The sequence below is a fragment of the Chenopodium quinoa genome, unplaced genomic scaffold (assembly GCF_001683475.1).
Source record: "Chenopodium quinoa cultivar QQ74 unplaced genomic scaffold, ASM168347v1, whole genome shotgun sequence".
Lineage (NCBI taxonomy): Eukaryota > Viridiplantae > Streptophyta > Magnoliopsida > Caryophyllales > Amaranthaceae > Chenopodium > Chenopodium quinoa.
Window position 1 is genome coordinate 1,828,076 of NW_018744718.1, and position 72,089 is coordinate 1,900,164.

At 34.3% G+C, this 72,089-nt stretch overlaps 4 protein-coding genes and 1 long non-coding RNA gene across 5 annotated transcripts; 2 read left to right on the forward strand and 3 right to left on the reverse strand.

The window, feature by feature from the left end:
- Positions 1–6,870: 6,870 nt before the first annotated feature.
- Positions 6,871–14,298, reverse strand: LOC110703312 (aromatic aminotransferase ISS1-like). Its single transcript, XM_021881098.1, has 9 exons — positions 13,891–14,298; positions 13,621–13,668; positions 11,827–11,955; positions 10,889–10,948; positions 9,903–10,059; positions 8,971–9,074; positions 8,769–8,827; positions 7,747–7,855; positions 6,871–7,576 (listed from the first exon to the last, which is right to left on the reverse strand). Exons 1-9 carry the CDS (start codon positions 13,951–13,953, stop codon positions 7,121–7,123), a joined length of 1,185 nt encoding a protein of 394 aa, XP_021736790.1. The 5' UTR covers positions 13,954–14,298; the 3' UTR covers positions 6,871–7,120.
- A 6,553-nt stretch (positions 14,299–20,851) lies between these two features.
- On the forward strand, positions 20,852–26,876 carry LOC110703313 (D-glycerate 3-kinase, chloroplastic-like). The gene is made up of 12 exons (XM_021881099.1): positions 20,852–21,179; positions 22,897–23,300; positions 23,430–23,509; positions 23,609–23,660; positions 23,759–23,800; positions 23,891–23,969; positions 24,222–24,253; positions 24,328–24,396; positions 25,907–25,981; positions 26,076–26,192; positions 26,273–26,323; positions 26,538–26,876. The coding sequence occupies exons 1-12, from the start codon at positions 21,035–21,037 to the stop codon at positions 26,679–26,681; spliced, it is 1,290 nt and encodes a 429-aa protein (XP_021736791.1). The 5' UTR covers positions 20,852–21,034; the 3' UTR covers positions 26,682–26,876.
- A 262-nt stretch (positions 26,877–27,138) lies between these two features.
- On the reverse strand, positions 27,139–27,980 carry LOC110703314. Its single transcript, XR_002507667.1, has 2 exons — positions 27,732–27,980; positions 27,139–27,468 (listed from the first exon to the last, which is right to left on the reverse strand). It is a non-coding gene; the product is annotated as an uncharacterized LOC110703314 (long non-coding RNA).
- Positions 27,981–38,793: 10,813 nt separating this feature from the next.
- On the forward strand, positions 38,794–40,314 carry LOC110703316 (protein CDI-like). Its single transcript, XM_021881100.1, has 2 exons — positions 38,794–39,093; positions 39,215–40,314. Exon 2 carries the CDS (start codon positions 39,240–39,242, stop codon positions 40,041–40,043), a length of 804 nt encoding a protein of 267 aa, XP_021736792.1. The 5' UTR covers positions 38,794–39,093; positions 39,215–39,239; the 3' UTR covers positions 40,044–40,314.
- A 3,733-nt stretch (positions 40,315–44,047) lies between these two features.
- LOC110703317 (auxin-responsive protein IAA1-like) lies at positions 44,048–46,140 on the reverse strand. The gene is made up of 4 exons (XM_021881101.1): positions 45,779–46,140; positions 45,263–45,444; positions 45,040–45,151; positions 44,048–44,727 (listed from the first exon to the last, which is right to left on the reverse strand). The coding sequence occupies exons 1-4, from the start codon at positions 46,006–46,008 to the stop codon at positions 44,637–44,639; spliced, it is 615 nt and encodes a 204-aa protein (XP_021736793.1). The 5' UTR covers positions 46,009–46,140; the 3' UTR covers positions 44,048–44,636.
- Positions 46,141–72,089: the final 25,949 nt, after the last annotated feature.

Here is a 72,089-nt window from a genome sequence, read left to right on the forward strand (position 1 = left end):
TTGGTCGTTTAAAGGTAAATAAGATGGTTCCACCCACCCAATTGGATATACCTTAGGGTATTAAGGACCATGGAAAATATTTCGGCAAATTTTTTTTTCAGGCGAAAAAAAGTCAAAAATTTCCAAAATTGACACGCTTTTTGATAAATTTTGGAGGTTTCCGAGCCCGGTGTCGAAGAGTCTTGAAATTCTAGGGAATGTATATGCGGGTCAAATAATGTCGTTTGGAACCATATATGATCATTATATGTTGTCATAGATGTTCATGGTAGGCTTAAGTTAATAAAATGGTGCAAGTTGTAAACCGGTAAATTGATCGTTTAAAGGCAAATTGGATGATTACACCCACCCAATTGGACTCCCGGAGGATATTAGGGACCATGTAAACGTTCGGTAATTTTCATGTTCCGGCGAAAAAAGTAAAAAAAAATTCAAAATTGAAGGCTAAGAACCACGTTTTTGAGAAATTTTGCACGTTTTGAGGCCCGGTATCGTAAAGCCTTTAAATTTTAGGGGGTACATCTCAGGATCATATAAATGCCATTTGGAACCATTTATGATCATTATATGTTGTCATAAATGGTCGTGGTAGGTTTGATTTAATAAACTCAGTGCAAGTTGTAAAACCGGTAAATTGGCCGTTTAAAGGCAAATTGGATGGTTCCACCCACCCAATAGGACTCCCGCAGTGTAATAGTGACCATGGTAAACATTTCAGCAATTTTTATTTCAGGGCAATAAAAAGTCGAAAAAATCCAAAATTGAAGGCTAATATCCCCGCTTTTAGAGAAATTTTGGAGATTTTGAGGCCAGGTGTTGAAAAGCCTCGAAAATTAAAGGGATACATCTCGGGGTCATATAATTCCGTTTGGAATCAAATAAAATCATTAGATGTTGTCATAAATGTTCTTGATAGGCTTCAGTAAATGAAATCGGTGCAAGTTGTATACCGGTAATTAATTGGCCGTTTAAAGGCAAATTAGATGGTTCCATCTACCCAATTGGCCTCCTTGAGGGTATTAGGAACCATGGTAAACAATTCGGCAATTTTTATTTCCGGGTGAAAAAAAGTCTAAAAATTCCAAAATTGACTTTTTGAGAAATTTTGGAGGTTTCGGGGCCCGGTGTCGAAAATTCTTGAAATTCTATAGGATATATCTCGGGGTCATATATTGTCGTTTGAAACCTTATATATATAATCATTATTTGTTGTCATAAATGTTCGTGGTAGGATTGAGTTAATGAAATCAATGCAAGTTGTAATTCGGTAAATTGGTCGTTTAAAGGTAAATTGGATTGTTCCACTCATCCAATTGGACTCTCGGAGGATATTAGGGACCATGGTAAACATTTCTTCAATTTTATTTCCGGGCGAAAAAAAGTCAAAAAATTCCAAAATTGAAGTCTAATATCCACGTTTTTTGAGAAATTTTGGAGGTTTCGGAGCCCGTTGACGAAAAGATTCGTGATTTTAGGGGATACATCTCGGGGTCATATAATGACGTTTCGAACCATATAAAATCGGTGTAAGTTGTAAATCGGTAAATGGTCGTTTAAAGGTAAATTGGTTGGTTCCACCTACCCAATTGGACTCCCGGAGGATATTAGGGACCATGGTAAACATTTCGGCAATTTTTATTTCCGGGCGAAAAAAAGTCAAAAAATTAAAGACTAATATCCACACTTTTTGAGAAATTTTTGAGTTTTCGGGGCCCGGTGTCTAAAAGTCTTGAAATTCTAAGGAATACATCTTGTGGTCATATAATGTTGTTTCAACCCATATATGATCATTATTTGTTGCCATAAATGTTCGTGGTAGGCTTGAGTTGATAAAATCAGTGCAAGTTGTAAACCGGTAAATTTGTCATTTAAAGGAAAATTGGATGGTTCCACCCATCCAATTGTACTCACGGGGGGTATTAGGGACCATGGTATACATTTCGGCAATTTTTATTTCCATGCGAAAAAAAGTCAAAAAATTCCAAAGTTGAAGGCTAATATCCATGCTTTTTTAAAAATTTTGAAGGTTTTGAGTCCCGGTGCGTAAAGAAAAAAGATTTTTTTAGATACATCTCGGTGTCATATAATGCCGTTTGGAACCATAAATGATAATTATATGTTGTCATAAATGTTTGTGGTAGCTAGGCTTGAGTGAATGAAATTGGTGCAAGTTGTAAACTGGTAAATTGGCCGTTTAAAGGCAAATTGGATGATTCCACCCACCCAATTGGACTCCCGGAGGGTATTAGGGACCATGGAAAACATTTCGGCAATTTTTATTTCCGGGTGAAAAAAAGTGCAAAAAATTAATGACTAATATCCACAGTTTTTGAGAAATTTTTGAGTCTTCGGGGCCCGGTGTCTAAAAGTCTTGAAATTCTGAGAAATACATCTCGTGGTCATATAATTTTGTTTGGACCCATATATGATCATTATTTGTTGTCATAAATGTTCGTGGTAGGCTTGATTTAATGAAATCGGTGCAAGTTGTAAATCAGTAAATTGGACGTTTAAAGGTAAATTGGATAATTCAACCCACCCAATTAGACCCCCGGAGGGTATTAGGGACCATGGTAAAAATTTCGGCAATTTTTATTTTCGGGCAAAAAAAAGTAAAAAAAAATTCCAAAATTGAAGGCTTATATCCACACTTTTTGAGATATTTTGGAGGTTTCGGGGCCCGGTGTTGAAAAGTCTTTAGATTATAGGGGATACATCTCGGGGTCATAAATTGCTGTTTGGAATTATATATGATCATTATATGTTGTCATAAATGTTTGTGGTAGACTTGAGTTAATGAAATCGGCGCAAGTTGTAAACCGGTAAATTATCCGTTTAAAGGCAAATTGGATGGTTCCACCCACCCAATTGGACTTTCGGAGGGTATTAGAGACCATGGTTAACATTTCGGCAATTTTTATTTCCAGGAGTAAAAAATTCAAAAAAATCATCAATTGAAGTTATATCCACGCTTTTTGAGAATTTTTGGAGTGTTCGGGGCCAAGTGTCGAAAAATCTTGAAATTATAGGGAATACATCTTGGGTCATATAATGTCTTTTATTTGGAACCATATATGATCATTATTTGTTGTCATAAATGTTCGTGGTAGGCTTGAATTAATGAAATCGGTGCAAGTTGTAAAATGGTAAATTGGCCGTTTAAAGGCAAATAGGATGGTTCCACCCACCCAATTGGACTCCCGGAGGGTATTAGGGATCATGGTAAACATTTTGGCAATTTTTATTTTCAGGCGAAAAATAGTAAAAAAATTCCAAAATTGAAGGCTTTTTGAGAAATTTTGGAGGTTTCGGGGTCCGGTGTCGAAAAGTCTTTAGATTATAGGGGATACATCTCGGGGTCATATAATGCCGTTTGGAACCATATATGATCATTATATTTTGTCATAAATGTTTGTGGTAAACTTGAGTTGATAAAATCGGCGCAAGTTGTAATCTGGTAAGTTGGCCGTTTAAAGACAAATTGGATGGTTCCACCCACCCAATTGGATTCTCGGAGGGTATTAGAGACCATGGTAAACATTTCGCCAATTTTTATTTCCGGGCCAAAAACATGTCAAAAAATTCATAAATTGAAGGCTATATCCACACTTTTTGAGAATTTTTGGAGTCTTCGAGCCTCGATGTCGAAAAGTCTTGAAATTCTTGGGAATACATCTCGGGGTCGTATAATGTCGTTTGGAACCATATATGATCATTTTGTTTTCATAAATGTTCGTTGTAGGTTTCAATTAATAAAATCGGTGCGATTTGTAAACCAGTAAATTGGTCGTTTAAAGGCAAATTGGATGGTTCCACCCATCCAATTGGACTCCCGGAAGGCAATAGGGACCATTGTATACATTTCGGAAATTTTATATCCAGGCGAAAAAAAGTAAAAAAAAATCCAAAATTGAAGGCTATTATCCACACTTTTTGAGAAATTTCGATTGTTTCGAGGCCCGGTGTGGAAAAGCATTGAGATTTTAAAGGATACATCTCGAGGTCATATAATGCCGTTTGGAACCATATTTGGTCATTATATGTTGTCATAAATGTTCATGGTAGGCTTGAGTTAATGAAATCGGTGCAAGTTGTAAACCGGTAACTTGGTCGTTTAAAGGCAAATTGGATGGTTCCACCCAGCACTCCCGGAGGGTATTAGGGACCATGGTAAACATTTCGTCAATTTTTATTTTCGGGTAGAGCTGTCAATTCGGGTAAACGGGTCGGGTTTGGGTTGGTAAGAGTGGTCGGGTCAACTCGGGTCGGGTCAATTCAGATTAATTCCATAACTTATGCGGGTTGGGTTTGGGTTGGGTCATGCTTTATTCGGGTCATAATTCTTATCGGGTTTGGGTCGGGTTAATAATAGGTCGGGTTACATTCGGGTCGGGTGAACAATAGGTCGAGTTTAATTCGGGTTAAAACGGGTTAGGGTAATTCTCGAGTTCGAGTCGGGTTCGGTTCAAGTCAATAATTTGCGGGTTATAATCAGATCGGGTCATTCTCGGCTTTGAGTCGGGTTCGGTTCAAGTCAATAATTTGCGGGTTATAATCAGGTCGGACCATTTTCAAGGGGGTCATTCTCGGGTTCGGTTCAAGTCAATAATTTGCGGGTAATAATCAGGTTGGTAATTTTCAAGTCGGGTTATTTTCGGATTTAAGACGGGTTTTGTTCAAGTCAATAATTTGCAGGTTACAATCAGGTCGGGTCAATTCCAAGTCAAGTCATATCCGGGTTCAACTAAATATAGATAGATAATTATCATTTTTATCAAGCTAATTATTTCCTTTGAGTATAATATATATGGCAATATACTAGGGAACTATAGTCTATAATTTAGGAAGATAATTATCTCCTTTGACCATAAAACAAATATGTATTATATTTATCTCTTAAATTTGAGTATGATGCCCCTTTCTTTTGCTGGCCTGGACCGACTTGGTCTCCCTAAACAAAATGATTTGATCGACAATAATAAGGTGGTCTAAATTGTATTTAAGGTGATTTGAAATCGGGTTAGGTACAATTTGGGTTGAATTTAGGTCGGGTCAATAACAAGTCGTGTTGATTTCGAGTCGGGTTAATAACAAATCAGGTTGAATTTTTAGGTCGGGTTAGTAATAGGTCTGGTAAAATTCAGGTCGGGTCAATAATAAGTCGGGTTGAATTTAGGTCAGGTCAATAACAAGTCGAGTTGATTTCGGATCGGGTTTATAACAGGTTGGGTTAAATTCGGGTCAGGTTAGGAACGAGTCGGGTTGAATTCAAGTCAGGTTAGTAACAAGTCGGGTTAAATTCGGGTTTTGACGGGTTAAAACGGGTTTGGGTCAATTTCGGTTCAAGTTGGGTTCGGTTCAAGTCAATAATTTACGGGTTACAGTCATCTCCAGTTCAGTTCATGTTCGGGTTCGGGTCTCACATACTCGGGTCAACTCGGGTCTAGGGTCGGTTTGAGGTCGGGTCAGGTCGGGTTTGGGTCACCATTTTTTCGGGTTCAGATGGGTCGGTTAATAATCGGGTTTGAGTCAGTATTTCGAGTCGGGTCAACTTATGACAGCTCTATGTGTTGCACCTGTTTCAGGGTTTTTTTTATCCCTCGAGATACAGGTCATGATTACAGCCAGACAGTCTTGAATAGGGGTGGCAATTCGGGTCAGTGGGTCGGGTTCGGGTCAGATTTCGGGTTATGCTTAGAAACAATAAAAAATAGTGTAAAATTTAATATTATTACGATTTTAGAAATATGAAATTTTGGTCAAATTGGGTCGAATTCGGGTTATTCGGGTTCAGATCGGGTCGGGTTCGGGTTTCTCTCATTAATTTCTAGTCGGGTTCGTTCGGGTTATCGGGTCGGGTCAGGGATTGCCAGCCCTAGTCTTGGACACCTGCAAAATAACGAATATTTCGGTTAACTGAATATTCGCCTCCGACGATCAAGATAGAGACCAAAATAAGAAGTAATGTAGAGAGAGAAAGTAGACAGAAGTTGGAGCAATTTAATACTTTAGAATGATATGTGTTAATCCCGAGAAAGGCGCAAAAAAACGGCGCCCCCAGGACACTTGTCCTTAAATGATTGCGCCGCATCAAACCCTAGATGACACACACTTTCACCCCTATAAATACCTCAATCATATATAATGGGAGGAGTGAATTTCCCCTTTCCTTTTGATCTTGATTTCCCCCTTTCCATGGCTATTTTCAACCCCCAACCCTTCCTAACCCGTCTCTCTCTCTCTTCTTTCTCTCTAGATAGAGAGAGAGAATGGACCACGTTATTTATTGTGGCCATGAGAGTGCCACGTTAACAGGCCCACAAAGTTGTTATGGTGATAATTTTTAACTTGATCAATATAGAAAGATCCATTTGTAGAGTTATATGATAACTAGTTCTTGCTTCATAATGTTTTTTAGGTATATTGGCAATTTGTTAGCTTTGCCTTACTATAGCAGTGTATTTATCTATTGTAGTACTTCAATTCAAAGGTTTAAAACTTTTCTTTATGCTTTTTTTTAGGGGATATTTTCTTATGCTAATTTCAGTATATTTCGAACATTTATTATTTTATGGCTTATGCTTTACTTAAAATATATTATCAATCTAATAAGAGAGCATGCACATACATAATGTTCTCATATTAGTAAATTTTATTTTATTTTATTTTTTTATTTTATATATATATATATATATATATATATATATATATATATATATATATATATATATATATAGAAGCTTGCATTAGCACATTTGGTCAAAATTAATAAGAAAGAAAAATCTTTTGAAATATTTGAATTTACATATACTTTGAATAATTTTCTAGTGAAACATAAGACATGCAAGAAATTCAATATAAGGTATCATGTACAACTCCCAACTAAAATTCTTTTACTCATTTGTCATTAAAAATATTGTTGTGAGAAAATGGTAGATCACCTTATATCGTTATTTTTTAAGTTTTCTAATCTTATGGTAGTTTGCAAATAATTTTCCCAATTTCTTTGTTCTCTGTGGAGGGAACTTTTGGTCATTCTATACAAGTCATTACATTTATAGCAACAACTTGCCTTTTTTTTCAATCAATGTTTTAAATGACAAATAAAAAGAAGCTTCAATCATTCCTCCACCATTCCATCTTTCAACAGCTCCTCCAAGCCTTTTCTGAGCCTCTCTGCAGCAATAGCAGTTTCAGCTTCAGGCATACCACCAAAGGATATCCTAAAGTGTCCAGGACATCCACACGCGCTTCCTGGGATCAACACCACCTTATGCCTGCGAGCAAGCCAACGAACCGTTGCAAAGTCATCTTGGAACTGGTCAGGAAGCTTCACCCATAGATAGATAGCGCCTTCTCCACCTTTAACAGCACCCTCACCCAAGAGAGAAAGTGCCTCCTTTATAAGGTCTCTATTCTTGACTAGGTCCTTGACTTGGTCCTTTACCCAATCTGTTCCTACCTCCATCGAGTAAAGTGCCAGGTGTTGAGAAATTATGGATGCACAGATTGGGACGTTATCTTGCACCTTCAGCAACTGATCTAGGAACCCGTCTACTCCAGCTGGGTATGCTATCTGCACGTAAAGATATCTCCTTTCATCTATTGTTTGTTTCTTCGAGAATTAAACAGATAAAAAAACACTTTTTTTAACTAAAAAAACATAGTACTAGATATGGACATCCAGGAGTAAATTCACAGGAATTTGACAATATCACAAGCTTCAAAAGGCAAATTGTTGCTTACATATCCAACACGCCATCCCATCATTCCAAAGGCTTTTGAGAAAGAAAAAAGGTTGACTATATGATCTCCTTCTACACATGAGTGCTTTCGGCCATCATACATAAAATACCTGCAAGTAGAGTTCATTCTAAGATTAAGATACTGTATGGTTGTGGAAGCTGAAACATGTATTTTGCAAATAAATCACAGATATCAAAAAAGGTACTAATTGGACATTGGAGGCAGCTGTATTAATTAGGCGTCATCCCAGTATACAGAAGTCAGAAATAGCATTCTCAAAAAACAGCTACAAGTATATGAATAAGTTCAAGAAAAAAAGCAAACTAGGAATTTGGAGCTGGTAGGTGAGGAGAGGTCGAAAGGAAGTGGAATAAGTGAAGGGAAAAAACTAGCGGGACAAAAATTCTCCATATGTGTAGGGAAGAAGCTAGCTGGACAAATACTCTCCCTCCTAAAATCTCCAATAGCAGTCTAAAATTAAAAAACAAAAGTAACATGTGAAACAAACCTGTTCTCTCGCCCCATTGAACAAAGTGAAACAAAAAAAATCTCTTTAGCTTTATGCCTTGCTTTTGGCAGTTAAAGTAATTTTTCATTTTTTAATTACAGAATCCCAACTCGTTAATTCCATCAACTTTTTTCTCAGATATGAAATTAGGGTGAGAATCCCCTAATAAAAAGTTTGTCTTGATCACACAAGTATGCTGACACACTTACACTTATCATGTCAAAGATCCTGTTCAATGAGCACAAAAGGGGATTCGGCATTGTAGTACGAAGGACTTGCATCATATCTCTCATGTAAATTTCTTAGATATGGAAATAGAAAGATCTAATCAGAGTGAATCTTGAATATGAATAAAGATTAAAGAAGCAACGAGCAAATAGACTCAAAAGACAGGTAGTTGCTTTTTTATGATGGCTACTACTGATCAACCATTGAACATTTATTTACACAATTGTTTAGCACAAAGAAAGTAGTATAATAACTATGATTAGAAATGGAATCAGAGGCAACTTACTCATAGGTATTATCTACAATGAGCCAAGAACCAGCTTCTCTACAAAGATCGGAAATTCTCTACTCGAGGAAAAAGGAGTGGAAACATAATCAGAAGGTTTCAAATAATTGCACAAACAAATCAAAATATTCTGGTCGAACCTTTAAAGTATAGCATAGCTGAAGGGGAAGCATTTAAGGGATATAAAGAAAAAGAAGAGGACCTTGAGGAGAGGTTCCGGTACATAGGTCCCTGATGGGTTTCCAGGATTCACAACTGTGACCACCTTTGGTGGAGGGTTTGTCTTGAGAGTCTGCTCTAACCAGTCTGACAAGAAACATATACATTCGTAAAGGGTCTCCAACAAAACATTGTAGAAATAATGCAACTGTCAAGGACAAAACCAGGTTATTATATGATTTTAATTTGCTTCAGTTATGATATTATTAGTATCATGTGAACCAATCATCGTAAAATGAAAGATGACAATAAATGTGAAGAAAACAGACTTCAACAGGTGGCTGGCCAATCAATAAACAATTAAGATAGTGTTTTCTATGAGAACTTTAAAAAAAGACCATTTAACTCGTTGACCCTAAACATAACATTCTTCCTACTTTCGATCAGTTGTCCACACACACAAACAAGTTATTACTAATGTCATACTTGGAATGAGGGGAATGAAATCAATGAATTAAAGGGTAATATTATCACAGGGGGTAAGAGTGGAATTATTTATGGGCTAAAAAAGGGAGTGGTGGGTAAGTGGTGATGAAGGTGATTGTTAGGGCTTTGGATTGAGAAAGATCGAGGCGAGGGAAGAAGGAAGGATACAAGAGTAGAGGACCCAGGAAAATCTTGTAAATTGTACATGTATATTGATATAGTCAAAAATCTTTGACAATGTTATACCACAAAGAAAGACCCCTGCATCTAATTGAACAGCTTAGGTAGAAATTACATGATATGATCTTTATCTTGCAAACTGACAACCAGAAATATGGACATGTTATGATGATACCAGACCAGAATAACTCCACTTTTCATCAACAGAGCTTAGCAGATCAGTGCAACTTCAAAAAGCTCATTTTACAAAAAAAGGATACTGCAAGTACCAACAATATAGGATAAGCTTGACAAAATAAAGCTTCTCACCTGCATCTGGATATAGAGTTTTTGGATCACCAGGACCAACTAGTATGTTGCTAACGCCAGTCATTTGAAAGGACATGTATGCATTGAAGTAATATGGTGCAAACATGACCACAGAATCCCCAGCATCACATAGTGCAAGGACAAGATTCACAAATGCCTGAAATTACAGGAATTGAAGGAATTTGTCAAGCTGCAACTTATGTTTAGCTTTAGACCTTTCACTTACTTTGATCAGGAAAGGATCTCAATTTGGTGATCTTACTTTCCTAACTTTCACAATTTCTCAATGAAAAAATATAAATGACAGTACTTAAGTACTTATACATATAAAAGCTGGAAGTGAAGCTGAAACCAATCAATAACAGATTAACAGTAGTGATTGAGCTATAAACTAGATCTGCTCAACTCAGATAGTTACCAAGATAGATCAAGTTGAGCTCTTGTTGAATTTTAATCAAGTTGCTCTCAAGTAGATCCCGGTATTTATAACTTAATTCGTCTTGTATTTGCGACCAAATACCGAAAAGACAACAAACTTCAGAATCAATCAAAAATAATCTGTTGATTAAAATAACAAAGTGTTCTTGAACATTATCACAGTGATTATTAACATACTTTTGGGCATTATTATACTTTGAGTGCTAAATATTTTGTACATACTACATAGCTCTACTTCCTGGCATTTGTGCATAAATTAAGCTTTTGGAATTGCCTAGAAGAGCTCAAATTGACGCATTAACAGCTCAAGAAGACTTTGGGCCAAGCAGAGCTCAAAAGTCAAACTAAGCTATCATAACTCAAAGAAATAGAACATAACAACATACAATCTGCAAAAAATTTCAAGAGATTGCCTTAATGTGTATATGGAGAATTGAAGATAATAGATGTTAATCAGGTGGCACATGACACTCATAAAATTTCGAAATATCAGCCTGCATTATAAATCACGATGTCACCACAAGAGAAAGGCAACCGGTTCTACTAACCTGGTTTGCACCAGCAGTAACCATAATCTTTGATTTGTTCAGCTGATTCTCTGTCTGCAACTGCAAAAGTGAAAATCCCAGAACAATGTTAAATTCTAAGGAAGAAATGTGCATTTTACAGGTGCTCCTAGGTCAAGACCTAAATTATCTAAGCACCTTCTAAGTAACAGTGACATGTATGGAGGATTTTAATTTACATAACGCTATGATAATCTCCATACAGGATGAGCCCCAGGCCCCCAGGAAAATAAAGGATGACATATACTGATACACAATTTATAATGGGCAGAGAAGGAGATAAAAGAAACCTCTGTCCACAACTAGATCACATAAAATCAAATACAATGATACTGAGCTACAGCCAACATGCTTAGATATTAAAGCATGATGAGTTGAAGATAGACAACTACTAGCAGCATAGGCCTTATATTTCTTATTCTATGCCTAACTATTTGTTTTTTATCTTTTGGGGGTAAGGAGGGCATATGTAGACAAAAATAGACGAGCAAACTACAAAGCCAAGGGAGAGGGAGACAAACACCAGCATTCCCAACCCCTCAACAACTGAGAGATGTCACGCATATTGCTATCAAAGTTTAAGGCTGTGATGGTTGAAAGCATACATATCAGCAATGTAAACAAGTTGGCAAGTATCATTTAACAATCACAATTCTAAATTCATACTTTTCAGCAACAAAACACTTATTCAAAATCTTCATCGGCTTAAGCGAATTTTATATCACAAGGCATGAGAATAGTGAAACGACACAAGCAGTTCAGTAGAGTGTTAAGAGGAAAACTAGTCAGCAAGCATCAATTCTTTGAATGTAAGATGAATAAATCAGCAAACACTAAGGCAAGCACCGTATAATTCATAACAACTGTGCGTTAATGCAGGGGTTGAAACTAATCTTGTTCTTAAGATTATAAATTTTCACCTTTTTCATCAGGGCGTCTCTAAGCTCAGGGATGCCTTCATCAGCACCATACCGACTAATGCTAGGCTCACATACAAGCTCCTTAACCTTGTTCAATGCTTGTTTCGGTGGCTGCCAATATACGACACCCTACACAAAAAAATTAGAAAGTGAGGGCTGTCAAAATAAAGGACCAATTGTAACTCTCAAAAGATACATAAGGAATTCCAATCTGCTAAACAAAATATCAACGTTAAACAAACAAGCAACATTGAACTTAATCCAGAAAGATGCCTGATAGTCTGATAGATATGGAGTCTCCCTCCACTAGACCACTACCCACTCCCACCAAATTAAGAGGGGAAAAAAAGAGAGAGAGAGAAAAAAAAAAAAAAAAAAAAAGAAAAAAAAAAGAAAAAAAAGAGAGACATATCTTGACAAACTGAATCTCCCAAATACTTCATAGCTGACTGCATACTGTTGGGCAAAACATACAAGCAAATCTTAAATTTATATTCAAGAGTCCAAACCTTTATTTGCAGCTGACAAAGATCAGATATCATACTCATACAATAAATAAAAATGTCGAGCACTTAAATTTAGTTTTTTTTTTTTTTTTTTTTTTTTAAATGACACATAATGTACGAAGTACATGATTCAAGAGCATATAAACTAAGCTTATTTAGCAACAATTTCTTGATATCAGAAAGTCCAGGTACTTGCTCATGACTAGATGCTCAATACTATTTTTTCAAACTCTAGTTGATTTTTAGATAAACAATTATCACTACTAAAGGGTTAATGGAGGTTTTTTCTTTTACTAGTTATCTTTCCCATCCACATTCTTTTAGTCAGCTTATAATTTTGACAGCGGCCCTTTCAACTTCGCAAAGATTCTAAAGATTACTTTGTTCCAACTGTTGTTGTTTAACCCTAATTAAAGGTCCGTCCTCTTACTCAGAGACCTAAAAGCATCCACTAGTTTGGAACTTTATTTAACAGCTATTCTACACAATGCTTAATTTCCATTATACTAAATATAGAGCTGCTTATTTATTTGGCAGCTTGCAAAGTTTTTATGGAAATTCTATCAAAATTCAAAGCACATACTATGACTAATCCTTCTTCCCAAAACAACATAAACCGACGAATTCTTAACCACTCAGGCTTTGTTTTCACCTTACAAAACCAAGTTTTGGAGATCAAAGGTTCAAGTCTTCTAGATTAGAAAATAAAGTTCCCATATACGAGCTTATAAAGAAACGCAAAATAATAAGTTCCATTAAGGGCCAATAAAGCTATGGAAAGCCTTCAAGGGGACAGACGGCCAGCAACATGTCTTAATAAAATTTTCCGCGAACAATCCTGGAAAACAGAAAAGTCCTTCCAAGTTTTATACCACCTACCATCCATCAAAATCAGCCCTTTACTTCACTTAGTGGCTCAAAAACACATCACCATCATAGCTATTCAAAGACTAAAAGATAGTCCACAGCCTTTCACAATACAATTCCTAAGACTTGAAGCAAGCATCACCAAGTCCAAGTCAAAGTCAGCGTAAACATTTGGGCAAAATTCACATAAGAAATAGCTTAATCTATAGAATTTTCAATCCCCATGACAACAACCTTGGCCTAATCAGCCATCAGACCGTCTTTAATACAAGAATTCGCGATAATTCTATAGCCCCAAACACCCAAAATCATCAAAAAATTAGCAATCAACATGAATGATCATACTGGAAAAAGTTAATCAGTTTGAATCAATAACACTCCAAACACATAATTTCAGGAAATGAAAGAAAAAATCACAAACCTGAGCCAAGGACACTGCATCTTTGGTAGCCCTGTATAATTCTTGTATCTGCACAAACATTCAGACCCAGTAAAGCTAAATTAAATTTTAAAAAGAAAAAAAAAAACCTCAAATTACAGAAAATCAAACATTATAGTGTACTTTTGAGATTAACAAGACAACCCCATTTCGAATTTCGCATTTACTTGGAATGCTAAAAACAAAATTATTAGTAAAAACAAACAAAATCAAAATTTATAAAAAAAAAAAATGAAAATTTATAACTGTTACCTGAACCATAACTGGTGATTCAGTCTCCAAAGCCCTTCTTGCCAGTTTTCCATAAGAACCCATTTTCTCTCTCACCAAAACTTTGTCTTTCTCTCTCTAATAAAACTCCCTTTCTCTCTCTCTAAAACTGTAAAACTCTATGTCAAATGTCAACTAGTCTCCCCAATATCAAGTTTTCTAATCTTCGTAAATCCCTAAACTTTGGAAAAAAAAACTCCTACCAAACCCAGAAAAAAGTTTCCATTTTTCAATGAATCAAACAGCCAATATAGACCAATAATGCCAAATATCTAGTAAACCAATCTGTCTTCTTACCTCAATTCTGTTTATATTTATTTTTTATCTTACTTTTTTTGCTTTTTGTATTTTTCTGCTAACAAAAGGAATGTGAATAAGCTACAGAGTCATCAACAACTCATTATATCGTAATTTTTAAGTAAATTACAGAATAATCCTAGTATTTTAAGATAAATACAAAAAGCTTATTCACTTTATCTAGAAAAAGATTAGTTCTTTTTTTTCGAACAAGATACAAATCAGAAATCTCTAAATCAGCTTTTTAGAAAGAAATAAAATGACACCTTTCATAAAATAAAATAATCTGAAAAAAAAAAAAACAATTAAATACAGATATTACTGTAATACTGTACAACTAATTAATTATGGAATACTTATTAATTTGGATTACTAAAAAGGATAGAGAGGGGAAAAAAAATTGGAAAAAGGTGTAAATCCAAATGAAGGGCTTAGAAAAAAAAATTGGAAAAAGGGGTAAGTGTGAGCAGAGAAAGACAATTAAGATTATCCTTGATCTTACAATTAACTCAGAGCCTTGAGAAAAACAAGGCATTTTGTCTAGTGAAAAAAAAATAAAAAAAAATAAAAAAAATTACTATAGTACTCTTTTGTCCAATTGCACACACAAAGTATGTGCATTGAGTGTATATTAATTTATTTTGGGACGATATTTAATCAATTTTAGAGTGTATTTTAATTTGTACGAAGTACTTTGTAATAATTGTATCGGTTTAGAAGTGTATTTTAAGGGTCTGCTCTAATTTACTGAAAGCAACTAAAATGAATTGTTATGAAAGAAGGAAATTACGAATTGAATTAATTGGAGCTAAACTGAATTGAACATAACTGAACAGGCCCTTAAAAATTAAATATAAAATAAAAAAATAAAAAAACAATAGAAGTAACTTTAACTACAAATTTTACACATATGACTTTATATTTAGGATAAGTTTATACAAAAAGATATACGCAGCCCTAAAGAAGCTAACCGTGGAAAGAATAGATAATAAATAAACATTTATTACATCGATTTACTTGTGAATTATCAATAAATTCCCAACTTAATACTTATAGAATGATGCATATTGGCCTAGGGGCTACATATAGCAGTACCCTAAATTTATATTCCCCTTATCTAAAAGTTATTGCTCACAATTTATGAACTTTATACCATGGAATGGAATTTATGTAGTACACTAGTATATCTAGGGGTGTACAGAAATGGAATTGGACCGGACCGGACCGGGGAATTTCGGGTCGGTCTTCGATCCGCAAAAATTGGCAATTCCGGGTTTCCGGTCGAAAGTGTATATTTGTAATTTTTTGGGTGAAAATTTTAGAATTTAAGGTTCAATTTCTAAAAAATTTAGGTACAAAACTTGTAATTTATAAACTCTAGGTGCAAAATAGGAAAGCACAAAAAAAAAAAAAAAAAAAAAAAAAAAGAGAGAGAGAGAAAAGAATACAACCGGTCCATTCTAGTCCAAAACCGGACCGGAATAAACAGGTCTGGACCGTAACCCGGACCGGTTGATTACGGTTCGGCGCCGGCGCGAATCCACCCCCTCCCTTTCCCCCACCCTACGCATCCCCCCTACCCTTTCCCCGACGTTCATGCTGCCCCGACCCCCACCCCGAACCAAAACCACCCCCTTTCCCCTTCCCCCCACCGGAATCCGCCCCCCAATCCTGTTCCATCCCTCCATCCGAAATCGACCCCCTCCCCTTCCCCTACCCTTTTTGGTCTTCCTTAACCCAAAACGAATTTAGGGTTTCGCTTATAGTGGTTTGGGGTGGTGGTTTAGGGTTAGGGATGGCCGAAAAGGGTAGGGGAAGGGGAGGGGGGTCTATTTCGGTGGGGAGGAACGAAGCTGGGGGCAAATTCCGGTGGGGGGAAAGGGAAGGGGGGTTGCGTAGGGTGGGGGAAAGGGAAGGGAGTGGGTTCGCGTTGGCACTGGCCGAAGCTCTAGGCGTCGTCGCCGACAGGGGTGAGGGGGAAGGGGTGGCAGGGTGGCTAGGTTACTTTTTTTTTGAATGAATTTAACGAAACCTTAACGATTCCTCTAAGTGGTAGTAAAATTTTAATTATTTGATTTTAGGTGGTAGAAAAATAAAATAAAAAATTAAACGGGTAGCAAATGTAACACAAGGTACTTTCGCTGGTAATCAAGTGTCAACCCTTTTTTTAATCAAATTGTTAACAAAAAATACTCCCTCCGTTACATATTACTCACAAAAAACTTGGGGATTGCGGACTCTTAAGCAAAAGATTGAAAGCATTATTAATGAAAAGAAAAATTTGAAAAGAATAATCCCACCTTTGTCAATTTTGCTTAAAACAATCCCACCTTTACGTAATCTGGAAATAATCCCACCTTTAATACCCACCACGAAACACCAACCAACACCACAACCAAGCACCATGAAACCACCACAACCCACAACCCCATTACCCACCACCCATGAACCCATAAACCACAACCGATGAATCTAAGGGCCTGTTCACATTTACTGAACTAAGCTGAATTGAACTGAACTGATTGGAGCTGAACTGAACTGAACTAAATTAAGCTAAAATGAATATTTTATGGAGAGGGAAATTAGGACCTGAAATGAATATTTTATGGAGAGGGAAATTAGGACCTGAAATGAACTAAACTGATTAGAGCTGAATTGAACTGAACTGAACTAAGCTAAAAATGAATATTTTATGGAGAGGAAAATTAGGAGCTGGAATGAACTGAACTGATTGGAGCTGAATTGAACTGAACTAAGCTAAAATGAATATTTTATGGAGAGGAAAATTAGGAGCTGAAATGAACTGAACTGATTGGAGCTGAACTGAACTGAACTAAGCTAAAATGAATACTTTATGGAGAGGAAAATTAGGAGCTGAAATGAAATGAACCGATTGGAGCTGAACTGAACTGAACTAAGCTAAAATGAATATTTTATGGAGAGGGAAATTAAGAGCTGAAATAAACTGAACTGATTGGAGCTGAACTGAACTGGTTGGAACTGAACTAAACTGAACTGAAATTAAGTAAATGTGAACAAGCCCTAAAACCCACAAACTTTTGAACCCAGAATCCCACAACCCACAATCCAATACGAATTGACGAACCCAAAAATCCACCCATGAGAAAAACGCAACCATACAAGGCTACAAATATGAACGAAAAAGGATGTTAATGACAAGCTAATTCATCAACTAAAGCTTTAATAGGTCAAATTTAACCATCAAAACTCTAGAACTAGAGGTTTTATGGTAAAATTTGACCATATATAAAACCTTCAAATTTGAGCTTCATCAATGGCAATGATGAAACAACTAGAAAAAGAATGAAGACAGAGAAAATGGAGGCGGCCACAGGAGAGGACATGCAGCAGCAGTGGCTTCTGGTGACGGTGGCGGTTTCTATAGATTGTTGCACTTGAATTAAGGGGATATGAACAAAGAGAGAAATTTCTGGGTTGATGAAAAGATATCGGAGATCAGTGGTAGTGGTGGTGGTGGTGGTTGCCAATGAAGGTTATGATGAATTTAGATGGAAGGGGAATTATTTTGGTGAAAATGGTTAAGTTAATTATTGTTAAGGTTTAAGTTGATTAGATAAAATCGATAATTTAATTATGGTGTTTAAAAAAAAGTAAGGTTAATTTTGTAAAATCACACAAAAAAATTACTGCAAAAGGAAAGAAAAAAAAATCGTTGCGAGTTGTGTCAACCGGCCATTTATAGTAATTGTTGCGAGTAGTATGTAACAGAGGGAGTATATGTATGTAGTAATTTTATTGCTAATTTAATCAATGTGTTTTATGATGTTTCTTTCACATTCTCTATAATTTAATAATGTTAATGTACACATATCTTATTCAAATTTTCTCTCCTAACTCTTCACTTTTACTCATACGAAAATTGTATAATCATTGAAAAAAATATAAATTAATTTAACCGAGTTTACTTTATACTAAACCGGGCATTGCAAGGTCCAATAAAAAGGCTAGTTAATCAGTGCCGAGTATAAGTTAAGATGATGAAGTAATAATTTTCTTTCTTGCATTATTGATTCATAATTTATTAAAATATATCCTCTTTCACCTTTGTTTAAAAAACAAAATATCAAGAAAATTTTGACATTTGCTACCACTAAAAACATCAAGTTTCACATTTGCTACCTATTTAATACGTAGTATTTTTTTTACTTTACCACCACCTAAATCAAAATTTGTTAAAAATAACTACCACTAAACGGAATCTGTTAGGGTTTCGTTAAGTTTATTCAAAAAAAAAAAACAAAGGAAAAAAACCCAGCCACCCTCACTAGCTAGCCCCCTCCCGTTAGCCACCACTCCCCTCCCCTCTGCCGGCGGCCGACGCCCAAAGCTTCGGCTGACGCTGACAACCCTACCATCCTCCCTATTCCCCAACCTATGGGGCCCCACCTCTCCCTTTTCCCCTTTTTGCTGCCTCAATCCCTTCTTGCTAACATTCCAATCAAAAGATTAATCAAAGCTTTTTTCGCCCTGCGAATTTGACCTTCACCTAAACTCTAATAATTATCAAGAGCACAAATCACAATTTCCAACAACTTCTTCCATTGTCTAACCTGTTCAATTCCATCTCTAATTACATAACAAACATCAAGAGCTTTAACACTTCTTTCATAAAATTGCTCTGCTACTTGTTTTTGACACGTTTCGAGCTCGAATTCTTGATTTGTTGGGTCATGTGAACCCTCCATTGTTGAATGAACTTGACCTTGATCACGTCTTATACTCAAAATCGAACGGCCGAAATTCGTCAACAGACTTCCTGAACCTTGGTAATCTGTTGTGGGCATTTCTCAGAGAAAATACCCACTATTTTTTTTTTTTTTGATTTGGGTATCAATTAAATTCAATCAATAACAATTTTTTTTTTCAAATTTGGGTGTTAGAAAATTTCATCAAAATCTAATCTTTTGTTGACATTTCACAAATTTTTTGATTTGGGTGTTGGAAAAATTGCAAAAAGATGTCTAAAAATGGTGAAATTTGTGAAAATTGGAGAAATTAAGAAATACCCAGAAAAGAAAAAATGAAGAAAAATGAAAAGAGAGGTTCAAAAATGAAGAAAAGATTGAAGATTTCAGAAAATTTAGGAGAGAGAAAATGGGGCTGGGGTGGAAGGACGGAAGGTGACTGAATGGTGAAGTGGACCCCCCTAACGGAAACAATAACAGAATGTGTGGTATTTATTTTTAACAAACTCGATTAAGGTGGTAGTAAAGTAAAAAAATAAAATTAAAATTAAACATGTAATAAATATTAAACATAGTGTTTTTAGTGTAACAAATATCAAAATTTCCAAATATCAATCCTAGCTTGAATATATCCCGACTTGATTTAAACCCATTCTGTAAACCAAAACTAACTCATGAGTTTAACTATGTTTAACTTGCTTAGGTTGTAACTAATTTTAACTTGATCAAACCAAAGTCTAATATATTTGAAATTGATTTGTTTCCCAGGCCACAATAAGGTAACTATCAATAGACTTGAATTTGTCATACACTCATACTTAAAAAGTCTCTTTACACAAATATAAATCGAGTGACCCGTTTGCCATCTCTAAACTTCATTTATATATACGTAACAAAGTTGGGAGCTCGTTGAACCTCTCTCCTCTCTCTCCACCTTTCTCTCTCAAAAACCCTAGCCTCCATTGTTGAATTTTGAAGGGGCTTCCATCGATTTTAATCGGTGGAAAGCCCCAATCCTGGTTTCTTTATTTTTTTTAGGTTTATAATAATATTTCCTCCTTTTGGGAGGAATTTTTTTCCCTCGAAAGAAAGGGTTTCCGATCTCCTTCGAAAGACAAGGGTTTTTCGACCTCCTTCGAAAGACAAGGGTTTTTCGACCTCCTTCGAAAGACAAGGTTTATCTCCTCGATCTTTTCGAGGGAGAAATTTCTTAGTTTTGAATCCATGATAGCAAATCTAATGGATTGTCGTGAAATTATTTCGTTGGTGAAAAAGTTATCAAGTTTTCGAATACGAACAGATGAATCAGAAGGAAAACATCCTCACGGCTACAAAGGATCGTTAGATTGTCTCTCCAACAAGGCTGTAATTTTCAGCGATATAAGCAGGAGATGCTCCGCAGTGCAAGATCTACTCGACGGTCGTAGTTTTTATGAAGGAATATTCTATTTGATTCAATATCTTATGTATTTGTTAACGTCGAATTTTTATTATAAATGCCGTATGACTTTTAATTAATGAAATATTTTTGCTTTTCAAAAAAAAAAATATATACGTAACAATGGTTTTTATGTTATTTATTTATCTATCTAAAAAATTAAACTTAAATCGATTACATAACACAAAAAATGAACTTAAAGTTAATCTAACTCATGCTTTAGACAATTAACTTATGTATAAGACAATAATAAATCCAAAACAAGATTTATAATTGTGAATTTCTCAAATTAACACCTGGACTATGGCCTCTAGGCATGTTGTATGTAGCCCAAATATTAATGCACATCTTAGTATTAATTTCATCTTTCTGAAAAATCCACATAATTTTGACTCATGACAGCAAAAAATTAGTTGAATAATAAATAAATAAATAAATAATTTTTTTTTTTCTTTATAAAAAACAGAAAAATACAGTCCATATATATCCAAAAAAAATTAATCAAATCCATATCTAAACTAACAACGTACCATTGGAAACTTCCCTCCTCAGAGTCCTCACCATTTTGTACAAGCTCAGCCTCAAAACACTCACATACAAACTCACTAAAAAAACCAGAGTAGAGAGAGAAAGAGGAGAGAGAAAGCAACAATATTCATTAAAAATGGCGAATTTTTTGAACATTTCATCTCAAGCTGTGACGCCATGGTCAAATGCCACTTCAGTGTTCTCATCCAATACCAAATTTTCTCTCTCCAATAAATATTCTCACAATTTTTCTTTTCCTCATATTTCTACTTCTGCTTCTGGTAATTATTTTCTTCCATTTTAATTTTTTTTCAATGAATTATATGTATTGGTTATGATAATTTGTTTTTGATTTCGGTTATTTGCGTTTTCCGATGGGATTATATTTTTGTTATTGATCAATTGTGTATGATTTCTGTGTAATTTTGGTGTTACTGTTTTTTTTTTTAATATTCGAGTAGGTTTTTTATACAACGGGTGTACTGAATACCGTAGATAGTGTAGGCCCGAATCGCATAAAAAGTTCCCTTTTTGCGAAATTGACTTTATTTTATGTGATTTTAGGTGATAAAGCACTTTACATATGATACTCCCATGTCCATTATATTACATTTTTTGCCTTTTCCTGATACATTCAATACATTGAATTTTGTAATTTTTAATTTTTTTTTTTAATCACCTGTGAGAAATCAGTATTAGAATTACATAGTTGAATGAAATCATTTTGATAAAAAACGTATAATACTAAAACCTTGGAATTTGGAAGCATATATATATATATATATATATATATATATATATTTTTTTTTTTTTTTTCAAAAAAAAAAAAAAACGTGAATTTGACTTCTGTTTATGCTTACAAAACCAATTTATGCCAGAACACCAATTGTGAAATCGTGTTTTTGGGGGATGAGATAGCGTATACTCGTGTTGTAACAATGAGGGGAAGATTGAGTCTTATTTTGATAGTTGGAATAGGTGAAATGATGGTTGAAATATGTCAATGTGGTTGATATTGAGGTGTTTGTGGTATGATGGAAGCATTTTTGTGGAATATGTTATGTTGGATGCAATTGGAAGGTTGTAGAATGCTGATGCAGCAACGACAAAGAGTAGGAGGTCACGATTTTGATAATCGTGCTTCAGCCATTCAAGGGTCTTATAGTCAGGAGATCTGAATTTCATTATGAATGGCATAAAATGGTTGAGGGTTTTATTACAATTTGTTATATAGTCGAATATAAGGTGTTTCTTAGGTGTATAAATTAGATGTGTTGCAACAGAAATCCAAAGTATTGAACTCCAAAAAAGGAACTGACTCTACCTCTGCATCGGTTAATCCTAGAGACTGTAAATATTTAGAGTTAGGTTTAAGTGATTCCTGTTAAACCAAACAAATGAAAATGTTAAGAGTTAAATGATTCCTTCCCCGGTCTTATTTGTTTCCTTTCCATTCCGTTTCCAATATTCATACCTAACACCCCTTAGCTTCTTTGCCCCTGCCCTCTCCTCTGGGATACTTAACACTGAGAGAAAGCTGAGACGGGTTGGGGCATTGTTGCTGCAAGTGTGACTGTGTGAGGGAAAACAAAGGGCAGCCTGGTTGAGTTTTTCAAATTGTCAACTTCATGAGCATTCCTTCTATTGGAATGATAAGAAAAGACTGGATTGGGGGTGAGGATGCTTGCTTCTAAGTAGGGACAGCTATTCATGGTGCTGAACTAGTAGCATAATGGTTTCCTTGGAACTGAAAACAGGTGCATGATGATAGGGCCAACTAGTTTTAGTTGTGTGGTGCTAAATAGAACAATCTCAATGTTACAATTCGAATAGCTTATGTGCTTATACAAATAAAATAGGAGCTGCTTTTCTTTTTCTTCTTTTTTTTTTTTTTTTAATTCTATTTGGCTTGTAACCTTTACTTCATTGATAAATATGTATCTGTAACTTTAACAGATTCTAAGCTCTGGATTCATTAATAAAATTCAACTTATTTAGATGTTGTTTCGGCAGGGTGTAGATTTTCATGGATGGAAGAGAACCTTACCAGCCATAGAAACATGTATAACAATGGAAGAAGACCAAGCCAGGTTCAATTAGCCCTTCCAAGAACATCAACTGTGTCAGTTTCCTCTGTAGAAGACCTCTTTGCCTTTATATGTTCCGGTCCCCTTATAAATAAAACAGGTCTTACTGAGCAAAAGATTGCTGAGTCAATCGATAAATGGTTATTGTGTGCATCTCAACTTTGTAGAGTATTCCAACTCAATGAACTTAAACTAGATGATGCTCAGAAAATCAGGCTTTACCATTACTATATACCAGTCTTCTTATGGTGTGAAGATCAAATCTCCCAACATGCATCCAAGTTCAAAGATGGAGAAGAAGTCCCTCCTCTAGTGGTACAAATTTTTGAGCTGTATATATTCATTATGTGATACTTTTTACATATAAATTCTGGAAGTATATTACGAATACCTTTGAAAGGCTTCCTGTTTCGATTGTTTGAAATAAGCCTTCTTTTTTTGCAGATAGGATTTAGTGCACCACAAGGTTGTGGAAAGACAACACTCGTATTCGCACTATACTATCTTTTCCAAATTACTGGCAGGTACATATTGGAAATTTAAGGAACATGACATGTACTTGTGAGAAATTGATGAGAAAAGTATGACATTTTTGTTGGACTGATAACATGAAATTCTGCTAGGAAAACTGCTACAATATCCATTGATGATTTCTATTTGACAGCTGAAGAGCAGGTATTAATTCCAGTGGTTTCAGAGAGAGCTTCTGATAAAAGAATTTGAGGTCTGTATCATTATTGTCTTTTTCTGACAGAATTTCATGGTAACTGTAGGGTGAACTAAGAGAAGCGAACTCAGGAAATAGTCTTCTAGAGGTTAGACCAGCCTGCTTAGCTCAATTATTTTAATTCAATAGAAAATATCAATTTTTTTGTGCACTGATGATGTCAAATGACTATTTTCAGTACCGGGGAAATGCTGGAAGCCATGATCTACCGCTTTCTGTCGAAACACTTACAGCCTTGAGCAAATTAACTGAAGAAGGTATTGCTTTACGTTTAATATCATTGTCCGATTGCTAGAACATGTGCAACCTCTTGGTAGTACATTGCACACGTCTATCCTTTCACTTCCACAGTTGTCCATAATCTTAATTAAAGCCTTTTCATCTTTATATTATCTTCTCATATAATATTTGCTAATCCACTTGCTGAACTTTCTTCTTTCCGGATTTTTCTTCTTTTCCATTTGAATATTTCAGAATCATTCCATTTATAGAAACTATATATATTTCAGGTATGAAGATGAAAGTTCCAAGATACAATAAAGTAAGCATAAAAAGCTTTCAATTGTCCACCTGAGATCATGTTTGAACTCTGAAGTTTGTTCAATCTGCATGCAGTCTGCTTATAATGGGAGGGGAGACAGAGCAGATCCTGAAACATGGCCAGAGGTTGAAGGGCCACTAACGGTGAGAAGTTCTTTATATGGTTCTTTTGATCCCCAAACATATTGCTTTAAATTCCAATATCTTGTTCTTTTATTCAATTAGATTCATTATGTATCATCTAGTTTATCACCTCAATTTAAGGCACACTGGTAAACCTATTTTTTGGTCATTGAGTGAAGCACATCTTTTTGTGCTTCAATTATGTTGAATTGTATTTAGTTTGTTATTTCCTTTATTTACAGGGTAAGGCAATATTTCTCAGTAACAATCAAAATGGGTGCCTTTTACTATTAGTACTGTGGAGAAGTCATTGTTTTCTGCTTACTTGGATTTTTTTTAGCAGAAAGTGTTACAGATACAATTCTAACTCATAACCAAATTAAAGGCTACTTATTATTACCTTTATTCACATGAACAGTGATCATTCTCTTCCATAAAGCCAGACTTCTTATGAATGATATTTTATCTGCAATTCTGCATAGTTAGTTCAGTGCTTCAGTTCCTTTGAGGTTTTATTATTCTATTGACTGGCTGTACAATTTCAAACCCCAAATTCTTGTCTACATTCTGCGAAATGCCATCTGCATTAATTTTCGCTATTTTGAGATTGATATCAGATCACATCATGAACCTAAAATTCAATACATTTCCCTTACCTTCAAAACCTGTATCTTCTGGCATGATCTTCTCCATGAGAGCACTTTGGGAAGCTACAGATTTCTGGATTACAATGGCAGTTCTTTCATTGTTTATAGTGTTATTATGGGTCTTACTAGATAACAGCCCCTGCCAAGTTCCAATATCTTTTGTTATTCTGTCTTATGGGGTTTCTTACCTTCTTCCGCCTTTACTTGCTTTGGCTGTTTAGAAGCTTCTAGCCAATTGCTATGTGCGTTGACAGAGGGTGGTGTTTAATAAAAATTAGATTGCGGCAGAAATTGTAAGATTCAACTAGTCCAATATGCTAAAAGGAGAAGTGTGTCAAAGGTTAAATTTGCTTTTGAAATTCTAACCACTTGATTGTCCTTTAAACTACTAATTACGAAGTATTATCTTATGCAATTATTCTATGTGTAATAATATGGAATTATTCAAATCCTTAAATGTCATGTTATACATTCAAATATGAAATCACTTTTTTGAGAACTACTGATTCACTGAACACTTTTACAGAATCTGCTCTCTTATTTGCTTGTGAAACCTGCTAATTTAATCTGGTATCTGCTAAGTTGGAGTCCTATCTCCTACAGAGTAATTGGGTAACAGGTCAATCAGTTTCAGAAAATATGTTGGCAATCTGTGATTCCGAAATTTATCTGCTGTATTGAAATGGATGATAGATTACACTGTTGATTCTTAATTGCTAGTTTCAGAATATTTGTCTTGCTCAAACAGATATAACTTCTTTGCTTTAAACTTGAAAGTACATTTTTAGATCTGACTGATGACTTGATGAGAGACTCCTATATAATCCTCCTTGTCGTGGTCTGTGTTTTTGCTTTACTTATATGTGTTACTGTGCCATTTGTAGGCTATTCTCTTTGAAGGCTGGATGTTGGGTTTCAAACCCCTTCCAGATGAAGTGGTGAAAGATATTGATCCACAGGTACACACTCTTGCAACTTAACAGCATGACAACCCCCCGGTCTGCATATGCGCTCATTTTAATTTATATTTTGTGTTAATTCCTGTCTATACAGCTTGAAATAGTAAATAAAAATCTGCGAGCTTATTATGATGCATGGGACAAGTATATAAAGGCATGGGTAGTAATCAAGATCAAAGACCCAAGCTGTGTCTATCAGTGGAGACTTCAGGTTTTTTTCTCATCATTTTTTACGCGTTGTCACATTCTTCTTTATAAGTACAATTCGAAATTAAGGTTGTTTCTTTACAGGCAGAGCATGCCATGAGGGCAGATGGAAAATCAGGGATGTCAGACGAGGAGGTGAACATTTTATATCTCAGTGATATTTTTAGGGTGATGATATTTCTACCTAGGAAATTTTAGTTGAGGCAATATTGTCCTATTGACTAAATTTTCTGTGGCAGCTGCAAATAATCACTGATTTTTTTCCCTGCTTCTTGGGGGGGGGGGGGGGGGGCTCCTGCAAACTGTCCGTTCTTAAGTTGATATTCCTTCATGTGGGTGCATTCTGCAGGTTTTGGACTTTGTTTCTCGTTACTTGCCTGCCTACAAAGCTTATCTACCAACTCTTTACGCGGAAGGACCAAATGGATCAGATCCAAATCATACCCTTGTTGTTGAGATAGATGAAGGGAGGAACCCTATTCTCATCGGCTGATCTTAGTGTTTACTGTTAGAGGTTGGTTTTGTTCATATTTCATGTAGTTCTATTACTTGCTACTATCTTGTAACATTATTGTACATTAGATCTTCTATTGACATGCACATTCTTTCATTACTCTTGAAAAACCCCTTGGGAGATAACGATTGATCAAGTTTATAAATATATATGATGGAGCTTCGAGTTCTGGTACGAGACATGAAGGTCTAAGGCCGTGTTTGGTTTGGCCCTGTATAACTTGCATTGAAATTGATCTTTTACAGAAGATAAATTTCCTTTATTTGGTTTTTGAAAATTAGAGATGATATGAATATGGAAAATGAAAGCGAGGTGATGGAAGAGGAGGGCAGTAAACCACATACTCCGTAGGTGATTATGAAAATGCAGTATTCCTTAATTACCGTGTTTTTATAAACTATAGTCGACCTAAAAAACAGCATAAAGGAACTTGATCATCACCTTAAAGCCAAAGTTTATTATTTATGATATGTATACTTGAACTAGAAGACATCAGAGCTAGTAACTCTGTCATACAGCACTTTTTTTTTTACACCCTGCACACAGTAAGAACATGGAATGAAATAAAGGGTAACAAATAAGCAGAGATATACTCAGTATTTTAGGATTTTTTTTACACATATCATACTTTCATTAAAAAGAAATTAGGAGTAATTAATCCCTTTTATCCTCATTTTTATCATCAGAGTCGCAGCAGCAGCAGAAAACCTTCAGACAGCACTCACATGCCTCGTAACAGCAGAAGCAGCAGCACAGAGTAAATAAGCTGCAGTCCCAACATAAATTTCAGGCATTAGTAAATAATAACGAACCTTCCATAGTTCCATATAAGAAAAATTATAAACTACGCGACTTAATTAGTAACATAGAGGACAGTACTCATGTAATTGAATATTGTTAAGACCAAAATCTGATCAAAATACATAAAAAAAAAAAAAAAAAAAAAAAAAAATAACACCATATTGTATTACACAGTCATACATTCATTATACTTCATGAAAGGAGATTAGAAGGAAAGAAGTGACAAACCAAGCGTAGATCCATCCTTTATCATGGTGGCGCTGCTTGATGTGTTCAGAATAAGTCTGTGCCGGTCTGTTGTCCATTGCTGTTTCTTGGTAGATATCGACCTAGTGAATCTACACCCACAACAATGGCTAAGCAAATTTGATGAAAAACTGATTAATATTTGTTTGGCCTCAAATTTCGACGATTAGGCAAAGAGAACTTACGTTATCTATGTCCTTATATACTGATTTCATGTCAATATTTAATCAATATAGTCTTTTGGTATATCCCATGTTAATTCTTATACTTTTGTTGATTTCTTCTGTCAATTAAAGATGGTGATTAATTATAGAGCCATCCTTTTCTCATTATCTGTCACAGATTCCTCTTAGCTGGGAGATTCCTTGGACTAAGTCTAACAACATTTGAATACTTAGTACTTAACTGTATGTTAGCTACATTGTAATTGACTGATTGCACACTTGATGATGCACAATTACTTAGCTTTGCAAGATACGTTCTTACGCGTTACATGCAAGGTCTAGGTATACCTGATACAAGATGGAGGTTCCGTTACATACATAATACTCATAGGGAATTTCAATTGCGCATATATACATCATCGTTGGAATAGGGTTCAACCGTTCAAGCTTTTGCAACCCTTTCTCATACTGATATAGCTTTCCATCTTTTGAGAAGTTGAAAATAACTAACTGTATACCTAGTATCATGCAAACAATAATGGTTGTTGAGGTCAAGATTTTTAAGAGATTAAAGTCCATTATTTCTGACGTTAACAAACATTAGTAACAAATAAAAATAATAGAGAAGTTGATTACATTACACTCTTGACCAATGGCAGCAATAATTGTTTCTAACATGATCAACACTAGGGAAAAAATCCAATTAGTACTTAGGTGTATTTAGTAGAGATTTACCTTAATATGGCGTTTTTTAAGTCATGAATTCAATAAGTTATTAGATGTATTCATTATTTAAGTAGATGTAACCCCTCAAGTAACCCTCCTAGTAACACCACTTAAGTAACTCCCCAAGTAACTAATCCCTGGTTTAGACACACAGGTGTACAGTGCTCATCGTACACCTTGATAAATAAAAAAAAGGCGGAAAGAACATCTTGTATTTCATAAAAAACATACATGTATTTGACAAAGAACATGTTTGTATTTGACAAAAACATGTATTACCAAAGAACGAGATAAAAACTTAATAAAAAAAAAATAATAAAAAGAACGAGATAAAAACTTAATAAAAAATTTCTGAAAAATTATACATTAACGGAAAAAATTTAGAGGTGATAAAAAAACCGAGTAGGGCCGGGCCATACCATAATTTCTCGTGTCCAAACCCGTGAAAAAGTAGCGGGTTTTCGGGCTTTTCGGGCCCGGTTTGGATTTTAACTAAAAATGCATTTTAGGCTTGCCTAAACCCACCCTATTTCGGGTCGGGCTGCGAGTCATGCCAATGTTGATCACCTCTTTAAAAATCTTTACCAAAGATTTTATTTCCCCAAAAAATAGTTTTTTATCTCTCCAAAAAAGTCAACTTCCCATAATAATTTAGTTTTTTTACTCTAATATTATTTTCAATTAAAAATAATTTAAGATTTCAATATCAAATTTCAAAATAACATATGTTAAAAGAACATAATTTATATGGAAAGTACATATAGTTAATACCTAATTAACACACTGATCAAACTCAAAAAACATACGATAATAAAAGTTATCTAAGGGCTTGTTCTCATTGACTGAACTCAGCTGAACTGAACTGAACTGAATATTTTATAAGAAAAGGAATTGAGTTGAACTGAACTGAACTGAACTGAACTGAATTTCAACGTATGAGAACAGGCCCTAAATATGGCATATGATAATAAAAATAGAATTTGAGCGTCACTACGACCTTAAAGAACGTACACGCCAAATTTAAACAACATACTTTGTAGTATTAAACCCAAAAAAACATATATGTTTATCAACATATGTTAAATAACATAAGTTTTAATGTAAAGAACATATAACTATACTCAAAGAACATACTGATCACACTCAAAGAACATATTAAAGGTATGTTCTTTGTCAAACATAGATATGTTCTTCATCAAACATTGTATGTTCTTTCCGGCTTTTTTTTGTTTACGCGGGTGCACCATGTGCATGGTACACCCGGGTGTATTATCTAATTTTCACCAAGTAACCTCTCAGTAATCCCACTTAAGTAACCCCTCAAGTAACTCATATAGTAACCCCCACCCTAGTAACCCTTGACCGAATTTAGTAACCCATGACCCACCACCAACGAAAAACTACCACCCACCTAGAACCACCACCAACAAACCACTACTATCCTAAACCACCAACGAAACCAGGCCTAGAACCCAGAATCACCAAACCACCACTAACCACCCACGAAATTTCCACTACCCGCCCACAAAACCACCATAAAACCACTTCTACCCAGAAACGAAACCACCACCAAACCCACCCACGAACCTAGAACTAGAACCTAAAACCACCAAACCACCACTACTCACCCACGAAACCACCAAAAACCACCACCAACGAACCACTTATGGTTAGAGAGAAGACAACGATGAAAATGAGGAGATCTGGGTTGGAGCTTCGAGGAAATCTGGACGAATATGACGGCGGGGGAAGTCGGTGCTCGGCCATTGAAGGTTAGAAAGAGAAAGATAGCGAGAGAAAATAGAGGAGAGGAAAGATAGAAAACTAAAATAAAATAAAATTGTATTTGGCCGTACGGTGCGGCTAGCCACACATAAAACTCTGTAGAATATCCCTACCTTATAAAAAGTGGGAAGTTGTTCTTATGAATAGTGCACGGACCTTTTTGCCCTTCAAAATGTTTATTTACCTTCTTACCCCTTTATAATCCCTACCCATTAATGAGTTTTGCACTTTAATTTCTATCTCCTCAATCTTTATTCACCATCCCTGAGTAGAAGAAAACCCAGAGAAGATGAAGCACAATAGCTCAATGGAGGCTATATTTTTAATTTATTGCACAACATTTTACGTTATCAATCTGTCATAGGAAGATTAAAATAGTACTCCGTACTTAAAAATAATTTGCAATAATTATTCCCATAAACAATAATTGTAACTCAAGAATTGCTAGAGTTTATAACTTTTTTTTTTTAGGAAACTGATAGTTCTTTTATAATTCCAACAATTTATATACTTGGCTTTCCTATTTCTCCTTCATCTTAATGTCTCCTTCACCTTTAAAAAAAAGGTTAGTATTGTTCAATGCATTATTTCACAGGGCGACTAGCAAAAATTTGAAGTAATAGCTACCACCTTGGCAACCAAGCTAATGTACGTTTAGATTGCATTAACAACATCCCTAAGACCCTAACTAGACTTCGGGTTCTAAAGTGGGCTATCAAAGTCATTTCCTTTTCCTAGACTCTACTAGAACAACTTAGCTACAACATGAATAAGTACATAGTGTTTCTTCATACAAGAACACTGCCACATACAACATATTATGCTCAATGTTTGGTTGTAATTGTTGCTTTTGAACCTTTTGTTTGTAACATTTTCAAGGTTATGGTTTAAGAATATTATGCGTTAGGTTAGATGCTTTAATTGTTCCAATAAACCTTAAAACTATGACCTAAATTCGTAAGGATTTATTAAAAAAAAATCACTTATTTTATACACATAATGTAAAATAGTAATCGTCCACAACTAAAGTAATCGTTGTTCCACCCAAACACTGCCAAGTTTTAGCTACACTTGTGATAATTACGTACACATGTGATAAATGGATATTGCCATTCCCAAACACAAGCTGAGAAAAAGCTAACTCGAAATGGCTTGCCATTCCGCGCGCAGCGCGCGCGTTGGCTGTCCTAGTAATTTTAAAAATTAGATATATTAAAATAAATGAAAATTAGGTGAACATAACATAATTTAATAGGCTTACTCCATTATTTTTGGTGAAGAAGCCCGGACAAGTGTCGGCTGTTTATGCTATCACATTTTTAATGTCAAATCCATGACCAATAATTAATTAAGAAAGATCAATAGGTGCTACATCAGACGCCTTCACTTTCACCTTTGTCATCACCTCCCCACCATACGAGATACGACATCCATAGTATTGTACTAATTCAAACGTGAAACATTGTTGCCATTAATTTCTTCATGAATGGCCAAATGATCGAAGACAATAATTCATACTGTTACTATTTGAGTTATTGTTCTCCGTCAAAATTCTCACATACAAGTAAAATAACTAGAAGGCAAGTAGGCAACTCCGATTAATCTATACTACAAGAGGTCAAGAGTAAAATAACAAGTAGAAGGTAACTCCGATTAATCTATACTACGGATAACTAATACTCTCTCCGTTTTTAAATACTTGCTCCATTTTTCCATGCGCGGAGTTTTAGGAGAAATTGGAGAATATAATAAAATATGGAGGTAGTGGGGTAGTTGAGAAAATAAAAAATTGTAAAAAGCAAAAGTAGTGGAAAAATAGGAGGAGAGAGAGTATTATATTGGGTTCACTAAGTGTGAGAAATGAATTAAATATTGTAAAAGCTTTCCATAAAAGGAAGGAAAAATTCATGGGAATAATCCCACCTTTAGGCCATTCGTTTTTAATAATCCCACCTTTGGATTATTTTTTAATAATCCGACCTTTACCTCCCATTCTTTTCTATTGGTCCCAACCGGTCATGTAACCTGTTATAACAGGTTACATGACACGTGACAGCCTGTCATTGGTCCAAAAAAAGTTTAAAAAAAAAAAAATTAAGAAACAAAAAAAAAAAAAAAAAAACTGCTCCACTTTCAGCCACCCAGATCGAGCCAATTACCACCAATTAGATGCAACAACCGCAGGCTGCAGCCCCTTAATCTCCTCACCACCGATCGGTAGCCACAAACCAACCACCATCATCACTACTCCCCTGCCGCACCTACCAGCCCAAACTGCCCAGCAACCACCTGACCACCACCTTTAAACACCCCTCGCAACCACCTGCATAATCAATCAAAAGCAAAGCAGCCACCTGCCACACATCGAACCACCTACTTCCCCTCCTTGTCCTTCGTAACCACCATCCCCAACCACCCCGAAATCAACCCCCTCCCTCCCCCTCCTCTTCCTTATCCCTGAAACCCCCTTCTCTAGCCTCGAAACCCAATCCCGTCCCCTCCCCTTCTCTAGCTTCAACACCAACACCACCTCTTTTGGGGTTTTCGGGGCTTGGGAAATGGAGAGGGTAGGGTTTCGGTGCTTGGGAAGATGAGAGGGGCGGTTTTCAGGCCATTCCGGTGGTGGGTTAGGTGGGTAGGGCTAGTTCGTGGGTAGGGCAGCCGAATTGCAGCAGGGGATTGGTGTTCGGAAAAGGGAGGAGTAAGTGAACGGAGTGCAGGGAAGGGTGGTCGGAATGAGGAAAGGGTGCGGTGAAGGGGGTTGAGCGGCGCCAGCGTTGGCTGGTGGGGTGGTTTTGGGGTTTGGGTCTGGTGGTTCTAGAGTTTGGGTTTGGGTGGTGGTAGGGATGGTGGTGGCTGAATTGGGTTTGGGTTTGGTTTTTTTTTTTTTATTACCAATTAAGTAACGACACGTGTAAATTAATAAAAAAAAAAAATTACCTCCTCAACCGGTTTCAGGTAAAATAGGACCAATAAAAAAGAATAGGGGGTAAAGGTCGGGTTATTGAAAAATAATTCAAAAGTGGGATTATTAAAAACGAATGACCCAAAGGTGGGATTATTCCCATGAATTTTTCCTAAAAGGAAATGGAGTAAGTATTTAAAAACGGCCGGAAAAGGAAAGTGGAGCAAAGTATTTAAAAACGGAGGGAGTAGCAATATATATACTGTACTTGTTTTTTGTTTATCACACGTAGAATACAATTCGTGACGTTTTATATTCCCTCCGTCACATAATACGGAGTATAGTTCTTGTTTGTGTTTTTTCACGGTATTTAAGAAATAAGGGGAGAAAGTGGATGAAGTAAATTAATAAAAGTAAAAAGTACAATCATAGACAAAAGTGAGAAAGAGAAAGTGGAAAAGGTACAAAACATGTGCAAAATTCAAGGATAAATTAGAAAGTACAATGAATAAAATTTAAAAAAAAAGTGAGGGTATAATGAACTTTACATACTATTCAAAAATAGAATCAGGAAGAACATTTTGGATCTCTAAAATAGGAGAACATAGACTATGTTATGGGACAAGAAATCTTATAATTGTTAGGAGAGGACATGGGAAAACATGAGTGCAACTAGGCGCATAACTTCTATGTGTTTACAAAACATATACGAGGGCAAAATTATAAATTTGACAAGCTTTTGGAAAGTTCACTCTACAGTGGTACATTATAATGTATCATTATGCATGTATAATGTACTATTAAATATAAGTTGTCTAAATAGTACTTTTCGTGTGTTATTATGCTTGTAGTGGTACTTTTTACCATCATATATGTTAAATATTTTCCCCCAAAATATTTACCACCTATTACCTATTATACATATAATGGTACATTTTTCATCCTACATGTTTGCTAAACCTATAGGAGCTATGCGCTAAGGGTTAATCGGGAATATATAATACAACATACCAGAAAGAAATTATGATCGAGTAGTTGAATAAGGAATAGGAAAAATTGCTCTAAATAATCCGACCTTTGCCTCATCCGCTCAAAATAATCCCACCTATTGATTATTTTTTAATAATCCGACCTTTATACCTCTTCCGCTTTAAATGATCCCAACCGGCACCTAACTTGTTATTACAAGTTATTAGACACGTGTCAATATAGGATTGGTCAAAAAATAAAAAAAATTTAAAAATAATAATAAAAAAAAAATTAATGAGAAAAAAAAAATCAAAAAAATCCCAAAACCAGAATCCGGCAGCCCCAGCAACCGGCTTTCTGTCCACCATCTCCTTCCCTTCCCCGAATCTAACCACCAAATCCTTTCCCCTTCCCGATTCCGGCCACTCCTTCCAACTTTTCGGCCGGCCACAACCCGACTCCAGCAACAACCAAATAGCGGCGCTACTGCTACTCCTTCGCAAACGCGCTGCCAGGCCACAAACCCACAACATCACAACTACTCTCCCCGCATCAAACACCAAACGAACCCACCACCTTCGCCGACCTCCCCCATCCCCCGATTCTACCCATCCAACCTCCCCCGTCCCTCGATTCCCCGACGTTGAATTCCCCTACTTGATTCATCTCGTTTTCTGAGATTTATTGATCTAGTTTGGTGGGTTTTCAAATGGTTGAGTTTATTGGTTAATGGGATTGGGTTGGCTGGGTGGGTGAGTGGGATTCCGGTCAGCGTGATCTCCGTGCCGGTGGTTTCAGGTTAAGGGGGATGGTGGTTGTAGGGTTTGGGTGGTGGTGGGGATGGTGGTGGCTTAGGTGGTGGTGTTTTTTTTTTTACTACATTTTTGTTTTTGTTTTTTTTTTAAAAAAAAATTTTGACCAATCAAGTAGCTACACTTGTCAATTAAACTTAAAAAAATAAAAATTACCTACTCAACCGGTCCCTGGTAAAATGGGACCATTAAAAAAGATGAGGGGGTAAAGGTGGGATTATTAAAAAATAATCCAAATGTGGGATTATTTTTAGCGGATGGGTCAAAAGTGAGATTATTTTGGACAATATTTTCTAAGGAATAAACCCTGTTATTACGATTAATCTAGCAATTGTAATCATAATTGATTAACCTAGGTACGAGGGACGGGCAGGATAAAGATAGAAGAAGAAAATGCTGATTTATTTTCTATGAAAATGGAGTGAAGAACATTTGATGTCATGAAGACATCCATGCAAAGATATATGGAGGGTGGGGGGGGGGAGAACCTGAAAATTTTGGGATTGAAAAAAATAGCTTAATTAAGAACAGATGCAATTGCAAGATAGTTAGAAAATAACATTTGGAATTTGGGAATAAAAACAATAGCTTAATAATTTAATAAAATTTTCACGAAGGAACTAGAGCGAGATTCGTTGTCTTTGGGCCTGTTCACATTTATTGAACTGAGTTGAATTGATCGGAGTTGAACTGAATTAAATTAAACTGAATTGAATTGATTGGAGCTGAATTGAACTGAACTGTATAAAGCTGAAATGAATATCTTATAAGAGAAGGAAATTAGGAGCTGAACTGAACTGAACTGATTAGAGATGAACTGAACTGAACTGAAATTAAGCTGAAGTGAATAGGCCCTTAGAGAACACGACATAGAAAAAACCCACCAAGTAAAAATAGGAAAAATATAAGGCCACTACATAGGAATTCTGTATTGTTTTTTATTACATAAAAAAATAATGTGTATAATGGGTTAGTGATTAAGGAGTAAATCCATGCAAAAACTTTTGCATGCCCCCGGTTTACAATAATTTTATTGTACATCGAACACTTTTGCGAAAAGTGACCCTTTTTCTTTATAAAAGTGACCATTTTTCTTTACAAAAGTGACCCTTTTTATTACAAAAGTGATCCATATTTTCACAAAAGTGACCCCTTTTTTTTTTTTACTAAAGTGACCTTTTTCACATAAGTGACCCTTTTTATTACAAAAGTAACCCATATTTTCACAAAAGTGTCCTTTTTTTTTTTTTACAAAAGTGATCTTTTTTCACAAAAGTGACCTTTTTTTATCACAAAAATAATTAAGCTACGTATGCAAATTGCAAAACAAAGTATCAAAATCTCACTGGTTTTTTTTTGTTTTTTTCAAAAGTAAACCAGACAAGTATTATTTTACTTTGATTCCAAAATTTTTGCTACTGCTTCCAATTACCATACAAGCATCGTCACCATCATTACCTTCGGAAGCAAGGAACGAAGAGCTTGATGCCGCGATCGAAGGAATGAACAGCCAAACACTCAACAATCGTCAGATCACTGTTAACGAGGCTCAAGCTCGCGACAGTGGTGGCTTTCGTAGTGGGTGAAAAATTAAATGAACATACATACCTTGAAATTAGCTGTAGAAGATGAATCATTGATCAAAACAGGAAAATTTTGTTACAAAATCAAGATATAATCGTAAAAAAAAAGAAGGAAATTGAAGAACAAAGAAGAAGTGCAGAGGAGAGAGAAGAAGTGCAGAGGAAAGAGATGAAGAGCAGGAAAAAAAATCAAATACAAACCCATAGAGAAAAAAATAGAATCTTGCGCATGTAAACTTTCACACGCCATCGCCATTCATTAAGTTATTGTAAACCCGCTTTTTTTAAACTTTTGTGAAATCCATGTTACTCAATTTGAGTAACAGTAACAAAAATATGGTACTCAAGGGGTATCCTTGTCTTTTTATATCTATCCCAACTTTCTTTCTCCTCATTCCTCTTCTACCCAACCATCGTAGTCACCGCCATCATCACAACCACACCATTATCACTTCGTCGCCGCTGGACTCGACCCATCATCACTTCGTCGTCGCTAAACTCGACCCATCTACGAACTCGATCTTTTATCGCCGCTAAACTCGACCCATTAGCGCCACTGAACTTGACCCATCATCAATTGAAGGAGCTTCAATGGAGGACATGGTCACCCCTTCCATTTTGGTTTGATCATGCCCTTAATTTCACCCTTCATTCATAGGGTTTTCGTTTTGTTCCGATGTGGATGGAGATCAGAGGAGGTGGGTGGAGATCGGGGGAGGTGGGGGAGATCGAGGAAGGTGGAGAAAGGACAAAGAAAATGGTGGTTAATTGTGAGAAAGGACGATGGTGGAGATCGGCTTGAGAAAGGGCGGAGATGGTGGAGATCGGTTGTGAGAAAGGACGATGGTGGAGATAAGCAGCTGTGAGAAAGGACGATGGCAGAGGCAGTGGCGGAGCCAGGATTTATAATTCGGGGGGACAAATTTTGGAGGTTAAAGTTTCGGCAAAAATCTCAAGAAAAAAATTGATCACCTAAATTGTTTAATATTTATTTGAAATCACATATGCCAATTATTTCTATATGGCAAAAGAGGAATAAAAAAGTTTTATTGTATATTAAGAAAATTATCCAACAAAAATGAATAAATTTATGTTTGTAAATCCCGTTATGTAATCACATAATTGATATATACGAATTAATTACCTTATCATAAAGTCAAATAATTATCGTTAGAACAAATTGATGGTAGATATGAAGGGTCTGGGTTTGAGTTACATTCGAAAAAATAAACTCAACTTTCTCAAATCAATCATATTATTACATATGTATTTCGTATGTATTAATAAAAGTTAAAACACAGTTACAAACAATTAATTAATAGTAATCTATTTATTAGAAATGTAAAAAAATAGAGTTTAAGCACATAATAAAATTAAAAATCCTAAAACAAGAAATAGGAAATGAAAAATAAAATTAAAAAGACTATTGAAAATTAGAGTAATCAAAAAACAAGTAGGGGAAAAAAAACAAAAAAGCTGAAAAATAGTAGAGTAGGGAATCGAACCTAAGACCAAGGCACAGCCTTACTAAGGACTCAACCACCAAACCATATTCAATATTGTGATATTTACTGTAAGTATATGATATTTATAGCCTTTTACTGTATAATCTTGATTTTTTTTTTTAAAAAAAAAAAACTTTTTTTTCGAAAATGGGGGGACAACTGTCCCCCCTTGTTCTAATGTGGCTCCGCCAATGGGCAGAGGAAAGATGGTGGTTGTGATGATGGTGGTGGCTGTGGTGATAGGAAGGAAGGAGGAAGAAGGAACAAGGTTGAGTCAGCAACAAAAATAATACAGTAAAATATTATCAAATTTACAATTAATTACAATTTGTGTTTGAATAAAAAAAAATTACAATTTGTGTCATTTGAGTAACAAATGCTGTTACTCAAAATGAGTAACGGTGATTCAGCTGTGATTAAATTCACTTTCCATATCAAATATTTCACATAAATCACCTTTAAAATGTTTTCTATGTTCATTCATGTTTAAATTAGTTCCGTTCAAATATTATCAAGTGAAAAAACACACTTTAAATAACACAGTCTCACATTCTATATTAGATCGAACGCATGTCACTCACACGCCAACACATAACTCACATACGCCATGAGACCCGTAACACACCTTGTTCGAGATCGACACGCGCCGATCAAACCACCCATCCGGAAGCAAACCGCGTATCATATCCCCAATAAAACGTCGGTAGTCCACTGATTATTAATCTTAATCAATCCCAAATCAAATTTAACTAATCTTCACACTCTGTTTTCCTCCTTTCACAGCTCACATTCTCCCCTGCTTTCAATCTTCACTCACTCTATTTATACCCCAAAAATATCTCTCCTCTCTTCATCTCTTCATTCCTTCAAGATCTGTCGGTGCTCCATTCTCCTGGTAATCCTCTCTTTCTCTCTCCTCCCCCATAAATCTAGCCCTTTTCTTGATTTTCCCATTTTAATTGATCCTACATTTCTCCCGCAATTTTCATTGATTTCCGGGTTTGTTCTTGTTTCAGATCAAAATCCCAGAAAAATTTACAAATGGGTTCGGCGGAAATGGATTCAATTTCAAACCCAATTGAGGTAATTTCTGATAAATCGAGCAATGGTACGAATAATGGAACCCTAATTCCGTTCAAGATCTTTGTTGGGTATGATCCAAAAGAAGATATTGCATATGAAGTTTGTAAGCATTCAATTCTTAAGCGTTCTTCAATTCCTGTTGAAGTTCATCCGATTAAACAATCTGAATTAAGGGAAATGGGGATTTATTGGAGAGAAAGGGGGAAATTAGAAAGTACTGAATTTTCATTTAGCAGATTCTTAACCCCTCATTTGGCTAATTTTGAGGGTTGGGCTATGTTTGTTGATTGTGATTTTCTATATCTTGCTGATATTAAGGAATTAGTTGATTTGATTGATGAAAAGTATGCAATTATGTGTGTTCAACATGATTATGCACCTAAAGAAACAACTAAAATGGATGGTGCTGTTCAAACTGTTTATCCTAGGAAAAATTGGTCATCAATGGTGTTGTATAATTGTGCACACCCAAAAAATAAGGTGTTAACCCCGGAAATTGTTAATACTCAAACCGGGGCATTCCTTCATAGGTTTCAATGGTTAGAGGATCATGAGATTGGGGATGTTCCATTTGTGTGGAATTTCCTTGTTGGTCATAATCAAGTTGTTGAGGGTAAACTCGAGACTAACCCTAAGGCCATACATTACACTCTCGGCGGGCCTTGGTTCGAGGCGTGGAAGGATTGTGAGTTTGGTGATTTGTGGTTGAAGGAATTGGAGGAGTATGAGAAGGAAAAGGTAGCAGAGAAGGTTGCTGCTTGAGTAGTAGGCTGAGATTTTTAGATTCTTTTGTTCAGCATTGTTTTGTAAGGTACTTATTATTACCTGTTTCGTTGAGTATTCATATTTGTTGATTGTAATTTTTCGACTATTGATGTTAATTCTTGGTAGTTATGTAGAGATTTAGAGCATGCTTTTTAATGATGTAATGTTCTTCACTATTCTTATTGTGAAGATGACAATGTAATACCATGTATTCAGAATTTCTGATATTAGTTTAGCAATAAAGCTTCTATAAATTTTATTTGTTTGATTTGCTATTAGTAGTATGATTCTAACTCCCTTTATTTTATGTTGATGGATCTTTGGTGTTAATGTCTTGGATGCGAGTATGTCTATGACTCTATGCTTTTGTACTATTTCTCGGTGTTGGTTCTGATTCCCTTGTGGTATGGTAGTTACACTTCATTGATGGTTACGGAGTTATGGACTATATCCTTCTATCTTGTTAATTTGCACAATCACTCATTGGCAATACTATTGAAATAGTTCTATATTCTAATAATAATGTACGAGGAGAATGAGGACTCTTGGTCTCTCTTATTCCATGCAGCAAGAGTGATGACTTTTCTTGATATATATGTTAGATAGCTCTAAAATAAACATGGGTGTGGCTGCGCTGCTGTGTACAGTAGGATCCGGTGCTCAGAGATGTGAGGAGAGGAATGCAGGAGTTTCAAGGTCAGGCGTTGTGGCCTGTCAGCATGTGGGAGGAGATTATCCTCTCTCGCTCCTCCCTCCTCCATATCTTGTGCACACTGCGGATGACAGGACACCTCCGTGCACAGGAGAGGATCCTCTCCCTTTGAACTATATGAAGAGACAGCTGCATAATTAATCCGTTTTTAAGTTTGATTGTGATGCTTCCAATATGTTTGGAGCTGAAGCAGCAAATTGATTATGATGCTCTAACTGATAAAGTTAAAAGAATAATGACTGAGTTCTCCAGTAACTATTCTTCAAAGTGCCTTTTAGGTACATTTTCTAAATCATATTCTGAAGTGTTCTGTCTCCTATATTACTCAATTTGGTATATTACCAAATTTGTAATAAAGGTGAAGTATTTGCTGAGTAATTTTCTGCAAAAGACATGCAGCTCTGTCAGAGTACAAGACTTTAAATTATCTACTTACATAGTAGCAATCAACTCGTGTCCTTAACACAATGACGTTCAGAATGAAGGATAGTTTAATTGGTTAGAGCTTTACTCCCGATCCTCATCAATTGCCTTGTGATTTCTATACACCAAAAACAAAAAAAAAAAAAAAAAAAAAAAAAGAGGCAGTGTTGATGCAATTTTCTTCATTGCAGTCTTCTAAAACTTGCAATTTACACACATGACCAAGATCAGGTTCTTTAACACAATGCGAATGGCATTATTATATATGTTACCTCTGTTTGAATTTTCAATATTCATGTTGATAATGTAGTTTGAACTAGTTACGTGACCACCAAAGGAATACTTATACTACAACGAGTACCTTGGGCAAAAGATAGTTATAGCAGTTCAGAAAAGGCAACAGACTACACAAAACATACATAGAACATAAAAAGTAATACACCAGCCGGTAGAAAACATGAGTTGCATCAGTGAGCAAAAGGATGCAAGGTACATAAGCCTGAGAACAAGAGCTATGAAGTATAGGCCACCGGGATCTCGGCCACGTAAGAGTCAAATATGCCATTCGGAGGGAAAAAAAAAAAGGAAACCCTCTCATCAGGTTGATTCTTTCCAATGGCAGCCAGCTCAGGCAACTGAATCTTCCTCTCACATGCAGTGAAGAGGCCTTCTCTAAACGCGGTAAGCTCAGCAGAGGTCAAATGATTGGATTGGATTGGATTCAGTTAATCAGAATGAGCTTGACTTAACGGTAATGTGGAAACTGGATTGCTATGCTATGCCTATTGAAGTTGTTTGTACTGTTACAATTCTTCAATTGGTAACAATTTTGAAATTTTGTGTTTGAAACTGGCATAATCCTTTCAATGTCATACTCGACTACTTGAGGCTCTTGCTATTACATTAGTGGCATCTTGCTTGCGAAGGCATTTTGTAATGCTGTAATTTTGTGAATTTGTGTTTGGAGATCGCGTTATTTAAACTCATTGCCTGCACATTGTATTTAGTTTGCTTCAATGTATGCACGCCACGACCGAAGATGAACAAACATGGACTGATTATTCAGAAAGCAGAATGGCGATTTAATCGAACAATAATATTTATGTTATCTTGTAACTTCAACTGACTATTGTGATTTTATGAACATCTGCAGAACTCTTTCATGAATACAAGCGTAAAATTTTCTGTCATTTATAGCAGTTCTTCCATTCCTCTAGCCAGAAATTTTAAAATAGTACTAGTACTCCGTAATATGTGTAGTACGGTAGAGAATTACTCCCTTCGCACCCTTATGTTTGCCCATCTAGGTAAAGTCACAAGTTTTATTTTTTTTGTTGGAAAGAGTTGTTAGGAGAGTAAAGTGGTGGAACTAGATAGTGTGAGAGTACAACCGTGGCCCCTGTGAATCATTTGTAGCATGCGGAAAATTCAAAGGTATAAATTAGAAGAAAAATGGTACAAGTATCAAAGGACGGATTTATTGGTTGAGTTTTGTTTCATATTAGTAGTAACGATTAGATTTTCTTTACTCACACTTTATATTAAATCATTGCAAATAATACGGATTCAAATCTTTGTATTGTGTAATGCACATGTTCATCCATCTTGATTGGACTAGCCCAGTGAATATGGTTTGCAATCATCTTCAAATCCACTTCGGTAGTTGGGCCAAGTCTTTTGCCTTTGAGCTCAAGTTACTAGAAAGTTGTACTGCTTGTATCATCATGAAAGTCATGACATGCAAAACCAAGAAAACAAGGTAGTACTAGAAAGTTGGATTAACTATATAATCTATCTTCTTAAACACAACTATTTTGTTAAAAATCCATTTGTTTCATCAACATAAAATATAAGAAATATATCTAAATTTAACATTCAAATAAATCAAATTCAGATTTTTTTTTTTTTAAAAAAAAACAGATAAAATAGTCTTTGCCAAAATAAGTTAACTAAACATAACTAACATCAATGTATCCTCGTTCAAAAAAACACTAATATATCCATGTTGCTTGTTCACCTTTGTAACTCATTATCTATTCTAATATTTAGCAATTATTGATATTTTTTTTACATGTCATATTCAAATTTTATGGTTACTCTAGATACTTGGCCTTAAAAAGTATTATAAATTTTTTTTTGCATATATTTTCATTACAAATGAAAAAGATATCATTTCTGAATTCACTATTTAGAATTTGAAAAAGAATGTCTATACGGTATTTTAATAAAGTATATTAGCAAAATTTAAGAGCAATATGACACATACAATAATACAAATATAATTTACCAAAAAACAATACTCATATTGCATGGTATAACAAATACCACCTCCGCTCCTCCATCTGATAACATAGTGCCTATCTTTAATTTCATGTGTTAACAACTTTAAAATCTTAAACAAACAGCACTATCATGATATCTTTAACAACTTTAAAAGTTTTTTTAATATGTACCTGTAATTAAAGATATTGGTAGTAAAAGGCGATAAGTCTTAAAATAAAGTACCTCATGAAGACTATGCAAAATGAAATACTATACTATATTTTGGGACAGGGCGAGGTAGTAACATTTAGGCTTTGTTTGACAATACAGTTTAGGCACCCACCGTATTGAAGATTAAAGACACTTTAACTAAACTTTTAGGTGATAAAAATAACTTAAATTATGTTAATTTGATAAGGTGCTGAATTTTTATTTTTTATTTTTTAATATAAATATACATAAATCTTTTCTAATCTGAATCATCTGATTTTTATTCAAAAAAGTTTTTTAATGAAGGAATTTTTACTAAACATTTGTAATCAACTAGCCCAACTAGCAAAATTAAGGTAATAAGCAACTTATTATATGAAACAAATGAAAACGATTAGATCCAACTGCAAAGGTATCAAGGATATATAGTATTTGATGTAAATTAATTTGTACATAATATCGACAACAATTATATTATAAGTCATAATGATCATCTAATACAATTAAAAAAAAATCTTTTAAAGTTAAGATAAACAAACAAAAGTAACAAAAAACAAGGAACATTAAACCCGTTGTGGGTGTACTGATCTCAACTACTTGTATAGTTCACTTCAACTTCCTTTTTTTAAGGTAAGAAAGTGAGCTCCTAATAACTATATTTTATCTTAAGCTACTAAACTTTAATTAATCACCAAGTTTCACATGCCCAATCCCAAAATTAGAAGCATAGTGACATAATCCATAGCACTTGGACAACCTTCCTCTTGTTCCAAGTATGTGTACCAAATAATTTTAAAATCCAAAAACACGATAACCCCTTCGTCCCAAAATGATCTTCACACTTGGGATTGACACTACACGTTCGATTTGAGCAAAGCACTTGTTGTGTAGATCGATTGTGTTTCTTGTTCAATTCCCGTCCCACAAGATTTCACTCAATGAGATCTCGTTTGATTGAAATTAGCTTAGCTTTTTTTGTTGAGTTAGTCGGTCTTAGAGGGTGTTCTCGGCCCTAGTCCAACAGCTTCCGAACTATTCATTAGACGAATTCTTTTGCATGATTCAACGAACATACTGTTCAAACCACAACAACAAAAAAATATAATTAATATCAATTATTAAATATATAATAAAGCTAAAAATACATTTTAAATTAAGGAATTATTATATCGATCTTGCTAACGAGCGCCCTGGGGCGTTAGATAAGGATAAATTATATTGGTTGAAATGGTATTAAGTTAGGAATTCATGACAAAATCACGCGTCGTTCGGTGTAATTAATATTAATTTTATTCTAATATTTGCACTTTAATTCTCTTATCTAACGCCCCGGGAGCGCTCATTAACTTTTGCCTTATTCGATATTTAATTTTAATTTATACTTACTTCCAAGGAACATCTCCAACCATCATCCAATCACCATCCTTGTCCTCATAAGTTGGTACATAATCAGATCCATTGACAGGGTCCATTAATTTTCCATCATTAAAGAAATTTCCTGCAAAAATAAATATTTATACAAAACATTAATTAACAACCATACCTTATTAAAAACTTAATTAATTAAATTTAAAGGAAATAATTAATAATTATGATAAAGATTACTTACGTATGGTGAAGGAAGAAAACATGTCTTCCAAAGCTTTTAAAAGTTGTTGGTAAGAATTGTATAATTCAAGATCAACTTTTCTTAGATAAGGAGCTCCATCAACGGCTACTTTTACATATTTGTAACTTTTCATTACATTCTTCCTACTTGCTCTCACTGGTGGCCATCCTACCAATTGTGTCCTGCCACGTCATAAATTGCCGAAATTAGTGGAAAAACTAATACAAGTACATAAAATACATGGAAACATTGTTTTAAGTCATAACTTCATTAACTTGTTACATACGGAGTAAAATTTAAAATATGACATAGTCCTTGTAAGACGACCTAGTCAAGTTATCAGGATTTAGAATGATTAAGGGTTTATATATATATTTTCTCATTTGTTGACTAGACGGTTTAGTAAAGGAAGATAAATATTATACTAATGTGACGATATCTTTGTAAAAATTTGCTATGATGAAAACATTCTCCTAGTGAAACTAATAAAACTAAAACAAAAAAACGAGTTCTTACTTGGAAGGAGCAGGTTTAGGGGCACTAGATTGCTCCATCTGATCATAATCACCGTTTTTAGCGGTTTTATTTCCATTTGATTCATCACGACCAAGGTTCAAATCTATAGTATCCGAAAATCGCCTTTTTAACACTGATTTCTCCTCTATATTTGATACCTTTTCGCCTGGTAATCTAAGAGATAACTCGGTTTCCTTGAAATTCATTGTTGAAATATCTTGATGTACCATCTCAAAGAAAAATTACAATTTCTTGCTTGAAAGTTTAGTTTCTTTCTATATAATTGATTGGTTTTTTTGAGGAGGAAAAGTTTGGCAAAGTGAATGAAAGTTATGAAAGCACTTGTACATATGAAGGTGTATATATACACAAGAGCTAAAGGGTTGGTTATACTTATACTACTAGTTGGATTAATTAATTAGCAAGAATATTGAATGATCTGACCATTATATGTTTGCCACGTGTCTAAAGATGTACGGTTGTGATCTGTCCAAGTAGTAGACAATGTATGATTGCTCAAAGCGTGTGTTTCTTATTATTTGTAGGTTGGACGTTTACCCCACAGCCTCTTCCTACCTCATTCTTGCCCATAATTTTCGGTGCTACCTCTAAATTTGTAGTTTGTACAACTTTAACGCTTTGTTTGGATAGCAAAAAAGGAAGGAAAAGAAGGGGAGGGAAAATGGAGGAAGGGAAGGGAAAAGAAAGGGAGGGGGAGGTGAGCTTCATTTTCCCTCCAAATCTCTCCAATTTTGGAGAGATTATGGTTATTATAGAGAAAGGGAAAATAGATCCCTCCCTCTCATTCCCCTTCCTTCCCCCAATCTTTTACCCAAACAAGATATTTTGTTCCCCTCCATTTCTCTTCTCTTCCTTTCCTTCCATTTCGTCCTATCCAAACAAAGTGTAAATGTATTTAACTTTTTAAGGACTATTCAAAAAGATAAATGAGAATTTATTCAAAAGATTTTCACCATTATTTCAAATACAAATGAGTTTTATGACTATTTTGGTGAGTGGTAGCAATATTGCAATTGTACTACTTTTGTTCATGATTTATTGAAATGAAGTTGATACAAAATTAAGGAGTAATTAGTATTACATATTTGTTGTAACTAATAAATAAAAATAAATCTTTCAAGACTCTATTTACTCCATATAATTGATTACGGTTAATCAGTTATATTGGAGTTTGTTAACACTATGTAAAGTTTAAATGGTAAGAACTTTTTAAAAACGAAATAAAATGGTACAAATCAAAGTAAATTTAATCTTTTATACGTAGTATTAAAAAAAAAAAAAAAAAAAAAAAAAAAAAAGAGTAAATTTAATCTTCTTTCTTGTTGCCAAAAAAAAAAAAAACTTCTTTCTTTTTGTTTTTTTTTTTTTTTGAAAGCAAATTTTCTTTCTTACTCCGTAATTTCATTGTTATAAAATCAAAAGAAATACATGAAAAGTAAAAAAAAAATAAAATTATTTAAAAAAAAAAAAGAAAAAAAAAAAAGAATGATGGCGTAAGAGCAGCTCGTGTGCGGAAGGACAGCGGAGGAGGCAAGAAATGGGGCCCAAATTTGTCGGTCTTTAAGGGTAATCAAGTCAACTCCTTCTTTTAAATGGGCTCCACACTTCCTTTTTACGCCATGTGACGCTGTCTTTTTGTCGGACTTCTGTCCCCTCTTTCGGATCCTAAACTATTCTTGATTTCAGCGTTCGGGTCGTCCAGCTCAGCTACATCAAAATCGACACGTGTCGTATTATTTGTATCCGTCTTTTTATGCTTGTTAGTAATCTTAATCAAAGTACTCCGTATTGTGGAAAAGTCGATATTTATCTCACCGTTTCATTTTGATTTTCTTACTTACTTAATACTATCTCCGTTACATATTATTTGCAACGATTAGACATTTTCCTCTCTACTTTATGTCAAATCGTTGCAAATAATATGTAACGGAAGTAGTATTTAAAAACGGTCAAAAAAAATAGAACAGGTATTTAAAAACGGAGGGAGCATTAAATATAATGCAGATAAATATTTAATATATTTCCTTTTTTTTAGAGGAATATATTTCCTTTTTTAGTACTCCGTATTAAGGGCGTGTTCGACGCTAGCTTTTGAGTTGGTTTTATGTAGCTCAAAAAAAGTGAGTGTTTGGCAAAGTAATGGTTCAAGTAGCTTTTAGTGGTGGAGGTAGCTTTCATTAAAAGCTAGGATTATTAGCTTTTGAAGTTAGAGGTAGATTTTGAAGTACCTTTTGAAAATTTAATGTATAGTTTTAAAAATAAAATATTGATTCTTAAATGTAACAACTAGTCAACCACTACTTTACCGAACAATCATACCTAAATTATCTTTTTTCACAGCTAACAGCTATCTCCACAGCTCACAGCTACCTTTTGCCGAACATGCCCTAAGTTGATAATTTTTCTTACAAGTAAATCGGTGTAATAAATGTTTATTTAATATCTATTCTTTTCACTTTTAGCTTCTCATATGCAGCTACTCCCTCCGTTTTTTTAAATGCATCACTTTGATTTTTGCACTATTCACATATCATGGTTGATTTAATTTTTTTTCCTATATAAAATAAATAATGTTATTATATAATATATCATTAGATTAGTCATACTGTCTAGTTTCATAATATAATTTTGTTAGTACAAATTTTACTAATAGATAATTAAAGATATTAATGGTCAGAGTTGTGTCTCGGCAAATGTGGCGGTCAAACTTATGCAACTAGAAGAAAACAGGAGTAGCATTTTTTTCCGTATATATTTAAAAACATAATCATATGAGTTTAATTTAATTCGTCATGGTGAATTTTTTTTTTTTAAACAACTTGGTGAATGTATTATTAATACCTAATGATTGAAGTTTTCCTTAAAAAAAAAACTTGCGATATACTTCGTATAAATTAAGGGGAAATACAAGTTAATTTGCTAGATAAACGAATTTTTATTAATCTGATGACATTTTTGTTAATATATTGAAAAAACATGGTAATTTATTCAGTACTTTTGGTGAGATGTCCAATTACTGTTTGCCTTTTGTTTTTACTGTTTGGTGAGAAAATTACACACGTACCCCTCAACTAGTATATGAAAATACGCATATACCCCTCCACTGATACTTAAAAAGACAATTATACCCCCAGATAAATATTTTTTGTTATCTGAGAAATTAACTGGGTATCCCTCATTAATAGGTGGAAAATTCAATGTGGAGCGAAAGAGATGTTGTAATAAGCAAAGCTTTTAACTCTTTTAAGCAATAATTTCTCTGTATCTTTCTCTTTATAATTAGTATAAGTGACTGTATATTTACATCTCTTTATATGTTACACTTGTTAAGCAATTGAGGAAGTATGACTTATGAGTTATGAATAGCCTCAATCATACGAGTGATTAAACAAGTGTTTGAAAATAATGTAAACTATGTATGGGCTATTGACGGAATTATATAAATAAATTAATCATGACCAAATAGCTAGCTTACTCCCACCATTTTACAAGTGCTTATATAATTTTATTACTCAAAAGAATTCATTGTAGTTGTGCAGTGAAATTGAAAAGGCCTTAAGAGGCATTTTGACTATTTGTTTTTAGTAAGAAGGGTCTATCGTAATATTCCGAGTCAACCTGATCTAGGTTAACTAACTAGGTAATTTGGAATAATGGAGGAAAAGCAACGAGATCCCTTTCAATATTCCTCCAAATTTTCCTAATGGAATTGAACCCCTTATGTTATGGTTGGATGGTGTTTTTCTTTTTTAGACCAAACTTATAATTTGATACATTTTGATTTTCTTTAAGGTAGGTGAAAAGAGCATAAATTGAGTGGGTGAAGTCATTTTTTTTATTTTTTATTTTTTTTTCTTATATGAAAATTTTAACTACTAATCTATATCCATGAATTTTCAGCCCCTTCTATCTTATTTAACAAAATGACCAAAATTTCTCTAATTTAAGCAACAATATTATTGTGAGGGGATCTCCATTATTAGTTACGTTTATTTTTTTAAGAAAAAAACAAGCAACTTTTTCTTTTGTTGGAAAAATAAAGTACCATTAACTAACTTATCAAAAATTAAATATAAAAATAAAACCAAAAACATCTTCTCTTCTTTTTGTCTTTTTTCCTTTTCAACTTTGTTGGATGGAAGATTTGCTTTTATAATTTATACTTTTCCTTTTTCTCGGACCAGGACACAAAGATAATTATTTAGTACTATGGACAGCAAAATCGTGTTAGACAAGAGTTGTTCAATAATTTTGATTTAACAACTATTTAAGAGGCGATAAAATAAGTTTTATGTATTAGCACAACGTTTAATTAATTTGATTGTTGATAATAAATTAAAATATTATTTTATATAAACTTAATTTATACTCCATAAAAAAAAATATATGTAAAAAATGGGGTCTAATTTAATGCTATTGCTAGTTTACAACCATTAAAATTGAAAACAACTAATGCTTGTTTGATTAGCATCAAAATTAATGAAATTAAAAGTAAATTAAATCCTCTCATAGTAAAGTGAAACTCTATATATTTGCTCCACCAAACAACAATTCGCAAATTTCAAATTTCAAGAATTATTCAAGGTAAAAATATTGGTCTTTCTAAGTAATACGTTGTATATTATTTTTTTTTATTTTGTATTATATTTTTAAGTTTGTTACTCCGTATATTAAAATTCATTTTAAGTTTTTTATGGATAATTATAAAATAAATTTTTATTAATATTCTATGAATTTATGCTTAATTAGAATGAATGATATGATTGTGTGTTCTCCTAGAGATACACAATGATTCATCGTCCCTTAAAGTTAAAGTGATTGCCAAAAGTAATAAGGATACAATAATTAGTAATCTTGGAAAAACTTTAACAATTAAAGTGATGTGCTTTTTGATTAAATACGCATAATGACCTTTAACAATTTTGGGATAACATCCATCTAGTCTTTTATTTAAAAACCTAATTGTATGACATAATTGTGAAACTTTTAATGGTTATATTTGCTTCACTTCTAAACAAAACCTCTTTTATTTTATCAAATTTCTTTGACATAATGTTTTTAGACAGCTTGAGCATGAACTCGTATCATTTTACTTTTTTTTTTGAAACAGAAAGGTACACAATAAATTAGAAAAAATATTTTTCTCAAGACCACTCTAAAGCATACAACTATACATGAAATACATTGACAACATTGTTGCATATATAATTGGTTATGTTGAATATATATATATATATATATATATATATATATATATATATATATATATATATATATATATATATATATATATATATATATATATATATATATATGAGTCACTTAATTTCTTTTGTGTTATTTGTCTAATTAAATTCAATTCTAATTTTGTAACAACACTGTATATAACTATGAAAGAAATAATATTATAATGTAACAAAAATAAAAGTTGTTTTTTTTTTTTTTAGAATTAGTGGGCATACCAAATCATACTATTTAGTGAAGAAAGTTGTGCACTTATAGACATGGAGGAAATCATTATTCATTATAGATTTATTGGGGATGTGTTCATTTTAACTTTTTATAATAGTAACTTTTAAATGTCAAAAGATTAATCTTCAATTATGTTCCTTTTCATGCTAAATTGGATCAATTGATCGATAATTTTAAATTTTTTTCATGCATGCACTTGATGAGACGGAAGTGATTGAAAAGCTAAATTGATTATTTGTGCGAATTATCTTGAAAACTAGGTGGTTTCAATTTATTGGGCAGTTACAAAACGAGGATTACGTGTTATGAAATCAAGTAATTCAAATTATATCTATAAGTATATTATTGTAAGTTTTATGAGGAGTAACGTGTATGTATGGAATTAATTTGTCATCTAGTAATTATTTGTAATTCTATGCATTTTAATTTGGAATAGGTGTATGATGACTATGATCCTTATGTTACATGCTTAAGTTTCATTGTTATTGATTATTGACTTTGAAAGAATCATCATATGTCATTATTATGTGAATATGGATCAAGTTGTTGCTCTGATCTTGTATTAGAGCATGAAGACGGGCAAATGATGTATATACCAGTCTTAAGAAATTAAGAGTAAGAACCACCACTATTTAACCAATTAACTAATACCTTTGTTTCTCATTATGTGCAACAAAGGAATATTTTATGTCTCACAAATAATACCCCTTTGTTGCACATAATGAGATAGTATAATTTTTTTAGATATGTACATAGCTAGATAACGTCTTACGGTTTTTTTTTTTATTTTTTTTTATTTTTTTTTTATTAATTGTCCATAAGGTTGTTTGCCCTTGATTAAGGCCCAAATTATCCCAACGATAAACATGCATGTCGTGACTTCAATTCTCTAACACTTAATTTGGATAGGAAGAAATAGAAGGAAAAGAAAAGAAGAGAAATGAAAGGGGACAAATTCTCTTATTTGGGTAAAGGATTGGGGAAGGAAGGGGAAGGAGAGGGAGGGATCCATTTTCCCTCTCTCTTTAATAAGCATAATCTCTCTAAATTGGAGAGATTTGGAGGGGAAATAGAGCTCACCTCCTCCTCCCTTTCTTTTCCCTTCCCTTCCTCTATTTTCCCTCCCCTTCTTTTCCTTCATTCTTTGCTATCCAAACAAAGCGTAAATCCCAAAAGACATAGTATAAAACTTAGGTCATGTTCTTTTGAGCTTCTTAAAAGAGCAGAGCAGATTTCAGTGGAGCAGAACAGAGTTTCAAACACACTACATAACATTACAGAGCAGATTTAAGCAGAGTAGAGCAATTCCTACATTATAAACGTTTAATGGTCCCACATTAAAGAAAATGGACCAATAGGAAAACAATTATGCACATTATTTTTACTTGTTAATAAGGCTGCTAGTTATGAGTTTAAAAAAGTGGGTTTCTCCAAAATCTCATCTCATCTCCTCTCCTCTCCTCCTCTCTTCTAGGGTTTCTCCAAAATCTTGGCCGTTTAGGCCGGATTCAAAAATTAGACTATTTCCGACCCTTTTCCTTTAATTTTATTTAGTTTTGCAATTTGAATTTCAATAAATCTACACAAGTAGTGTAGATATTCGTCCGTCTCCCTATGGTGGAGTCGTTAGTTTTCGTTAGTTTAGTTGTTTGTTTTTGTTTACGGTTTGTTTGTGTGTTAGGGTTCATAAAAAAAGTAATCATCTTTTGCCCTATTGTCAGTTCTTTGGTAAAGATTTGTTCGGGATCGCAACGGTTGTCAAATTTTCAAATGCGTTCAGGCGAATCTGATGAGAATCATCCTTACGGCTACAAAAAATCGTTAGACCGTCTCTTCGAAAAGGCTGTATATTCCAGCGGTGTGTGCGAGAGATGTACCACAGTGCAAGATCTTTTCAACGATCGTAGCTCTGATGAAGGAAAACCTAATTTGATTCAATTTTATGTATTTGTTAATTTAGATTTCATTTGTAAATGTCGGATGACTTTTATTAATGATTTGATTAGTTTCAAAAAAAAAAAAACAGAGTAGAACAGCTCAAAAAAACAAGGTCTTACATGTGAAATAAAGTGTTTATTTAACCTAAAACAATTATCTATTTAATTGACTTACAACCCTCTTACAATCATTCAGTAAAAAACAGATACCGATTATCTGTCGAGATATAGTCAAAACATTTATATTTTGATTTCCTGATTTTGATATCCAACAATATGAGACAGTTAGAGGCATGCTAACTGCTAAGGCATCATACCAACATGATAAAAACATAAAAATCGAACCCTAGATACTCTTGATTCTTTCAAGTAAAACTTTGGATACAAAAACATTATTATTTATATAATTATATTGCCAAAAAACCGCTTTGAAGACTAAATTTTACTATGGATTATATTAGCACAAATAATAATGCAAATGAAAGTATGGAACATGGTACATTATTTCAACTTTAGTTGTAGACAGAAGATATAATATATAGTTAAATTGTCAGAAGCATAATGATTAAAACAAATCAATGAAAGTGCTCAAATTATGGATCTTGTCTTGCTAAAATTGACAAACTTTTTTTTTTCCCTTTTTGGCAAGTGTAAATGAACAATTCACCTAATCCGTATATTTGTAATTTACTTTTTGAAAAAATGTGACACGCGAGGTATTGCTAATTAGTGTTGTGTAAGCTTTATAATTAGGTTATTTCTTATTTGCTTAAAGGTTAAGTTTCTCAACAATGCAAGGACAATGTTATTTGGTGTCTTGTCTGTTGTTTCGTTCAAAAGGTGTATGTATAATTTGATTGAATTTGGACGATTTTACTGTCAGACCTTCGAAAGTAATATTATTAGTCACGTATATAGTTTTGAGATGCATGAAAAAAAATTCACTTTAAAAAAAAAAAAATAAAATTAATGGACGGAAATACATTATGGTTAAAATTTAAAACAAATTTACTTGATGTATTTACTTGAAAATTATGCACTTCATATTTTATTTTATTTGAGAAATAAATTTTTTATAAGTTTAGAGTTTAGTGAAGAATAGTATCTTACACATATACAACCTAATTTTACCAATGAGAATCCACCATATACATTTTATTCCTTGTATAATCGTTTGTTGATATTTGTATGTGGGTTAGGGCCTGTTCATATTTACTGAACTGAACTAATTGGAACTGAACTGAACTAATTGGAACTGAACTGAACTGAATTGAGCTGAAATGAATATTTTATGAGAGAGGGAAATTAGGAGTTGAACTGAACTGATTGAAGCTGAACTGAACTGAAATTAAGTAAATGTGAACATGCCCTTACTAGGGAAGAGCTAGGGAACAAAAGCAATCTCATGTTCTATATATAATACGTATTACAAAGAGGTAATTTACCAAGGCTTGGTCTAGTGAAAAAGTTTGTATCTTACAACTATGAGGTTGTGGGATCAAATCCCACTAGAGTTACCTTGGGTGGGGATTCCCTTGCCCTCCCCCCTCCCAAAAGTACTTAGCTCGCTAACCTAGGTCGGGTGGACTCGTGAAGATTACAGTTTGATAGGGCCCTTTCTTTATATTTTTAGTACATTATATGTAGTTTTTTGTTTTAATTTTTTTTGGGAAAGAACTTTATGTGTAATTTGATATATTCTACTTATAATATTACATTAATTTTGTGCAAAAAAAACAATAAGTTATATTGAATCAATTAATATATAATCCAAACCCAAATATTAAATAAGATGATAGTAATAGGAGTAGTTCCTAAAACATCACCTCACAATTTATTTTTACAATTTTCATCTATAGACCGTAGAATTTGTATATATTTTGAATAATTTCAACATTTTATAAAATAAAAGACATAATTCAATTCATACATTGTTTGACGACAATTGATCGATTTTATTAATATAAGTGGTTGGTTATGTAAAGCTAAAAATATTAGCTGGTACGTACTTTGGCACAATAGCTCATGCAATTTCTTTTGTGTGGGCATTTGATGACAATATGATATAAGTCATATTATGTCCAATTGAATTGTCAATATTAGCTAGCAGACATGTGTACTAATGAACCATATATACTTGTTTTTATGTCTTAATATTATTAAGAATTCTAGAAATTTATATATTTTTTTTCTATTTTCTTAACCCCACAAAAAATAAATAAAATGTGAGAAAAAAAAAGGAATTCAATTTTAATTTGTGAAGTACTCAATATTTCATTCCGTTAAAAATCATACATACACGCAATTTGATTTGTTTCAAACTAACAATAATCTAACATAAAGGTTTATTAATATATAGCTACTACAGTACTTTGTATATATATGAATTATTGTATACAATTACCAATAATAACCAATTATCTCAATAATAATATTTATTTTTATTTATAAATGGTGCTAATATGGTTTCAAAAATAATATATGGTGCTAATATACTACAAGTAAATGACATTCATATATATTTCTTCCGTTAAATGTTTATTGCAATAAAGGAATATTTTGTATCTCACAAATAATACCCCTTTGTTGCAGTTAATATTTAACAGAGGAAGTATTAGCTTATTAGTTATTACTCTTTACAAAAATTTATGTAGCAATGCATGTATGTGTATGCATGGCTTGTATGCACACGCCACCAAAATAGTGACGTATGCACTGAGGTATATGGTATAAAATTGTACAAAAAGATAAATAAGAATATAAAGGAGCTGAGTACAATATTAATTAGACGTAGAAAGTATAAAAATTTGTTAAAAATAGCCAGGAAATAACAACTCTACTCATAATATTAATGTTGCAAATATCTACAAATAGTTTATAATAACAAATTAAATAAAATAGTTTATCATCAATATTGCTTCCATCCATAAATAACTTATGTTTTAGGACATACTTCTATAAAATTGGAGTATACAAGTATAGATCAGTATTCAAAATTAATTAATGAACACGTACTCTAATATGTAATGACATTTAATGTCATGTGGCGGGAATATTATGTTTTGACAGTTGATATCGTTAATATAATCGAAATGGAGTTACATATAAGTATGTCAGATGAATATGTCAGGTTATTTTAGATTAGGTACTTGGAACCTAGTAGTTGTTTAATTAGTTTAAAACGGATGTCACGCTTTCATCGGTATTAGCATTAAGCTCAAATGAACATGAATTGAATTTATTATTGTAGAAAATACATGTAAATACATGTATTAATCCTATACATCTCTGCTGTATATCTGCTGTATGCATATCTTTTTGTTTATTTTCTTTGTAGTTAACAGCTAGCTTTTGTCTCTTGTAAGCTGAGCTGTATTTTTGCTTAGGTATGTAGGGTTGGTAAGTTGTCCTTGTATATATATAGCATCTCTGTAGGTTAAAAAGGTTGAGAGCCGCAATACACAGAAACAATTAAGATCTGATTTAATCATTCTTAGTGGTTTTCTAGAAAGAACCCAAAACAAATACAGAAAGATCGAAACTTTTCATGGTATCAGAGCAGCAAGGTTGAAAAAGCTTGAATCTTTCACCTTACTGTTTCAAAATCGAATCAAAAACAGAAGAATTTCTTGATCCTTGACAGAATGGCAGGGCAAGATAAGGAAACAAAGAATGAGAATGGATATGCAGATCCATTGTTTCTTGCAAACTCTGATAATGCTAATATTCCTCTTGTGAACATTACGTTTAATGGAGAAAACTTTCTTAACTGGAGCAGGAGCATCAAGCTTGCTCTGGGATCTAAGAATAAGCTTGGATTCCTCGAAGGAAAAGTGAGTAAGCCTAAGACTGAAGATCCAAGGTATGATCTTTGGGTAAGAAATGATTACATGCTGAGAGGATGGTTGTGCAGGTCTATGGATGAGAAGATTGCCAATAGCTTCACATACATAGACTCTGTAGAGAAGCTCTGGAATGAACTCAAGGAGAGATATGGAGAAACGAATGCTCCTCTTCTCTACTCTCTGAAGAAACAATTTAAGAACCTTGAACAAGAAAATATGCCAGTTTATGAGTACTATTTCAAGATAAAACAAATCTGGGATGAAATACAGGATGTGGAAGGGTTGCCTGAGTGCACTTGTACTGCTATGACCTGTCAGCTGCTAAAAAATTTCTTGGAGATACAAGAAAGGAACAAGGTGATAGATTTCGTGATGGGATTAAACAAAAAAAAATGAGAACATTGTTGGGAACATAATGGAAATGGAGCCACTTCCAACTCTGAATAGAGCATTTCATTTGGTGCAGCAGGCAGAGAAGCAAAGACAGATAATAGAAGGGCAGAACATGTCTGAGTCAAGTGCATTTGCTGTGAACAAAATGAATCAAGGAAGAGGGGCATGAGCTTTTCAAGGTAGGGAAACAAGAGAAATGAAGATGAAAAAATGGTGTGAACACTGCAAAATGAAGGGACACACAATTGATGGGTGCTTCAAAATCCATGGTTTCCCAGATTGGTTCAAGAACAATCCAAAAGAAAAGGGTGGAATGAAATATGCAGCCAATGCAGGAAGAGATGACAATGACTATGAGCAAGATGATCCACTGGAGAGTACAAGCAATGCTGGAAATACAGGAGATGGGAAGCCAGACAGTAAACTTGAAGCTGTTGTGGCGCAGGAAATGATGAAGATGTTCAATGCTCAGCAATCCTCTGGAGCAAGTTGCAATAAGATGGCAAATTTTGCAGGTATAATCTTAGTCTCTAATGCTGTAAGTTTTACAAAAGCATATGGGAAAGAAACTTGGATTATTGATTCTGGGGCATCTGATCATATGTGTGGTGATGAAAAGGCTTTCACTTGTTTTAGACCATTAAGAAAACCTGTGAAGGTAGGATTTCTAGATGGAAATGTGAAAATAGTTAAGAAAGTTGGAGAGGTGAAGCTCTCAAACAAACTAATCTTGCATGATGTGTTATATGTAGAGGAATTTAGACATAATTTGCTTTCAATAAGTAAATTAATTGAGACTAGTAAAGTGGGTATAGTGTTTGATTCGGAAAGTTGTACTTTACAGGACCTTTACTCTAAACAAGTTGTTGGTAGAGGAGTGAAGGAGAACGGACTGTATAGACTAGTGGTGAAATCAGATGAAAAGCATGAAGCTCTAGGAGAGGAAGGAAATAAGGAAAACAATAATGCAGTAGCTGTGTGTGATCAAGATGTAAAGCTAAATGTTTTACATGCTAGATTAGGGCATAGTTCTGTCTCTAAAATGAAACATATTGATATTTGCAGTTGTAATTCTATGAAGGATTTTTTTTGTGATGCTTGTTGTCTAGGAAAACACCATAAACTTCCTTTCAAGTTAAGTAATGCAATTGCGAATGGAATTTTTGAGCTTATCCATGTGGATTTATGGGGACCATATAGAGTCCCAACTGTTACAGGTGAAAGATACTTCCTTACTATAGTTGATGACTATAGTATGGGAACTTGGACACATTTGTTGTCCCGTAAAGAACAGGTGAGAGAAATTTTGGAGGCTTTCTTTAATTACATTGAAAATCATTTCAATGTGAAAGTAAAGACTCTTCGAAGTGACAATGGAACAGAAGTGTTCCAAGCAGAATGCAGAAACATGTTTCGTGACAGAGGAATAGTACATCAAAGAAGTATTGCTGGAGTACCTCAGCAAAATGGAAGAGTAGAAAGGAAACACAGGCACTTAATTGAGACAGCAAGAACCTTGAGAATATATGCAGGGATGCCTCGATATTTATGGGGTGAATGTGTGATGGCTGCTACACATATTATCAACCTCTTACCTAGTTCTGTATTAGGCTGGGAAACACCTTATGAGAGATTGCTCAAAAGGAAGGCAAACTATGATCACTTGAGGATCATAGGGTGTCTATGTTATGCATCGAATACAGATAAGAAACTAGACAAGTTTGGGAACAAAGGAGTGAGGTGTGTATTAGTTGGATATGCTAGTGACCAGAAGGGATATAGAGTATTTGATCTTGAGAAGAAAAAGGTGTTTGTAAGCAGGGATGTTGTCTTCAAGGAAAATATATTTCCATTTCTTATTTCAGATCAGAATAAGGAAGGAAAGAAGAAAATGCTGGGAGAATTTTCTGATGAAACTGAAGTGATAAATCTGACAACAAATCAGAGAGATCCTTTGATTGACCAGATTGGTGATGAGCCAACCTTCAACGAGGATGAAATAACGGAGGAATAAAATGATATGGAGGTAGAAGAAGAAAACGTGAACCCGGATGATGAAATGGAAAAAACTGATGCTGAAGTGGAAACTGAACAAGAAAATGTTGCTGAAGATGTTCAGCAGCAGAATGAAGAATTTAGAAGAAGTACGAGAGAATCTATCATGCCACATAAGTTTAGAGATTATGTCTATACTCTTCCAAGTAGGAAGGGTGACTGTAACATGGCAGATAAAATTGGGTTCACAGCTAGGGAACTTAGTGACTCGAGCTCATATTCCAAGGAATATGTAGGATCTTTGAACAATGTGTTCAAAGTAAAGGAACCACACAGTTACAAAGAAGCGAGCAAAGAGATGGAATGGGTAAATGCAATGAACAAGGAGATAGAAGCTCTAGAAAAGAACGGAACATGGGAAATGACAACTTTACCAGAGGGGAAAAGGGCAATAGATTGCAAATGGGTGTATAAGACAAAGTTCAAGAAAGATGGAACCATTGAAAGATCGAAAGCTAGAGTGGTGGCGAAAGGAGATAGGCAGGTGAAGGGAAAGGATTACAAGGACACATTATCACCAGTAGAAAAGTTCACCACAGTAAGAAGTTTGATTGCTTTAGCTTCTGCTCGAAATTGGAGTTTATACCAGCTGGATATAAACAATGCATTCCTGCACGGCTTTTTGGAGGAAGAGATATATATGAAGCCACCACAAGGATATACTAAAGGGAAAGAAGGTGAGGTATGCAAACTGAAAAGGAGTTTAAATGGTCTGAGACAAGCGTCTAGACAGTGGAATCAGGAGCTTACCAGATACCTCAAGGCGTTCGGGTTGGTGCAATCAAAAAGAGATCACTCACTCTTTACTAGAGTGAGAGATGGGAAAACTACAATGGTGCTTGTTTACGTTGATGATCTGTTAATCACCAGGTGATGAAGAGAGCTATATTGCAGAATTAAAGAAAGGTCTTGACAAGGCATTCACAGTCAAGTACCTCGGTCACATGAGATATTTCTTGGGAATAGAAGTCTCCAGGAACGAGGAGGGAATCATGCTAAATCAAAGAAAATATATTAATGATCTGGTGGAAGACACAGGTTTAAAGAACAGCAAACATAACAAGTTCCCTATGCAAAGGGGACTTAAACTATCTATTGATGCAGGGGACGTGATGCCAAACACTGAACAATACAGAAGAATCATTGGTAGGCTGCTGTATCTGAGATTAACCAGACCAGATATTTCTTACTCTGTACAGCAGCTAAGCCAATTCATGCAGGAACCTAGAAACCACACTTTCAAGCCGCGCTACATGTGATTTCTTACTTGAAGGGAACAAGTGATTGGGGATTGTTCTATCCTTCAGATTCTGAACTAAAGCTTACAGGCATCTGTGATGCTGATTGGGGAACATGCGCGTTCAGTGGAAGATCCTTAACAGGTTATTGCGTGTTCCTAGGGAGTAGTCTTATTTCCTGGAAAACAAAAAAACAGAAGACAGTTTCAAAGTCCTCAGCAGAATCTGAATATAGAAGTATGTCACATACAACTAGTGAATTGGTGTGGTTAGATGGTATACTCGAAAATATGAGAGTTTCAATTCCTAAACCCATTCCACTGTTCTGTGACAACAAAGCAACTACGTACATTGCCAACAATCCAATGTTTCATGACCTGACAAAACATCTCAAGTTGGATTGTCATTATATTCGAGATCACATTGATGAAGGGTTCATTTCCACTACATATGTTAAGTCCTCTCTTCAACTGGCTGACATCATGACAAAACCTCTAGGTGAAAGCCAGCACAACTTTTTCCTTCAAGTTAGGACTTGTCTCTACTTCCCCAAGTCTAAATTGAGGGGGGGCTGTAGAAAATACATGTAAATACATGTATTAATCCTATACATCTCTGCTGTATATCTGCTGTATGCATATCTTTTTGTTTATTTTCTTTGTAGTTAACAGCTAGCTTTTGTCTCTTGTAAGCTGAGCTGTATTTTTGCTTAGGTATGTAGGGTTGGTAAGTTGTCCTTGTATATATATAGCATCTCTGTAGGTTAAAAAGGTTGAGAGCCGCAATACACAGAAATCAATTAAGATCTGATTTAATCATTCTTAGTGGTTTTCCAGAAAGAACCCAAAACAAATACAGAAAGATCGAAACACTACAAAAAAAATAAGAATAGGCAACACTTAAGATTGCAACAATTACAGAAATGTTACTCTTAATAATCTAACGCAACAATATTTATTTGTTACCTTGAACTAAAGTAACAGAAAAAAAAGTGTTGCTCTAAACTATATAAGGCAACAGTCGCTTAAAGTGTTACCTTTTTCTTGTCTAAGACAACACACACACACACACACACACACACACACACACACACACACACACACACACACACACACACACACACACACACACACACATATATATATATAAAAATATATATATATACATAAATATATATATATATATATATGTATATATATATATGTATATATATATATAATATGTATATATATATATATTTATGTATATATATATATATACATATATATATATATATACATATATATATATATATACATATATATATATACATATATATATATATACACATATATATATATTCGGTGGAGTTGGTGGGGACCTCACCTTGTGACTTTGAGGTCACAAGTTCGAGCCCTACCAACTACTAAATGCTTAGGAGTGACAACATTTAGAAATTTTTTTGAATTATCTCCTTAGATGGCAACATTTTTCATTTGTTGTCTTAGTAAAAGTGTTGCCTTATGTATCATTTTACCTTGGCTTTTAAAATTGTTGGCTTTGAATAAAAATATGTTGCCTTATAAATAGACAACGGGGGCATAAATTACGCCTCATATGTGTTGCCTTAGCTACAAGGCAACATTTTTTTTATATTAGGCAATGGTTTTGCACTGTTATCTTTGCTTTATTTTGTTGTAGTGAAACTTTTCAATTATAGATGCAAATAATCCTCTTATCTTGTTTACTCTAATTAATTGTAATCGAATTTTTCCATATGCTTGGTACCGTTGCATGCATATGTCTTAGATTTCTGATGTAAAAGAGCCAGATTACCAGAATGATATAAAAAGGGTGTTTTTTAGGTTTCTAGAGATACGACCCTTTCTGAAAAGAGCGTTTTATCGGTTTGCTTAGAGAAATGATACGCTCTGTATACAATAAACACTACATGTGGCTTACGTATAAGAAATTAATTAGTGACAGTTAAATCAAACATTTATTACTATGATCATAGTATGATTTTGTCATGCAGTTTATTTTTGAGAAAATTGTCATGTCAGGCTAAGCATTTTAAAACTAATATCCAATAAATAAGTAACAATTTAATCAAATAATGCTTATATTTAGCTCTTAAGAGTAAAGGTGTGTAGAATTGGACCTGGACCGGAAAACCGGACTGGTGCACAACCCTACTGTGCTTTTATCATTCATATCAAAACATAAGATGATTGTACGCATTTTTTTTCTTCTTCAAATTCCCATCACTCTAATTGTTTGGTGCTTATAGAAAATTTGTTTTGACTTATAGAAATGTATTTAGTGCTTAAATAAATTTCAAAAAAAAAAAAAAAAAAATGCTTAAACAAAACTAGCCACTCTGTGGTGAAGAATATTACAGTATCAAAAATAATTTTATTGTTATGGTTTGACTTAAATTTGAGAAACTATATTACAAATAAGAAAATTGATATTAAAAGAAGAAAATTATATCCCATTGACATTCAGTGCATGGTACATACAATGACACAATATTGCACATGCATGCTTAATTGCTTAATTATATTGCTTGTGTTTTTCTTTAACTTCAAGCACACGTGACTTAGCTTACTGTACATGTGTGATGGATTAATAAATAATTAAGGATATTATTTTTGATTAGGTTGTTGATTATCGTTAAAGCATTAGGTTAATACAGATTACTAGATTAGTCTCTAAATGTTGACAAATTAGCCGTAATGAATATGATACTCTGATCCGTTGCATAAAATCATTGTTTCTAAACATGCAAGATTAAGAGTATTACAGATTGCTAATTAATGCTTCTTAAGTAAGTATTATAAAATCTAGATTCATTGATTCCAGTCAAAAAAAAAAAAAAAAAACCTCTTCTACATTAAAATGTGGTTTATCAATTAGTGGAAGACATTATTCTTGAGGCATACTTGTATTAGTTTTAGCATGGTTCTAAACGTCTAGTTACAATCAAGTTGAAGAGGATAAATTAATTGATGACTTGAATATTTCATACAATAAAATGGATTAATTGGTGCATTTGTTTTAGGTTTGTTAAAATTATTGTGTTCTCAAGGCTACTCAAAGAATAGAACAATGTGAACAAAAGTTGTTCAAGAATGGAAGAATTTGAGGGTAGGGATCCCTTACGGGCCTTACCCTTCCCCCCTCACTTTCAAAGTGTCTGACTTGCAAATATTGGAATAAAAAAAACGTGAGGGTTGAGGTACGGTCAGATTCCATCTCCCCCAAGAATGGAAGAATTTGGTGTGTTGTGAACCCCATGGTAATAAGGAATAACCACTGTCTTGACAACGATAATTTATTAATCTAACACAATTGAGATTACACATTATATTCGCCAATTCAATCTCTAAGTTTTACTCACAAAAAAAGAATTTGTGTATGTCGTCATAGATTAGAACCATGTAACCTTATTGTTATTTCAGATGATATACTACAAGAGGGGGGGGGGGGTGAATTGTAGTATGTTTCTAGTGCCTACTTTTCACGGAATATAAAACTGATTGATGTTAGGAACTTAGACAATGCAAAGTGGATTTTACGAGGAAACCATCCAGGGTCTAACTGGAAGTAAAACCTCGATCCTCCAAGGGATTTCAAGCCAAACCAATTCACTATAATAGGCCAAACACACCTAGTTACAACCTATTACAAACAGACCTTTCTCACAAATTCCTACCCGGAAACTTGCTACTCGTTAGGACCTATCCTACCCAACCTAAGCCCCTCACTTAGATTCACTCGTACTCCCTGAGTACTACTCACTCGGCCTCTCACTAGAAGCTCACTCGGCTTCACCCTGGAAGCTCACACTTTGCACTCATACAATTATGATAATGAGACTTCTCACGAACTCTCACACCCCAATACATAAAACACCCAAAACCCTTTTTCCCAATTACAAGATCTCAAAGAATAACTCTAAATACATATCAATGAATAAAGAGATAAAACTAATATGCTGGACACTTAAGATCTGTCTGGAACTTACTGGACAAACTGAAACCAAACCTGACTGGAACTTTGACATGGAGGTTTGACTTAGGTTCGTGGTGAAGGATGAAACCATTAAGGACGACCACAAAGCTTCGTCAGCCAACCACTTTGAATGAATACGTATGAACATATTTATAGTATACCCAAATCATTCTTTTCGTAAAAGATAAGCTTTATAAAAAGATATGTTTAGAAGATATTTTCCAAAAATAAGGTTTCCAAAAATATATCTTTTTGTTAAGAATATATTCTGTCAATAATAATAAGATATATTTGCTATAAAATCAGATTTTATTTAAAACTTATACTTTCCAAATATATATACTAGCTTATCTTTTTCAAAAAGATATACTTCTCATAAAATCAAATTTTAGTCCAAACTTATAATTTCCAAATATACTAGCTTTTCTTTTTCAAAGATATACTTATCATAAAATCAGATTTTATTCTAAACTTATTTTTGCTCAAAATACTTTCCAAAAATAACTTATCATTTTCCAAAAGGGAATTTATTATAAAATAAATATCTTTATTCAGTAAAACCAAATCCCTAAAAGATATGCACATATTAGGTAAATATATATATATCACTAAAACCGACCTTTAACGACGTGCAAACTTAAGTTCCGATTAGGTTCTGGAACTCTGACAGTCTCCGAGTTCCTGATAAGTCAGTAACTCTAATTTCATTGACTATCATGAGTTCACCTTGGTTCTTTAGACTTGTTCCAGACTGACTTTTATGTCCAACATACTTACATGAATCCAAGCAAAGAGTGATATACTTCGATTTTTCCGTCTTCATGTTGTAGTATTAATGTATTCAAGATATTGGGGCAACATTCCACTTAATGGAGAACGTAAATATTGGACGAAACCTCAAAAATATTATCAACTACCTTAATATTATCAACTAAACGCCAAAATAACAAAGTTGTAGTTTAGTTGGACTCTAATACTATGACAAATTTTAGGTTAATGGAAAACATAAATATTGGACGAAACCCTCAAAATTTTCTCAAAAAGCGTGGATATTAAGCCTTTAATTTTGGAATTTTTTGACTTTTTTCACCAAAAAATAAAAATTACCGAAATTTTTACCATGGTCCCTAATTCCCTCCGAGATTCCAATTGGATTGGTGGAACCATCCAATTTTCCTTTAAACGACTAATTTACTGGTTTACAACTTGCACCGATTTCATTAACTCAAGCTTACCACGAACATTTATGACAGCATATAATGACCATATATGGATCCAAACAGCATTATATGACCACGAGATGTATCCCCTAAAATCACAATAATTTTTGACACCGGGTCTCGAAACATTCGAAATTTCTCAAAAAGCGTGGATATTAGCGTTCAATTTTGGAATTTTTTGACTTTTTTTCGGCCGGATATAAAAATTGTCGAAATGTTTACCATGGTACCAAATACCTTCCGGGAGTCCAATTAGGTGGGTGGAACCATCCAATTTGCCTTTAAACGACCAATTTACCGGTTTACAACTTGCACCGATTTCATTAATTCAAGCCTACAACGAACATTTATGACAAAATATAATGATCATATATGGTTCCAAACGGCATTATATGACTCCGAGATATATCCCCTAAAATCTCAAGCCTTTTCGACACCGGGTCCTGAAACCTCCAAAATTTCTCAAAAATCGTGGATATTAGCCTTTAATTTTGGAATTTTTTTGACTTTTTTTTCGCCCGGAAATAAAATTTGCCGAAATGTTTGCCATGGTCTCTAATACCCACTACGAGTCCAATTGGGTGGGTGGAAACATCCAATTTGCCTTTAAACGATCAATTTACCGATTTACAACTTGCACCGATTTCATTAATTCAAGCCTACAACGAACATTTATGACAACGTATAACCCGAGAGTCCATATAATGATCATATATGGTTCCAAACGGTATTATACCCCGAGATGTATATCCTAAAATCTCAAGCCTTTTCGACATCTGGCCCCGAAACCTCCAAAATTTGTCAAAAAGCATGGATATTACCTTCAATTTTGGAATTTTTTAACTTTTTTCTTCGCTCGGAAATAAAAATTTCCGAAATGTTTACCATGGTCCTTTATACCCTCCGAGAGTCCAATTGGGTGGGTGGAACAATCCAATTTGCCTTTAAACGACCAATTTATCGGTTTACAACTTGCACCGATTTCATTAACTCAAGCCTACCACGAACATTTATGACAAAATAAAATGATCATTTATGGTTCCAAACGGCATTATATGACCCCGAGATATATCCCCTAAAATGTCATTTCTCTTCGACACCGGGCCCCGAAGACTCCAAATTTCTTAAAAGGCGTGGATATTCGCCTTTAATTTTTGAATTTTTTGACTTTTTTTTCGCCCGTAAATAAAAATTGCCAAAATGTTTACCATGGTCCATAATACCCTCCCGGATTCCAATTGGGTGGGTGAAACCACCAATTTGCCTCTAAACGACCAATCTACCGGTTTACAACTTGCACCGATTTCATTAACTCAAACCTACCACAAACATTTATGACAACTAATAATGATCATAAATGATTCCAAACGACATTATATGACCCCGAGATATATTCCCTAAAATCTAAAGTCTTTTCGACACTGGGTCCCAAAACTTCCGAAATTTCTCAAAAACTGTGGTTATTAGCCTTTAATTTTGAATTTTTTGACTTTTTTTTTGCCCGGAAATAAAAAATTTCCAAAATTTTTATCATAGTCCCTAATACCCTCTGGGGGTCCAATTGGTTGGGTGGAACCATCCAATTTACCCAATTTATTGATTTACAACTTGCACCGATTTCACTAATTCAAGCCTACCACGAACATTTATGACAACATATAATGATCATATATGGTTCCAAACGGCATTATATGACTCCAAGATGTATCCTCTAAAATCTCAATCCTTTTCCACACCAGCTCCCAAAACTTCTAAAATTTCTCAAAAATCGTGGATATTTCAATTTTGAAATTTTTTGACTTTTTTTCGCCCACAAAAAAAAATTGTCGAAATGTTTACCATGGTCTCTAATACCCACTAGGAGTCCAATTGGGTTGGTGGAACATCCAATTTTCCTTTAAACGTCCAATTTACCGATTTACAACTTGCACCGATTTCATTAATTCAAACCTACCACGAACATTTATGACAATGTATAACGATCATGTATGGTTCCAAACGGTATTATATAACCCCGAGATGTATCTCCTAAAATCTCAAGCCTTTTCGACACTTGGTCCTGAAACCTCCAAAATTTTCTTAAAAAGCGTGGATGTTACCTTCAATTTTGGAATTTTTTGACTTTTTTTTTCGCCCAGAAATAAAAATTGCCGAAATGTTTATCATGGTCCCCTATACCCTTTGGGAGTCCAATTAGGTGGGTGGAACAATCCAATTTGCCTTTAAACGACCTATTTACTAGTTTATAACTTGCACCGATTTCATTAACTCTAGCCTACCACGAACATTTATGACAATATATAAATAATTATCATATATGGTTCCAAATGACATTAAATGATCCCGAGATGTATCTCCTAGAATTTCAAGACTTTTCGACACTGGTCCCCAAATCCTCCAAATTTTTTCAAAAAATGTGGATAATTAGCCTTCAATTTTGAAATTTTTGATTCCCCCCCCCAAAAAAAAATAAAAATTGCCGAAATGTTTACTGTTGTCCTTAATACCTTCCGGTAGTCTCACTGGGTGGGTGGAACCATCGATCCAATTTGGCCTTTAAATGACCAATTTACCGATCTTTCAACTTGCACCGATTTCATTAATTCAAGCATACCACGAACATTTATGACAACAAATAAAAATGTTATATGGTTCCAAACGACATTATATGACCCGAGATGTATCTCTTAAAATTTCAAGACTTTTCGACACCGGGCCCCGAAACCTTCATAGTTTCTCAAAAAGTGTAGATATTAGTCTTCAATTTTTGATTTTTTTGACTTTTTTTCGCCCGAAAATAAAAATTGCCGAAATTTTTACCATGGTCCCTTATACCCTCGATTGGGTTGGTGGAACCATCCAATTTGCCTTTAAACGACCAATTTAATTACCGGTTTACAACTTGCGCACGTATTTCATTAACTCAAGCCTCCTACGAACATTTATGACAACATATAATGATCATATATGGTCTCAAACGGCATTATATGACCCTTTGATGTATCCCCTAAAATATTAATACTTTTTCTACACCGGGCACCGAAACTTCCAAAATTTCTTAAAAAGCGTGGATATTAGTTTTTAATTTTGAAATTTTTTTTATTTCTTTTCGCTCGAAACAAAAATTGCCGAAATGTTTACCATAGCTCCTAATACCCTCCGGGAGTCTAATTGGGTGGGTGGAACCATCCAATTTGCCTTTAAACGACCAATTTACCGGTTTTACAATTTGCACTGATTTCATTAATTCAAGCCTACCACGAACATTTATGACAACAAATAATGATCATATATGGTCCAAACGACATTATATGACCCTGAGATGTATCTCATAGAATTTCAAGACTTTTCGACACTAGGCTTCGAAACCTCCAAAATTTCTCAAAAAACATGGATATTAGCTAGCCTTCAATTTTGGCATTTTTTGACTTTTTTTTCGTTAATAAATAGAAATTGCCGAAATGTTTACCATGGTCCCTAATACCCTCCGGGAGTCCAATTGGGTGTGTGGAACCATTCAATTTGCTTTAAAACGGCCAATTTACCGGTTTACAACTTGCACCGATTTACCGGTTTACAACGACCAATTTAATTAACTTGCACTGAACCCGACTTGAACCGAAATTGACCCAAACACGTTTTAACCCGTCAAAACCCGAATTTAATCCGACTTCTTACTAACCTGCTGACCGGGTAAAGTCGTATCCCTTAATAAAAAATAATTACCTAAATCACTAACTATAGTAGATAGGGAAGTAGGGTCGAACTCCACAGGGAAACAAGTCTTTTTAATTCTAATTAATTATTATACTCTAAATTATCTAAGTAACCAATATTTTGAGGTAAGAATTCTATACTACGAAGAATAAGTTTAGGGAGAAAAGAATCAATAATAAGGAAACCTAGGGTCACAGGTTCACCAATAATTAATATTCCGGGATAGAACGAAGTAATTAATAATTAACAATGCATAGATAACATGATTAACAGGCTCTCGCAATTTATTAATCAACATATATCTAACAGGCTCTCGCAATTTACTAGACCTAAGTTCCTATTAAAAATAGCCTTTAATATTAAATCAACATCTGCTCGATTCATCAATTCAATATTGCTAAACATTCACAATCAAATTACATCTGCTCGATTCATAATCTAATTGCAAAGAATTAAAACAATTCGATAGGAAATTACCATGCAATATCAACAATCAATAAAAACAAACTATCCCTTCATATTAATTATGGATCCCCATAAACCCTAGAATTAAACTACTCACTAATCATCATAACTAAATCAATCAAATAAATAATTAAAAGCATAAACAAGAAAACAATTAAAATAGTTGAAATTAAAAAGGGAAGAAACTGTACCAAAGTAAATCTGGAATTAATGAAGGAATTAAGAACAAAAGTTTAGAGAGAATTTAAGAGAGAGAAAAATACTAAGTAGAGAGAGAAAGTCTAAGAAGAGAGGTAACTTATAATTCCGTACAAATCGTATTTAAACCTACCTAAAACACGAATTAAAACTAAACTAATCAGACTCTAGGAAAACACGCGCCCGATCGGGCCCGCCTTTTTCACAACGCCTATACTGATGTGCCACGTTCGATAGAGCCTACGCTCACCCGATCGGGCGCGTCTCTCCCTTGAGAGTGCCCTTGCGCGCATCCGCCCGATCGGGCGTATGCTTGCCCGATCGGGCCCGGTCTTCTTCTTCGAGGCTTGGACTTCGATTGGGCTAGATTTCTCGGCCCAATCCATATTTACTCTCGGGTCTCGAATACATGGTCCAAATGCCTCGTGATCCCAATTACCGAGCCCTTAATCACCGACTCTCACCGATCTTGGGCTCCAAAAGTGGTCGTGTCCTTCTAGCTTCCGTAGTCGATCCAATAAGGCCCGGAAAAATGCTCCAAGAGTGCAATTTCCTGTAAAATACAACTAAAACTATGAAAACACTAGAGCACACAAATTAGTAATAAAAGTGGCCCGAAAGAGCCAAAAACACTACTAATAACGACCACGGGACGGGGATAAAACACTATATAAACTAAACATATCAAACTCCCCCAAGCCAAACCTTTGCTTGTCCCTAAGCAAAGAGCTCATCAATGAACATATAAAACATACTTCACGCCAATAATCAAATCAAAAACCAACGATTCAAGGTAAAATTAATGAACATGCTTCAACATCAATCAATCTTATTCATCTAATCACCCTTCCTCCCCAACAATTGTCAAACAAAGCAAACCACAAGAGCATATAGAATTCAAGACTAGTGCTCACACACTCAACTCTCATTTATGTGGCGAGTAAAGAATGTACTCGATCGCTCTCCACCCAACCCCTTTAATGTGAACAAATACCCTCCCAACTCACACTCTCGTGTGTATAAAAACATTGAACGCTCATCCTACTAGTCGATTGAAATATGCCAAGTCATAACTTGCATTGAAAAACAACACTTTCACATTTACATAACTTCTATGCACAAGGTCGAAAGGTCTTTTAAGCTTGTAATGTAAGGCTAGGGTAAAGGTAAGATAAATTTGGGATTATGTGAGAGAAAAACTATGCATTAAGGGAGCCAAATCCTAATAAACCCATGATAAAAAATAATAATCATACACATCTCCAATATAACCAACTCCAAACAACAATCCACTAAATATACTCCAAACAAAATAAACAATTCCAACACTTACAACAATCACTCATAAAAATATGATAATGTAGAACTTTGAGTGAAAGAAAAAAAACAAACTTTGAACTCATTCTTTTTTTTTCTTTTTTTGTACCTTAGAACAACCTTCAAATAGAACATTTGAACATCAAACATTTTTTTCTTTCTTAGAAGTTCACCCTTTTTTTCAAATTTCTCACTTTTTTTTTTGAACTTCTTTTTTTCATCACACTTTTATTTTCTCAAAAATATACAACTTTTAAACTCAACAAAACAAAAATATGATCAAGAGTGAATTACTTCTCAAAACCCACCCAAATTGTGCAAATAATGTGCACACTACAAACTCCCTCACCTCACTCACTAATAGATCCCCCAAGTCAAGCTTGGGACTAGTAGCTAATAGGGCTCATGTAGGCTTATAATGTGGCTAAATAAACAAT

Bases quoted from the DNA above. Each gene is read 5' to 3' on its own strand.
- LOC110703312 (XM_021881098.1), bottom strand. From the start codon at position 13,953: ATGGGTTCTTATGGAAAACTGGCAAGAAGGGCTTTGGAGACTGAATCA. The intron at 13,669-13,890 runs GTAACAGTTATA...ATGTTTGTGCAG, and splicing joins AATCACCAGTTATGGTTCAG to ATACAAGAATTATACAGGGC. The intron at 11,956-13,620 runs GTTTGTGATTTT...TTTTTTGTGTAG, and splicing joins ATGCAGTGTCCTTGGCTCAG to GGTGTCGTATATTGGCAGCC.
- LOC110703313 (XM_021881099.1), top strand. From the start codon at position 21,035: ATGGCGAATTTTTTGAACATTTCATCTCAAGCTGTGACGCCATGGTCA. The intron at 23,661-23,758 runs GTATTAATTCCA...TGGTAACTGTAG, and splicing joins ATTTGACAGCTGAAGAGCAG to GGTGAACTAAGAGAAGCGAA. The intron at 24,397-25,906 runs GTGAGAAGTTCT...TGCCATTTGTAG, and splicing joins AGGTTGAAGGGCCACTAACG to GCTATTCTCTTTGAAGGCTG.
- LOC110703316 (XM_021881100.1), top strand. From the start codon at position 39,240: ATGGGTTCGGCGGAAATGGATTCAATTTCAAACCCAATTGAGGTAATT.
- LOC110703317 (XM_021881101.1), bottom strand. From the start codon at position 46,008: ATGGTACATCAAGATATTTCAACAATGAATTTCAAGGAAACCGAGTTA. The intron at 45,445-45,778 runs GTAAGAACTCGT...ATGACGTGGCAG, and splicing joins CCTAAACCTGCTCCTTCCAA to GACACAATTGGTAGGATGGC. The intron at 44,728-45,039 runs GTAAGTATAAAT...TGGTTTGAACAG, and splicing joins GTTGGAGATGTTCCTTGGAA to TATGTTCGTTGAATCATGCA.